The 72,089-nt window shown below is 39.3% G+C and overlaps 1 long non-coding RNA gene across 1 annotated transcript; it reads right to left on the reverse strand.

Moving 5' to 3' along the window:
• Positions 1-1,582: 1,582 nt before the first annotated feature.
• On the reverse strand, positions 1,583-52,005 carry LOC137240677 (uncharacterized). The gene is made up of 3 exons (XR_010949803.1): positions 51,734-52,005; positions 51,577-51,658; positions 1,583-1,763 (listed from the first exon to the last, which is right to left on the reverse strand). It is a non-coding gene; the product is annotated as an uncharacterized lncRNA (long non-coding RNA).
• Positions 52,006-72,089: the final 20,084 nt, after the last annotated feature.

Here is a 72,089-nt window from a genome sequence, read left to right on the forward strand (position 1 = left end):
TATTCTGCCATGACTTCGGTGTTAGGCGGAAATTGAGGCTGCCTGATCACTGCAGCATATTCCAGGCGGAGGTCGCCGCTATAAAGGATGCGGTAGACGGAATGCTATACACTGTTGTAACTGGGGATTTAACATCTACTCAAGTAATCAGGTCGCTTTCAAAGTTCTTGGCTCAGCCACTGCGAGGTCGAGGGTTTTGAGTTATTGCTTTACCTCACTTGTCACTACATCTAACTACTTTTTGATAAAAATTATATGGATACCAAAGCAAAAGGATATCCCCGGCACCTCTCAGGCTGATGTTGTTGTTGTTGTTGTAGCGATAAGGTCACTCCCCGAAGGCTTTGGGGAGTGTTATCGATGTGATGGTCCTTTGCTGAATACGGACCCGGTACGCTCCGGTAACACAGCACCATTAAGGTACTAGCACGACCATCTCGGGAACGATTTGTATGGCCACGTTAAACCTTCAGGCCATCCCTCCCTACCCCATCCCCAAGATCCATAAGGAGCTTGGGGTCGCCAGAGCCTCGTCTGTTAGTCAAGAGGAAATTTCAATGATCGCTACGTGCCTTATTCGTTGCTTTATCGCTGCCAAGCAGGGATCGCTAACAACCGGAAACCAGTTCCTCCGTTAGAATATGTGTTAAGAGAACGGTCTTTCATAAAAGTTTCCAACTGAGCTATTTCGTAACTTGACAGTTACCATACAACCTTACCAAAAATTAAAGCTTGAGATCTACGTAGACTATAGTTTGGGAAGTTCTGATATTAAGGAGTTTGTGCTAAGCTCTGCGTTATTCAGCCATTCATAAAATGTTTTAGTGATATTGTATTGATCCTGCTGACCACTATGGCCAGGGACTAGATATTAGTATTACTTAGGCATCCACTTTTAACTCCTCTTCTGTTGAGTTGACGAATGTCTCTGTCTGAACTGCAAATGCAGAACTGTGGCTAGATACCGCCCTGTAGAGTATCCAACTCATCTATACTCCAAAAACACATAGTAGCTCCAAGTTTATTTTAAGGTCACACTTATTCATAAATCAAAAGTGCAAGCAAAAGGTAATCTAATAAAACTTTTAAAGTGCTAGGGGTACTGAGAATGGTAAAACACCGTTTCTGGAAATTATCGTCAGGCCTTACCAATACCCACGTCTTACTTAAATCAAGTTTGGTATAATTTCTGTTAAGTCAACTCTGCCTTTTCCTCCAGGATAACTGATTTCTCAGTAAGACTTTTAAGATCAGATATATAATTAACTGATAAGAAAATTGTCGATTTTTTTTTTTTAATTTGTATTACAATTCCCATGCTGAAAAAAATTAATATAACCTCAAGTAAAACTAGCAACACAGCCTCCAAATCAAAAATCCACTAAATTACTCTACTCATCTTGATTTCTACCAGCAATAAAATTAAAATCTGCTTTAATTTCTCCCCACAGACAGGTTACGAAACAAATTCTTATCTCAGCGTAATTTCGAAAGACAAACGGTCCTTAAAACAAAAATATCGAAAATTTTATTAACTGCAAAATCTTATTTGCATATTTATTTTACATAATTTTCCAAAAGCACTTGCGTTAAGCCATTAGCGTCACAAAACATAGCCAGGAAGTCTTCAGCATTTTGATTTCGCAAACAATTTCTTAGCGCTTTTCCACTTGTTAACATCCGAACCCATGAACTGTATGGGGATGATAAAATTCGATTTGTGCAAAACGTTAATGCAACTGTCAAATGCCATCAAGAGTGAGCTGAAAGAATACAACAAAAAATAAAAATTAGAACAACACTCAAACGAAGAAAAAAGAAAAAACAAATTTCACGCTTCAGCTCATGCAGATGCAAAAAAAAAAATTAAAACAAAAATTGGTACAGCAAATTTGCATACAATAAAAAAATGTGTTTAAATGGTAAACGATTGTACGGTGACATTAAATGTGTAGTAACAATTGCCAGAGTGGCGCATGCCGCACAGTGAGTGCCTTACCACGCCTAATAGCAAAGTAAATATGTATCTCATGACTGGATGACTCGTCATAGAGGACAGGAGTCATAAAAAAAGTTAAAAAAAAAACAAGATGAGAAGTTTAAACCCTGGTTGAGACATAACGTATATACCCAGTTGTTGGTTTCACAGAGAGAGACTTTTAAAACTCTAGTTTTTCAAACGTACTCTTTCCTTAAGGTCGGCATAGGCTTTCCTGTCTTAACATTATCTTATCTGGCGTCTTATACCACAGCCATTCATTTCGTATATCAACTAAACTAAATTAAGTCAAAAACTGATTTTTAAGTTTTATGTAAATGGCCAAAATCCCTTCCCGGAAATGTGCTCGATATCATCACCAAACAAATCCATCGATATATTAAATAACATTATTCGTATACTCATACTGGACAATAACAAAATGAAAATTTTTCAAAGATTTTATTTTTTTTCTCTCGCTGGTCAGTGGACTTTCCAATAGAGCTTACGACTTCTTATCGAACAGAAATGAAAGTTTCAAGATTCGAAAAATCGTGAATTTGGCTTCTCGCAAGATTGTCTAACCTCGAAATAATCGCTAAACACAGGAGTTTCTAGTCATTTAATTTAGTCGCTTCTGATCGGGAAGAAACTGTAAGCTTTATATAATACTGGCGATGGAGGGACTAAATTGAATGTCGGGAAGCTCGCGAGATCTACGAGTGTTTCGTTACTAGAGAATTGGAAAATTTCATTTTGCCGATATTTGTTGAGATAGTTGTCGATCTTCTCGAATATATTCGAGAAATCTTAAGCTCTACTGTTTTTCCCACTCAACGAAGATTTATCTACCTTCCGGGCCAAAAATTGGGTCCAGGTTTTGTCTGCCTAGATTTTCGCTTTTAATATTTTGGGCCATATAAGGAAGGCGTAGCAAGGCCTTGGCAGTTTTTTAATGGGCTTTCTACACTGTGTTACCGCCGTCTATGCATGATCCATAAGTAGTGTCCACCCAGGCACCATCTGGTTACTTGAAGACTGGCCACTATCAGATTTCTGGCTTCCCAAGGCAGCCGGTTCGATATACCGGAGCGACTTGGGACTTTCCCCGACCAAGGGCTGGAATTTCAATGTAACCCCATTACTGTTACAACAACAACAAAATAAGATGTCTGGCATTGTCATAGAACTCAGAATAACCATTCAAATCATACGTCCCTAATTAAGCAGCGAGCAATTTAAACATCCGCGGAAAGATTCACAATTTCGTAGGAAATTTCTAAATGTCTCACCCCTCGTGCCACCTATCGGAACTTTCTTTTTCTTTATTGAATTTTCACCAGGTTCTTAAATACCTATAAGCCATTAAGACACTACCTTAACCGGAAAACCCCCTTAAAATGACCCAAAGGCTCCACTCGTTTGTTCTATTTTGTAAAATATTAACATCCGTGCGACCTTAATTACTGCACGGTCACTACTCATAATAGTAGGCGCTTTGCCGTGGGTTTGCGTGCATAAATAAAATAAATAAACGTAAGGCGCGATAACCTCCGAAGAGATTTTAGGCCGAGCTTCTCTTCCAATTTTGCGTCGTGCTCCTCTTGATTTTCCCCACAAATTGGCCGGACGAGACCTACATGTTTTATGCCGACCCCGAACGGGGCAGAAACACACTCCGAGCGCTTGCCAAACACTGCCGAGGGGCGACCCCGCTTAGAAAAATGTTCTTCTAATTGAAAAACCTTATTTCTAAAATTTTGACGTTGCTATGCCCGGGGTGTGAACCCAGGGCATACGGTGTGGTAGGCGTGCTTAGCCGAACTCCAAATCGCCCGATCATGGAGTTGAGCTATTCAAGGCCTTGAATCTAAGCCGTTTCGCTTTATCAGAATACAATGGGAAGTCAGTGATCAAGAACTGCTAACCTACTAATTCATGATACTATGCGGATCATGCCTATTTGATAGAAGCCTTCCCGATAACGGTACGCGTCGGAAAGTAACGATGGCATTACCATAACGTGGCGCTTCTGTGCCGTACGGTTCCCATACTATCAAAAACTTTAGCACAAAGCAAGGATGAGTGGAAAAGGATATAGCTTTACAAGCTTGAGAGAAGGAATTATCGATCACACCAACGCGATAAAAGAGCGATCTACTAGCCCTTGAAAAGAATTTTAGTTAGGACGGAAGTTTAAGAGAATCATTTCACAATTTCCCGGCAGCGTTAAGAATTGTGTAGCGGTTGAATGCGGTGGCCGACACAACCTTGAGGTAGTGAATGTCGAAGACTGTTTACTCACAGAGACTTTGCTTGGACCAACCCTCGATTCTGAAGCCGTATCGAGGAGGAATTAAGCGCTCATAGGAAGAAGAGATAGCTATCGGCTGAACCTAACGTGCCTGCTTTGAGAGGCAGATGGGGTAGGTGAAACACCCCAGTCACAGAAGTACAGGAGAGCTAGTCGAAGAACGGTTAATACACCTCTGGACCTGCAAAGCGAAAAGGGAAGTCTTAGTATCGAAAAACCATGTACCTCAAAAGCTGCAATGCAGATAGAGGAGGGCAATAATGGCATAAGTTAGAAGAAAATACGAAAAAGTTAATAAGCTAAAAGGTGGTAACAATCATAATCCAGCTTACTCGGTCATAACAAAGAGAGCTAACGCTGAGACTTCTGTTTTCACAGTGAAGAAGGCGAACGAAGTTGCGAAGCAGTCCTTGATGTAGCACTAATAGATTTCAGCAACCCCAATAAGTAGATGTCTACCGAAAAGCGGATATCTGTAGCAGGTAAGCTGGTAAGTATTATGATCAAAATGAACCAAATAACCCACTTCCAGCCTTCGAAACAGCAATAGAAAGGGTTGTCACAATGGGGTTAAGCTGCTGGCCTGCGCAAATAATGCGACTTATTAGTGCTGCAGGAAGTTGCTTCAGACCTTTAAAAGCAAGATGGCGCAAGGTTGAAGGTGGTGTATAAAGCTCTGATCCCCAAGATGTCTAAGAACAAGGCTTTGTATACCACATGTAGTGAAGCCGAGGACACGCTAAAGATGTTCCAGCGTCGAAGCCCGAATATACGAACACGGACTTGGAAAAAGTCCGAGCGGGAAATTATGAGGACAAAGGCATGCAGCTAAGGTATTGGAAATCGACAAACAGCTCAATGATACTACAAGTCTTGCAAATAATCTTAGTACTATAGGAACAGGGGATATAAAAGGACCTCCAGATCTTGCGATGATGGGCGCACCAACTGGATACTGCCTTCTGATGTCACATGTTTATAAGCAAGGCCTCACAAGCAACAGTAGATAAAGAAAGTGCGAGCTGCAGGAAGAAACGGTTGAGCACGTTCTGGCTTATGTTACGCACTCGCTAGGCTAACGCTCTAGCTACTAGAGGCGGAAAGTGCGACATAAGTCCTGATAATTAATTGGGGAAATCCATTTGGTCGTAAATCAAAATCCTGTACACATTCAGTTTATATGAGGTCTTTATTGAACAACCAGTTCAACTTAACCATAAGCTGAAAACTATTTGTTTCTCTCTGTTTGTTGAGAATTATTGAAAACTATTTGCTGGTCAATAGAGTGATATCAATCCATTTTGTATGTTGCTGATCAGTGGCTCTTTTACCTAATACCTTAAGCACCAGAACATCTTGGTATACAAAAATGAAAAGCTCGTTCAATCGTGACTTTCGTCAGAAGCAAAAGCCTCTTCTTAACCACTCACCGTTTTGACGATATCATCACGCAGCTCATCCAGCATTCATCCAGAAGCGATTATGTTGCCAAATCCTCCCTGACTTCGCAATAACTTTGCGGTTTTAAAAAGATTTCAGTGTTGTACAGTCACCCTGCTTATAACTCAACCCATAACTGTGACACCCCCAGACTTTGTGACACATCAAATTGTGCTCGCCTATTCAATACGCAATTGCTGACACCTTGACATCACCAACCAACTCCACTCTGTGTGTGTGTTTGTATTTTGTTTAAATTGTAAATTCATATTTTGCCCATTTCATATTCAAATTTTCGTTAAATGCAAACAAAACTCGCGCTAGTGCCTTGTTGTTGTAGCGCAACAAATTTTTATTTGTTTTTCTTCGATTATATTTCGACTTCCGCATTTTTTGATTTTATGATCTGCCCACTTTCCCTATTCGATTCCACAATTTTCTCCATCGCATCTGTTTCATTTGAGTGCGTCCTTCATGCTTTTTGCATATTGCTAGTGTGTCCTGTTGGCGGATCGTATATATGTAGTTGTTGTTATTTTTCTGGTTTAATTTTACGCCGATTGGTTTTACAACATTCGCCTGTGCAAATATGCTCAGAGTGCGATAAGCCATTGAGTAACTTCAAATTTAAATAAATACCAGTTAAGTGGAAAGAATCACAATAAGTAAGTAGCTATTTAATGCCAGCCATGCTACAATGAACGGTTTTCCTGGAGGTTGTGAAAGCAGGAACTGTGTGAAAAAGATAGTTTTTGGGATAAACACTAAGCTACCAGATTCGATATCGAAGTACATTACAACTTATCCCATATCATCCAGTAAGATAATCAAAATACACTCAACATCTATGATTAAGGTATGTTTGGTGGATGCTGGGCGCTTGGCAGGAAAAGCTCGGTGGGCTTACATAATATCAACGGCAAAAATTTCAATTGACGATATGACCACTTCAAAAAACCAATTGATCACCATTTCAATTGGTCATAAGGTAGATTGACTTTTTGGACTCTCTTAGTTTGACTTTACCGCTACTTAAGAAAGGGTATAGCGGAAGTGTGCCCCCAGCAGTGGCGCACACAGAAAAATATTGGAGGAGGGGGGGGGGGGGGGGGGGGGGGGGTGTGTGGGTTGGTTTCAATATCCAACGGAAAATTTAAAAAAAATACTCAAAATTCGCCCAGACAATTTTTACTTAAATTTTTGTTTGGGGAGTGGACCTCCGTATGCACACATTAAACAAAGGCACCTTTTAAAGCTCAATTCATTGCATTTTCTCTGTATTTAAACTAAAACTAAAAGGGAATTCAAACATTTTAATAAAAGAATTTTATGAACATATTAAACGTTAAGAACGTAATTAATGCTCATGAAAATAAATTAATATACACAGTAATGAACATAAATTAAACACAATAATGTACATAAATTAATATAATTATAGAAGTTATTACAGTTGTATGTAAATTTTTCTTGACTTCTCTGCAAGTTTGTCTATAACTATTTCCACTGAAAGAGTAAGTTCTCTATACATATAGAGAAGTGCTAGCCCGTTTAATCTCTCTTGGGAAATTGTACTTCTTAAATACGTTTTCAGTCTTCGAAGTGATGAAAATGATCTTTCATTTTCACATGTTGTAATAGAAAGAGTTACTAGAATATTCAGTAAATTAAATACATTTGGTAACATTTCCTTCCACAAAGTTCAATAGCTTGTAAAACTGTATTTGGCCTATCTTCGATCTTCGAGATTGAAATAGTTTTATAACAAACGTATATTTCTGCTTTAACATCTTCGAAATCTCCCACCAAGTCATCGGAAAAAAAATTATACAACTTCCTTAAAGTAACTACAGCATCATCGTCAAGTGTAAACACCTTTTCTGGAAAAAGAACTTTGAACCCAATGAGTAAGCTTCAGAAACCTATCTTTAGACTAGAAATAAATGCATCTAAAAATGGGATGTAGATATAAATACGGTAAAAAGTTTCGACGCCTAATATCTCCGTATTAGAAACCCTTGGTTTTTTTAAAGTGAAGCCATTCGTTTCTGCTTGCTTCTGAGCAATATTAAACAAAGTTCTAAACTATTGTTCGGCATTTTCTCTTATTCAATTCAATTTATTTAATAATTTGTACAAGTAAGACTATTGTCTCTTAAAGTACATCAACATTTGGAAATAAAACTAGTACGTATATATGTTAAAATACGATTACAAAATAATAATAATAATAATAATAAATTACTTAACTATACAAGTTTTTTTTTTTTTTTTTTTTTTAAGTGAGCTATGACAGCAAAAAAAGGAGAAGAAAAATTATATAAATCATACTAGACATGTATTTATGTATTGTATGGATAGATTGACTATATAGATAATTTAATTGTACAATATTAATAAAATGAAGTTGTGGAAACAGTTACATACTTTTTCCTGCTATTGCAAATATTCAAATAATGCCAATTTAAAGCGTCTATTATTGCGTTCATTTTTAATTTTATTTGGTAATGAGTTCCAAAGTTCTTATCAAGCATAAATCTTTCAAAGTTATATCGGCTAAGCTAACTGCTTGTTTTAAGTCAATACTTCGAGTTTGAAGAAATTTACATAAGATATTGGTTTTGCTAAACACTTGATTAACGCATTGCAGAGCAATTACAAACTCACTTTTTTGTATGGCACAGTTAAGTAGATTAGCATCTTCAGCAACATTTTTATTATCCCAATGGGATATTTGATGCAAAGCCAACAATATCCCATCAAAAAATTCTGTAAAAACAAATACTGAATTTTATCTTTCAATCCACCTAGTAGGACACATTTTCTTCAATTTTTGTGGTCAAAAATCTTTAATTTTTGCAGACACTTCTGTAAAACACTCTGCCTTTTAGGTGTATTGAAAAAATTATACAATTTACCTACAACACCAAGACAATTTCTTATATACACATTTTCACACGAACTTGAAACGGCCAAGTTTAGCGAGTGCGCTGCACAATGTACATATAGAGCTTTGGGGTACTTCCTAGAAATGTGAGATTGTACATCCTTAAATTGGCCACTCATTGATGCAGCACCATCGTACCCTTGGCCGCGCATTTTATTTAGGTCCAGTCCAATTCTGTCCAACTCTTCTAAAATTATTTTTGACATACTCTCTCCTGTCAAATACTTCAGTGGAATGAACTTAAGAAAAACTTCATTAATTTCGAGAATACCATTATCAAAATATCTAACACAGAGTGACATTTGTTTCACACCAGATATATCAGCTGTCTCATCAGAAAGAACGGAGAAATAGTTTGAGGAGTTAACTTGTTCAGACAGGGTTTTTAAAATCTATTTCTCACATATGTCGATAATTTCGTTTTGAATCCTCCAACTTGTGTACATGGCATTACTGCTGCTCTCCAACAACACACTCTTTAAATGTGTATCATACTGCTGTCTGTACTTCAAAAGCTCCCTAAAGTTGCCCTCATTTATTGCACTTGCGTCCACTATACGCCCCCAGTCCCGATGTCCTCTTAGTGCAAGTCCTTGTTTTCCACAAAAGAAAACTGTTTCAATGATGGGCCTTAATTTGTTCCGATTTTCTAAAACTTTCGGTTTGGCCATCTTGTCAATCTGATGGCAAACGGGTTCTTGTTTCTTGCTTACTATTTTCATAATGAAATTGTTGAGGCGGACCGGATAGCAAAAGGTATGGTGAATTCCTGGTACAGCCGTCCCACAATTTCCACAAAGCTTTAGAACTCTACAATGTACCATCTTATATTTTGAGAGTCTTTGCATGCACCATCTTTTATAAAATTATTTTTTTTTATGGTGTGTTGTCAAATTTGGGGGGTTTTAGCCCCCCCCCTTGAGTGCGCCAATGGCCCCCAGATAGTAACCTATATCGCAGCTTATGTTTCAACAACTACTCGATGAACAAACTCTATTCATGCACTCTTATATCTCGGAAACTAAAATTTCTAGAGGGGTATAATCAACGCGAGGCTTTAGGTCATTTAACGAGGCATGCTACGCAAATTTTTTTTATTTTTGAAATACATTTTTTATTAAAAATGTTAAAGAACAGAAATATAAAACTATTTTTTACGATCCCAGAGAGTTACAATGACGAAAAATATATATATTAGTCGTCTTAATGTCTGTTCTTTCTCATAGAAAGTACGCGGGGAAAAAATTGGTGTAACAGTTGGAAAAAAATAAAATATAATTTACCCGCAATTACTTTCCATTTTTATACTCAGTTGAGCAGAGCTCACAGAGTATATTAAGTTTGATTGGATAACGGTTGGTTGTACAGGTATAAAGGAATCGAGAGAGATATAGACTTCCATATATCAAAATCATCAGTATCGAAAAAAAATTTGATTGAGCCATGTCCGTCCGTCAGTCCGTCCGTCCGCCCGTTCGTCCGTCTGTCCGTTAACACGATAACTTGAGTAAATTTTGAGGTATCTTAATGACATTTGGTATGTAGATTCCTGGGTACTCATCTCAGATCGCTATTTAAAATGAACGATATCGGACTATAACCACGCCCACTTTTTCGATATCGAAAATTTCGAAAAACCGAAAAAATGCGATAATTCATTGCCAAAGGCGGATAAAGCAATGAAACTTGGTAGATGGGTTGACGTTATGACGCAGAATAGAAAATTAGTAAGATTTTGGACAATGGGCGTGGCACCGCCCACTTTTACAAGAAGGTAATTTAAAAGTTTTGCAAGCTGTAATTCGGCAGTCATTGAATATATCATGATGAAATTTGGCAGGAACGTTACCACTATTACTATATATGTGCTATATAAAAATTAGCAAAATCGGATGAAGAACACGCTCACTTTTTAAAAAGTTTTTTTAAAAGTCAAATTTTAACAAAAAATTTAATATCTTTACTGTATATAAGTAAATTAAGTCAAAATTCAACTCCAGTAATGATATGATGCAACAAAATACAAAAATAAAAGAAAATTTCAAAATGGGCGTGGCTCGGCCCATTTTCATTTAGTTTGTCTAGAATACTTTTAATGCCATAAGTCGAAAAAAAATTTACCAATCCTTCTTAAATTTGGTAGGGGCATATATTCTATGACGGTAACTGTTTTCTGTGAAAATGGATGAAATCGGTGGAAGCCACGCCCAGTTTTTATACACAGTCCACCGTCTGTCCTTCCGCTCGGCCGTTAACACGATAACTTGAGCAAAAACCGATATATCTTTACTAAACTTTGTTCACGTACTTATCTGAACTCACTTTGTCTTGGTATGAAAAATGGCCGAAATCCAACTATGACCACGCCCACTTTTTCGACATCGAAAATTACGAAAAATGAAAAAAATGCCATAATTCTATAGCAAATATGAAAAAAGAGATGAAACATGGTAATTGGATTGGTTTATTGACGCAAAATATAACTTTAGAAAAAACTTTGTAAAATGGGTGTGACACCTACCATATTAAGTAGAAGAAAATGAAAAAGTTCTACAAGGCGAAATCAACAGCCCTTGGAATCTTGGCAGGAATACTGTTCGTGGTATTACATATATTAATAAACTAGCCTTTACCCGCGGCCCCGTCCGCAAGGAGAAAATAAAATAGATGTGCTATTCACGTTAGCCTGCTTATCAAGTTATCTGTTTATAAATTATTTTTGTCTAATTTATTTTATTTTTGTAATTTAGTAAAAAAAAAAAGAACTAAATCAGAAGATAAGCTGAAAGGCACGCTTTCATGAATAGTACAATACAGTTTTTTCGAATTAAAAAAAAAAAATACATTTTGCTTTTAAATTAAATTAACGGATATGAGAGGGGTGGAAGAATTACTACTCATAGAACAAAGGAGTGAAAATACAATTAGCTAAAGCCAAACAGAATTTTTTAAATGAAAATAGTGTTGCTTTTTCGGGTATTTAATTGGTTAAAATATTACAAAAAGTACAATTATAGTTATAACAGTTCGTTACAGGATTCATTTAAAACACTCAAAAATAGATAAAACATACCGAATTTTAATTTGGAATAATTTGCAGCAAATCCATGGCCATAAAAGCTCATAATTTAAAAAGGGATGTGTGCTGAACTACCTGTTGCGAAGAGACCTAAAATGATCCCGGAAGGGTCCAAAATGATACCAAAATAGTAACGAAATGATGCCGACGGGAACCTGGACAAATCCCGAAAATCATCCAGAAATTAACCAGGAGGGGTCCCAAAATGAATCCGAAATAGTCTCGAAAAAGTCCCGAAATGAACCTTTTGGGATCCCGAACGGATCCCGAAACGCATCCAGAATTGATGCCGAGAGGGTCCCCATATGCTCCCGTAATATTGCAGAAAGTCACGAAATGACCCCTAAAGGGTGTCCAAATGATCCCGAAATAGTCCCGAAAAATCCCGAAATTACCCTGATGGGTTCCCGTACAGATCCCGAAACCTATCCAGAAATGATGCCGGAAGGGTCCCCAAATAATCCCATATTAGTCGAGAAAAAGTCTTCAAATGACCCCGACGGGATCCCGACGCATCCCGAAGACCATCCAGAAATGATGCCGGAAAGGTCCCTAAATGATCGCGAAATAGTCCCGAAATTATCCCGGAATAGTCCCGAAAATATCCAAAATAACCCCGACGGGATTCCGGACGGATCCCGAAAACTATACTTAAATGATCATGGAAGGGTTCCAAAATGATCCCGAAATAGTACCAAATAAGTGCCGAAATGACCCTGACGATGCCGTAATACTGCAGAAAAAGTTACGAAATGACACCTAGAGGGTCCCCAAACGATCCCGTATTATTCCCGAAATAACCCCGACGGGTTCCCAAACGGATCCCGAAAACCATCCAGAAATGATACCGAAAGGCTCCCCAAATCATCCCGTATTAGTCCCGAAAAAGCTCAGGAATGGCCCCGACGGGATTCCTGACGGATCCCGAAAACTATCCAGAAAGGATGCCGGAACGGTTCTCAAATGATCCCCTAATAGTCCCGAAATGATCCCGGGCGGATCCCAGACGGATTCCGAAAACCATCCAGAAACTATGCCGAAAGGGTCCACAAATAATCCCATATTATTCGAGAAAGAGTCTTGAAATGACCCCGACGGGATCCCCGACGCATCCCGAAAACCATCCAGAAATGATACCGGAAGGGACACCAAATGATCCCGAAAAAGTCCCATAATGACCCCGACGGGGTCCCGGACGGATCCCGAAAACTATCCAGAAATGATGCCGGAAAGTTCCTCAAATGATCCCCTAATAGTCCCAATATTACCCTGATGGGTTCCCGTACAGATCCCGAAATCCATCCAGAAATGATGCCGGAAGGGTCGTTAAACGATCTCGTATTAGCCCCGAAAAAGTCTCGAAATGACCCCGACGGGTTCCCAAACGGATCCCGAAAACCATCCAGAAATGATACCGAAAGGCTCCCTAAATGATCCCGAAATTATGCCGGAAGGGACACCAAATGATCCCGAAAAAGTCACGAAATGACCCTGTTGGATCCCGGATGGATCCCGAAAACCATTCAGAAATGATGTCGGAAAATACCCCAAATAATCCCGAAATATTCCCGAAAAAGTCCCAAACTGATCCCGACGAGAGCCCGGACGGATCCAGAAAACTATCCAGAAATGATGCCGGAAAAGTCCTCAAATGATCCCCTAATAGTCCCGAAATTACCCTGCTGGGATTCCGAACGGATCCCGAAAACCAAACAGAAATGATGCTGAAAGGGTCTCCAAATGATCACGAATTAGTCGAGAAAAAGTCCCGAAATCACCCCGAAGGGATCCCGGACGCATCCCGAAAACCATCTAGAAATGATGCCGAAAATTACCCCAAATGATCCCGAAAAAGTCCCGAAATGACCCCGGCGGGATCCCGATAACTATCTAGAAATGATGCCAGAAGGTACCCTCAATGATCCCGAAAAAGTCCTAAAATGACCACGACGGGTCCCGGACGAATACCGAAAACCATCCAGAAATGATGCCGGAAGGGACCACAAATGATCCCGAAAAAGTCCCGAAATGACCCGACGGTATCCCGGACGAACTCCGGAAACTATGCAGAAATTATCCCGAAATAGTCCCGAAATGAGCCCGTCGATATCCCCGACGGATCCCGGAAAATATGCAGAAATGATGCCGGAAAGGTCTTCAAATGATCCCCTAATAGTCCCGAAATGATCCTGGACGGATCCCGAAAACCATCCAGAAATGATGTCGAAAGGGTGTCCCAAATGATCCCGTATTAGTCGAGAAAAAGTCCCGAAATGACCCCGTCGAGATCCCCGACGGATCCAAGAAGCTATCCAGAAATGCTGCCGCAAAGGTCTTCAAATGATCCGCTGGTAGTCCCGAAATGATCCCCGACTGATCCCGGAAACTATGAAGAAATGAGGCCGGAAAGATCTTCAATTGATCCCCTAATAGTCCCAAGATGATCCCGGACGGATCCCGAAAACCATCCAGAAATGATGCCGGAAGGTACCCCTAATGATCCCGAAAAAGTCCCGAAATTACCCCGACGGGATCCCGGACGGATCCCGAAAACCATCTAGAAATTATGGCGGAAGGGACCCAAAATGACCCCGAAAAAGTCCCGTAATGATCCCGGAAACCATAAAGAATTTATCTCTCAAAGGTACGCAAATCATCCTGAAAATACCCCGACGGGATGCCGAACGGATCCCGAAACCCATCCAGAAATGATGCCGGAAAGGTCCCTAAATGGTCGCGAAATAGTCCCAAAATGATCCCGAAATAGTACCGAAAAAGTCCCGGAATGACCCCGACGGGATCCCCGACGGATCCCGAAAACCATCCAGAAATGATGCCGGAAGAGCCCCCAAATGATCCCGAAAAAGTCCCCAAATGACCCCGACGAGATCCCTGACTGATCCCGAAAATCATCCAGAAATGATGCCGGAAGAGCCCCCAAATGATCTCGAAAAAGTCCCCAAATGACCCCGACGAGATCCCGGACGGATCCCGAAAACCATGCAGAAATGATGCCGAAAGGGTTCCCAAATGATCCCGTATTAGTCGCGAAAAATTCCCGAAATGACCCCGATTGGATCCCGGACGGATCCCGAAAATCATCCAGAAATGATGCCGGAAGAGCCCCCAAATTATCCCGAAAAAGTCCCCAAATGACTCCGACGAGATCCCGAAAACCCTCCAGAAATGATGCCGGAAGAGCCCCCAAATGATCCCGAAAAAGTCCCCAAATTACCCCGACGAGATCCCGGACGGATCCCGAAAACCATCCAGAAATCATGCCGAAAGGGTCCCCAAATGATCCCGTATTATTCGCGAAAAAGTCCCGAAATGACCCCGACGGGATGCCGGACGAATCCCGAAGACCATCCAGAAATGATGCCTAAAGGGTCCCAAAATAATCCCGAAAAAGTGCCGCAATGATTCCGGAAACCATCAAGAATTTATCTCTCGAAGGTACGCAAATGATCCCGAAAGTACCCCGACGGGATCCCGGACGGATCCCGAAAACCATCCAGAAATAATGCCGGTAGGGTCCCCAAATGATCGCGAAATAGTCCCGAAATGATTCCGGAATAGTCCCGAAAATGTCCCAAAATAACCCCGACGGGATCCCGGACGGATCCCGAAAACTATACAGAAATGATCCCGAAAGGGTCCCAAAATGTCACGAAATAGTCCCGAAAAAGTCCCGAAATTACCCCGGCGGGATCCCGGTCCGATCCCGAAAACCATCCAGAAATGACCCCGGAAGGGTCTCGATATGACACTTACGGGTTTACAAATAAGGTGAAACTAATTATAAACTGTATGTGCCAGATACCAAAAACTATTGATTTAGGAGAAAATTTATATTGAGTTATAACAATGTATAGATTTTACACCAGAGGGGGAGGTAAAGGGGGGGGGGGGGATCGGAGGGTGTCACTGCTTACTTTATAAGCCCTCGACTTATTTGACCCCTTGAGTCTGTGATATTGGTGAAGGCCAGTATACGTAAAGTTATAATGTGTAAAAATTATTAAAAAGTATTTATTCGAAGGGGTAGTGGGACCCCCTTTCCATGTTCGAAAAAAATTTCGCCAGTAGCCTATTATCTCTTTCCCAAATTTCATCAAAATCCATGAAGCCGTTCTGGCGTGATTCAGTCGCAAAGACAGAAAAATATAATAATTAAATTATAACTGTTCCTAGGGGGCGGAGACCACGCCCTTTTGAAAAATATATAGCTGGTAGATCCTTCTAGACTATTGGCTATATGCATGCCAAATTTCATACAAATCCGTCCAGCCGTTCTTGCGTGATTGAGTCACAAAGACAAACGTCTGGACAAACATACAAACATCCAAACATCTTCACATCCAAACTTTCCCATTTATAATATAACTAGCCTTTACCCGCGGCCCCGTCCGCAAGGAGAAAATGAAATATGTGGGCTATTCACGTTAGCCTGCTTATAAAGTTATCTGTTTAACATTTTTTTTCTGCCTAATGCATTTTATTTTTGTAATTGAGTAACAAAAAGAACTTTATGAGCTGATAACCTGATAGGATCCCAAAATGATAACGAAATTATCCAGAAAAAGCCACGAAATGACCCCGACGCTATCGCGGACGGATCCCGAAAACCACCCAGAAACGCCCCGGAAATGTTTCCAAAAGTTCCCGAGGTAGTCCCAAAAAACCCGAAATGACAACGACACGATTCTAGACTTATCCAGAGAACCACACAGAAATGATGCCTGAAGGGTACCAAATTGATCCCGAAATAGTCCCGAAAAAGTTCCGAAATTACCCTGACGGGCTCCCGGACGGATCTCAAAAACCATCCAGGAAGGGTTCCTAAATTATCCCGACATAGTCCAGAAAAAGCTCCGAAAAAGTTCCGAAATGACCCCGAGGGATCCACAACGGATAGTGAAAACCATAAAGAAATGATTCCGAAAGGGTCCCAAAATGATTCCGAAATAGGCCGAAAATGACCCCGATGGAATCCCGCACGGATCCAAATGTGATCCCGGAAGGGTTTCAAAACTATCCCGAAAAAGTAACAAAAAAAAATCACAAAATGAATCTTACGGCATCCTGGACGGATCCAGAAATGATCCCAACATGGTCCCGAAATGACCCTGATGGATCCGTCAAACGATCAAGAATTGATGCCGGAAGGGTCTTCAAATGATCACGAAATAATACAGATAAAGTCATGGAATGACCCCTAAGTGGTCCCCAAATGATACCGAAATAGTCCCGAAAAAGTCCCGAAATTACCCTGATGGGTTCCCGTACAGATCCCGAAATCCATCCAGAAGTGATGCCGGAAGGGTCCAAAAATGATCCCGTATTGTCCCCGAAAAAGTCCCTAAATGACCCCGACGGGATCCCGGACGGATCCCCAAAACTATCTAGAAATAATGAAGGAAGGTACCCAAAATGATTCCGAAAAAGTCGCGAAATAACCCCGACGGATTCCGGACGGATCCCGAAAACCATCCAGAAATGATGCCGAAAGGTACACCAAATGATCCCGAAATGATCCCGACGGGATCCCTTACGGATCCCAAAAACCATGCAGAAATGATGCCGGAAGGGACCCAAATGATCCCGAAAGAGTCCTGAAATGACCCTGGCGAGATCCCGTACGGATCCGAAAATCATCCAGAAATGATGTCGGTAGGTACCCCAAATGATCCCGAAATAGTTCCGAAATGACCCAGTCGGGATCCCGGAAACTATTCAGAACTGATGCCGGAAAGGTCCTCAAATGATCCCGTATTAGTCGAGAAAAAGTCTCGAAATGACCCCGACGGGGTCCCTCACGGATCCCGAAAACCATCCAGAAATGATGCCGAAAGGAACACCAAACGATCCCGAAATAGTCCCGAAATGACCCCGACGGGATCCCGGACTGATCCCGAAAATTATCCAGAAATGATGTCGGAAAGGTCCTCAAATGATCGCGAAAAAGTCTTGAAATGAATCCGACGGGATCCCGGACGAATCCCGAAAACCATCCAGAAATGCTGCCGGAAGGGAACCCAAATGATACCGAAAAAGTTTCGAAATGACCCCGACGGGATTCCTAACGGATACCGAAAACCATCCAGAAATGATGCCGGAAAAGTCCTAAATGATCACCTAATAGTCCCGAAATGACTCTGACGGGATCCCGGACGGATCCCGAAAACCATCCAGAAATGATGCCGAAAAGTCCCCAAATCATCCCGTATTAGTCGAGAAAAAGCCCCGAAATGACCCCGACGGGATCCCGGACGGGTCCCAAAAACCATCTAGAAATGATGCGGGAAAGGTCCTCAAATAATCCCGTATTGGTCGAGAAAAAGTCCCGGAATGACCCCTACGGGATCCCGGACTGATCCCGAAAGCTATCCAGAAATGATGCCGGAAAGTTCCTCAAATGATCTCTTAATAGTCCCGAAATGACCCTGAAGGGATCCCCGACGGATCCCGGAAACTATCCAGAAATTATGCCGGAAAGGTTCCTAAATAGTGCCGAAATGACCATGACGAGATCCCGGACGGATCCCGAAAACCAGCCAGAAATGATGGCGAAAGGGTCCCCAAATGATCCCGTATTAATGGCGAAAAAGTCCTGAAATGACCCCGACGGGATCCCGGACGAATTTCGAAAACCATCCAGAAATGATGCCGAAAGGGAACCCAAATGATCCCGAAAAACTCCCGAAATGACCCCGACGGGATCCCGAACGTATACCGAAAACAATCCAGAAATGATGCCGGAAAGGTCCTCAAATGATCCCTTAATAGTCCCGAAATGACCCTGAAGGGATCCCCGACGGATCCCGGAAACTATCCAGAAATGATGCCGGAAAAGTTCCCAAATGATCCCCAAATAGTGCCGAAATGACCATGACGGGATCCCGGACCGATCCCGAAAACCATCCAGAAATGATGGCGAAAGGGTCCCCAAATGATCCCGTATTAGTGGCGAAAAAGTCCTGAAATGACCCCGACGGGATCCCGGACGAATCTCGAAAGCCATCCAGAAATGATGCCGGAAGGGAACCCAAATTATCCCGAAAAAGTCCCGAAATGACGCCGACGGGATCCCGGACGGATCCCGAAAACCATCCAGAAATGATGCCGGAAGGGTTCCCAAATGATCCCGTATTAGTCCAGAAAAAGTTCCGAAATGACCACGACCGGATCCCGGACGGATCCCGAAAACCATCCAGAAATGATGTCGAAAGGGTCCCCAAATGATCCCGTATTAGTCGAGAAAGAGTCCCGAAATGACCCCAACCGGATCCCGGACTGATCCAGAAAACCATCTAGAAATGATGCCGGAAGGTACCCTAAATGATACCGAAAAAGTCCTGAAATGACCCCGACGGGATCCCGGACGAATCCCAAAAACCATCCAGAAATTATGCCGGTAGGTATCCCAAATGATCCCGAAATAGTCCCGAAATGTCCTCGTCGGCATCCCGGACGGATCCCGAAAATTATCCAGAAATGATGCCTGAAAGGTCCCCAAATGATACCCTAATAGTCCCGCAATTACCCTGATGGGATCCCGGACGGATCCCGAAAACCATCCGGAAATGATGCCGAAAGGGTTCCCAAATGATCCCGTATTAGTCGCGAAAAAGTCCCGAAATGACCCCAACGGGATCCCGGACGGATCCCGAAAACCATCCAGAAATGATGCCGGAAGAGCCCCCAAATGATCCCGAAAAGGTCCCCAAACGAACCCGACGAGATACCGGACGGATACCGAAAACCATCCAGAAATGATGCCGGTAGGTACCCCAAATGATCCCGAAATAGTCCCGAAATGCCCCCGTCCGGATCCCGAAAACTATCCAGAAATGATGCCGAAACGGTCCCCAAATGATCCCGTATTAGTCGGAAAAAGTCCCGGAATGACCTGCGACAGGATCCCGGACGGATCCCGAAAACCATCCAGAAATTATGCCGGAAGAGCCCCCAAATGATCCCGAAAAAGTCCTCAGATGACCCCGACATACTCCAGAGAGAGTTCCGAAATTGCTCCGAGGGGATCCACGACGGATCGCGAAAACCATACAGAAATGATTCCGGAAGGATCCCAAAATGATCCCGAAATAGCCCGGTAATGACCCAGAGGGGATCCAGCACAGATCCAGAAATTATCCCGGAAGGGTCCAAAAACTATCCCGGAAAAGTAACAAAAAATCCAGAAATGGCTCCTACGGCATCCCGGACGGATCCAGAAATGATCTCGGAAGGGTCCCCAAATGATCCCAAAATGGTTCCGAAATGACCCTGATGGATCCGGCAAACCATCAAGAAATTATGCCGGAAGGGTCCCCAAATGATCCCGAAATAATACAGAAAAAGTCACGAAACGACCCCTAGAGGATCCCCAAATGATCCCGTATTAGCCCCGAAAATGTCCCGAAATAACCCCGACGGGATCCCGGACAAATCCCGAAAACTATCCAGAAATGATGCCGGAAGAATCCCAAATGATTCCGAAAAAGTCCCGCAATGATTCCGACGGGTTCCCGAACGGATACCGAAAATCATCCAGAAGTGATGCCGGAAAGGTCCTCAAATGATCACCTAATAGTCCCGAAATGACCCTTAACGGATCCTAGACGGATCCCGTAAACCATCCAGAAATGATCCCGATATAGTCCCGAAGAAGTCCGGAAATGACCCTAACGGGATCTCGAACGCATTCCTAAATGACCCTGACGGGATCCCGGACAGATGCCGAAATCCATCCAGAAATGATCTTGGGAGGGACCCCAAATGATTCCGAAAAAGTCCCGCAATGATTCCGACGGGATCCTGAACGGATACCGAAAACCATCCAGAAGTGATGCCGGAAAGGTCCTCAAATGATCACCTAATAGTCCCAAATGACCATGACGGCATCCCGGACTGATCCCGAAATCCATCCAGAAATGATCTTGAGAAGGTCCCAAAATGATCCCGAAATAGTCTCGGAAAAGTCCGGAAATTACCCTGACGGGTTCCCGGACGAATCCTTAAATGATCACGAAAAAGTCCCGAAATGAACCTGACGGGACCCCGAAAGGATCCCGAAAACTATCCAGAAATGATGCCAGAAAGGTGCTCGAATGATTTCCTAATAGTTCCGAAAAGACCCTGACGGGATCCCGAACGGATCCCGACAACTATCTAGAAATGATGCCGAAAGGGCCCGCAAATGATCCCGTATTAGTCGAGAAAAAGTCCCGAAATGACCCCGACGGGATGCCGGACGAATCCCAAAAACCATCCAGAAATGATGCCGGAAGGGACCCCAAATGATCCCGAAAAAATCCCGCAATTATTCCGACGGGATCCTGAACGGATACCGAAAACCATGCAGAAGTGATGCCGGAAAGGTCCTCAAGGACGGATCCCGAAAATTATCCAGAAATGATGCCGGAAAGGTCCCTAAATGATCCCCTAATAGTCCCGAAATTACCCTGATGGGATCCTGGACGGATCCCGAAAACCATCCAGAAATGATGCCGAAAGGGTTCCCAAATGATCCCGTATTAGTTGCGAAAAAGTCCCGAAATGACCCCGACGGGATCCCGGACGGATCCCGAAAACCATCCAGAAATGATGCCGGAAGAGACCCCAAATGATCCCGAAAAAGTCCCCAAATGACCCCGACGGGATCCCGGACGGATTCCGAAAACCAGCCAGAAATTATGCCGAAAGGGTTCCCAAATGATCCCGTATTAGTCGCGAAAAAGTCCCGAAATGACCCCGACGTGATCCCGGACGGATCCCGAAAACCATCCAGAAATGATGCCGGAAGAGCCCCCAAATGATCCCGAAAAAGTCCCCAAATTACCCCGACGAAATCCGGGACGGATCCCGAAAACCATCCAGAAATGATGCCGGAAGAGCCCCAAATGATCCCGAAAAGTCCCCAAATGACCCCGACGAGATCCCGGACGGATCCCGAAAACCATCGAGAATTAATACGAAAGGGTTCCTAAATGATCCCGTATTAGTCGCGAAAAAGTCCCGAAATGACCCCGACGGGATCCCGGACGGATCCCGAAAACCATCCAGAAATGATGCCGGAAGAGCCCCCAAATGATCCCGAAAAATTCTCCAAATGACCCGACGGGATCCCGCATGGATCCCGAAAACCATCCAGAAATGATGCCGGAAGAACCCCCAAATGAACCCGAAAAAGTCCCCAAATTACCCTGACGAGATCCCGGACGGATCCCGAAAACCATCCAGAAATGATGCCAAAAGGGTCCCCAAATGATCCCGTATTAGTCGCGAAAAAGTTCCGAAATAACCCCGACGGGATGCCGGACGAATCCCGAAGACCATCCAGAAATGATGCCTAAAGGGACTCCAAATAACCCCGAAAAAGTCCCGTAATGATCCCGGAAACAATCAAGAATTTATCTCTCGAAGGTACGCAAATAATCCCGAAAGTACCCCGACGGGATCCCGGACGGATCCCGAAAACCATCCAGAAATGATGCCGGAAGGGTCCCCAAATGATCGCGAAATAGTCCCGAAATGATTCCGGAATAGTCCCGAAAATGTCTCAAAATAACCCCGACGGGATCCCGAACGGATCCCAAAACTATACAGAAATTATCCCGGAAGGGTCCCAAAATGATCCCGAAAAAGTCCCGAAATTACCCCGGCGGGATCCCGGACCGATCCCGAAAACCATCCAGAAATGATCCCGGAAGGGCCTCGATATGACCCTTACGGGATTACAAATAAGGTGAAGCTAATTATAAAACCATGTTAATAAGGCAGCAGGCGCATTGGAGCGAATGACAAGTTACATAGAAACATACAGGTAAAGCTAATAAAAGCGTGCTAATAAAAACAATTGAAGGAGGGCGGATGGCGGGTGTAGAAGGATAGGACTACTGATCGTTCCTCCAAAATTGTCTAGATCTCGAACTGTATGTGCCAGATACCAAAAACTATTGAAGTAGGAGAAAATGTATATTGAGTTATAACAATTTATAGATTTTACACCAGAGGGGTGATAAAGGGGGGAGGGGGCGACGGAGTGTTTCACTGCTTACTTTGTAAGCCCTCGACTTATTTGACCCCTTGAGTCTGTGATATTGGTGAAGGCCAGTATACGTAAAGTTTTAATGTGTAAAAATTATTAAAAAGTAATTGCTCGAAAGGGTCGTGGGACCCCCACCCCTCTTTCCATGTTCGAAAAAAATTTCGCTAGTAGACTACTGTCTGTGTCCCAAATTTCATCAAAATCCGTGTAGCGATTCTGGCGTGATTCACTAGAAAAGACGAAAAAATATAATGATTAAATTATAACTGTTCCTAGGGGGCGGGGACCACGCCCCTTTTGAAAAATATATAGCTAGTAGATCCTTCTAGACTATTGGCTATATGTGTGCAAAATTTCATCCAAATCGGTCCAGCCGTTCTTGCGTTATTGAGTCACAAAGACAAACGTCTGGACAAACATCCAAACATCCAAACATCCAAACATCCAAACATCCAAACATCTTCACATCCAAACTTTCCCATTTATAATATATATTAGATATTAGATTAGATATTAGATTAGCAGTACCCGAAAGATAATTTTCTGGATCACCCTGGTCCAGATTTTGATCGATAACGCGAAAACGCCTTCACATATACATCTAAGGGCCACTCGCTTTTAAAACCCTCATTAATACCTTTAATTTGATATCCATATCGTACAAACACATTCTAGAGTTACCCCTGGCCCACCCCAATGGCGATATCACGAAAAGGCGTCCACCTATAGACCTAATGCCCACTCCCTCTTAAAATGCTCAGTAACACCTTTCGTTTGATACCCATATCGTACAAACATTCTAGAGTCACCCTTGGTCCATCTTTATGGCGGTATCTACAAAAGGCGTGCATCTATAGAACTAAGGATTACTCCCTTTTAAAATACTCATTACCACCTTTCATTTGATACCCATATCGTACAAACAAATTCACGAGTCACCCCTGGCCCACTCTAATGGCGATATCTCGAAAAGGCGTCCACCTATAGACCTAATGCCCACTCCCTCTTAAAATGCTCAGTAACACCTTTCGTTTGATACCCATATCGTACAAACATTCTAGGGTCACCCCTGGCCCACCCTAATGGCGATATCTCGAAAATGCGTCCACCTATAGACCTAATGCCCACTCCCTCTTAAAATGCTCAGTAATACCTTTCGTTTGATACCCATATCGTACAAACATTCTAGAGTCACCCTTGGTCCACCTTTATGGCGATATCTCGAAAAGGCGTCCACCTATAGAACTAAGGATTACTCCCTTTTAAAATACTCATTACCACCTTTCATTTGATACCCATATCGTACAAACACATTCTAGAGTCAACCCTGGCCCACCCTAATGGCGATATCTCGAAAAGCCGTCCACCTATAGACCTAATGCCCACTCCCTCTTAAAATGCTCAGTAACACCTTTCGTTTGATACCCATATCGTACAAACATTCTAGAGTCACTCTTGGTCCACCTTTATGGCGATATCTCGAAAAGGCGTCCACCTATAGAACAAAGGATTACTCCCTTTTAAAATACTCATTACCACCTTTCATTTGATACCCATATCGTACAAACACATTCTAGAGTCACCCTGGCCCACTCTAATGGCGATATCTCGAAAAGGCGTCCACCTATAGACCTAATGTCCACTCCCTCTTAAAATCCTCAGTAACACCTTTCGTTTAATACCCATATCGTACAAACATTCTAGAGTCACCCTTGGTCCACCTTTATGGCGATATCTCGAAAAGGCGTCCACCTATAGAACTAAGGATTACTCCCTTTTAAAATACTCATTACCACCTTTCATTTGATACCCATATCGTACAAACACATTCACGAGTCACCCCTGGCCCACTCTAATGGCGATATCTCGAAAAGGCGTCCACCTATAGACCTAATGCCCACTCCCTCTTAAAATGCTCAGTAACACCTTTCGTTTGATACCCATATCGTACAAACATTCTAGGGTCACCCCTGGCCCACCCTAATGGCGATATCTCGAAAATGCGTCCACCTATAGACCTAATGCCCACTCCCTCTTAAAATGCTCAGTAATACCTTTCGTTTGATACCCATATCGTACAAACATTCTAGAGTCACCCTTGGTCCACCTTTATGGCGATATCTCGAAAAGGCGTCCACCTATAGAACTAAGGATTACTCCCTTTTAAAATACTCATTACCACCTTTCATTTGATACCCATATCGTACAAACACATTCTAGAATCAACCCTGGCCCACCCTAATGGCGATATCTCGAAAAGCCGTCCACCTATAGACCTAATGCCCACTCCCTCTTAAAATGCTCAGTAACACCTTTCGTTTGATACCCATATCGTACAAACATTCTAGAGTCACCCTTGGTCCACCTTTATGGCGATATCTCGAAAAGGCGTCCACCTATAGAACAAAGGATTACTCCCTTTTAAAATACTCATTACCACCTTTCATTTGATACCCATATCGTACAAACACATTCTAGAGTCACCCTGGCCCACTCTAATGGCGATATCTCGAAAAGGCGTCCACCTATAGACCTAATGTCCACTCCCTCTTAAAATCCTCAGTAACACCTTTCGTTTAATACCCATATCGTACAAACATTCTAGAGTCACCCTTGGTCCACCTTTATGGCGATATCTCGAAACGGCGTCCACCTTTGGAACTAAGGATCACTCCCTTTTAAAATACTCATTAACACCTTTCATTTGATTCCCATATCGTACAAACACATTCTAGAGTCACACCTGGCCCACCTTAATGGCGATATCTCGAAAAGGCGTCCACCGATACCCTTAAGGCCCACTCCCTCTTAAAATGCTCAGTAACACCTTTCATTTGATATCCATATCGTACAAACAAATTCTAGAGTCAGCCCTTGTCACCTTTATGGCGATATCCCTAAATGGCGTCCATCCATAGAACTATGGCCTACTCTCTCTTAAAATACTCTTTAATACCTTCCATTTGATACACATGTCATACAACCACATTCCAGGGTTACCCTACGTTCATTTTCCTAAATGGTGATTTTCCTTATTTTTTCTCCATAGCTCTCAACTGAGTATGTAATGTTCGGTTACACCCGAACTTAGCCTTCCTTACTTGTTTTAAAGTAATTCTTTTCAAAACATAGGAAAACACCGTGAAAATATATATATATTCATGGCGCGACTAGTCTTTTGTAAGTAAAAATTGATACTTCGTATTTTCACTTTCGTGAGTAATATAAAAACGCCAGTTAGTTTCTAATTTAACATATGTGACCCGGTCTATGAAAAGGTGGCTTATGACTCAAAAAAGAAATTGAGAGAATCAGCTGTTAACAGCTGTTTTTTTTTTTTGCGAGAAACAGCTGTAAACAGCTGTTTTTTTTTTAGTCATAGACCGGGTCACATATATTAGCTAATAATGTCGGACAAATGAAAAAATTTGTATCTTCGTAATATTTTTGTTATAATGCAAATGATCGTAAAAAAATAGTTTTATATTTTTCTTCTTTAACATTTTTAATGAAAAACATATTTCTAAAATAAAAAAAAAAAAATGCGTAGCATGCCTCGTTAAATGGCCTAAAGCTTCGCGTTGATTTGACCCCTCTATCAATTTTAGTTTCAGAGATATAATTTTTTCAAAAAACGTTACTCATACGCATATTTTTCTTAATATCTCTAGGTCAAAGGGCAAGCCGGTCCTGAAAAGTGCATGAATAGAGTTTGTTCATCGAGTAATTTTTTAAACATAATCTCCGATATATGTTACTATCTGGGGCACACTCACCATATATTTTCCGCTATACCCTTTCCTTTCCGTCTGCACAAAAGCAAGTCACTTCTGTACGATTAGTTTTAACTTTAGTTAGCTACGTTTTTCTTATTTCAAGCGAATCTTCACCGGTCCAGCTTTTGATCCAATTTTACACTTAAATGTAAACAAATTCTCTCTAAACTTTTTGTGAAATTAGTTCCTCTTATCCTAGAGAGCGCCCCCTTGCGCCAGTTTTAATCCGATTTTTCAATAGCATGGGGCCAAAATATAGGGAAAGGAGCTCCGTAAACGAAAATTTGAAATAAAATAATTTGTGTTTCGAATCTCGGTGAAGCCTTTGATAACATTACGAAATTTCCTGATGATGATTACGTGGCGGTTTTCGAAATGATACCATCGCAATATGCCAATAAATGTTCCTTTCTTTTCAGTTTCTCTTACAAAAACATAATAAATGAATATTCAATTATTATAGGCCGGTGTTAAGCTCATGAATTCATAAAAAATAAGTATAAATTGAACACACCGTTAAACAAAAAACACAAATAATTTGTCTTTTCATTCCACCGAACAAAAATATAGCGAAGACAAAAAAACGTAACTGTAATTTAACAGTTGTTGACATTCGAAACGTGAAGGTGCGAAACAAAATGATTAACCCCAGGGCCACAAAAGCAAGATGGTCATAATATCAATAGCGCTGATACTGTACCCATTTTAAATTTGACGTTGGGACCATTTCAAATAGTCTTAATTCCAGATGTAATAATAAATGCAACAATGGTGACCTGAGTTTTATTTCCATAGAGATTCGCTGTGAAACAGCATGCCGGAGATGTGATAACCTAGAGGGTGAGAGCTGTTTTCACGTAGTGCTAGTTTAGCATGAAATGATCTTATGATTTCATTACGCTATACTTCATTCCTATACACTAAAATAAGTAATCCCGTAAGCAAGTTGTACTACAACCATTCATATTGGACAGTGCCCAGTTCAATCACTAATATTGTTTTTCAAGCGATAATCACTAATCAACCGAGGTGATGTAAGTTTTTAATCCATGTTGGTTCGGAGGGCGAGCCGGGATTTTTTTATAATTTATTATGTCTTATTTCAGTGAACAGTCTGCTACTTTATTTTACTTGTTATTTTAGAAGACCGGGGGTGCTTAGGGCCTGTTACTCTTGGGAATGTACTTCTGGCTCTGAGGAACAACTTCACCAATTTTCCATAAAAAACCCCGATTTGGGACAATAAACTTAAACTATGCCTTTTGAATATTCAACTAACCAGTTGATAATTGCAAGCGCACTCAATCGCTAATGAAACAAACGAAAGGAAAATGTTCACAGATTAAATAATTTATACAAAGATCAAAGTGATCGCGCTGAGTGCGGCAGAGCGTGCCCTATCCACATCTTAAGATACATCTCTGACTTTATGAGCAGCCTATCTGAGCTACTGAGAAGACAGTGCCCTCTCAGCTAACTCGATGCTCAATTGTCTAATAGTAAAGGGCATTTTCGATGCTTAGAGCTCCCTGCAGTCCATTACATGTGATGCACAACTACCCGCTACAGTGGGGTATCCTAAAACATTTTCCGTCGATCGATAATGTGGTCAGTCATTCAACGTTCACCCTCGATATCATTATTGTTCAGCTCATAGCTTTAACTTACATTAGAGATTATTACCGAAAATTCCTTAGTCAAGCAATGAAAAAGTTACATTAAACATACTTGGCTTCATTACCGATATTCCAAGTATATCTCTACCTTGAAAATACTCCCAGCGAAAAATCAATTACTTACCAAATGTCATTCGAAGTCGACATAAACTGCGTGTATCCTGCTAATTTATAGGAAAAACTAAATATAACACTCAACAAATTAGAAAAGACGATTAGCTTTAACCTTTGTGGAGGTATATCGCGCAGTTTGTAACCGTGATTTAATTAATCCGTAAACAAGCTTACTCATTGTTGTTGTCAAGTTGAATTGCTGTCCCCAGTATTGGTTTCAAAGTAAGCAAAGGCGACAGCTTACTGCCCGATATAAACACAAAACTAATGAGAATGCTGAAGGAGGATCAATTCTGCCTGCCGGCTGCCCTAATAAGAAAAGCTCACTTGGACAACACGAAGGTCCGTTGTGATACCACATACAACAAAAATAACGGTGACTTAGATCTAGCTACTTAGAGAATCGTTGGGTAGCAACAATAAAACTCCGAATGATACCGATCTTTCACCTTTGGATAAATCCTCGGGAGATCCAAGTGAGTCGCGACCGAAGTACTTTCGCCTAGTTTTGGCAAAAGCTGGGCAATCAAGCATAAAGTGATTTAGTGATTCCTCCTCATCATCCTCCATACAGCTGCAGCAGGATGGGCTTTTCCAGTATATTGATACGTACCGCATAAATACCCATGGGACAGTGTTCTGTCAAAACACCAGTGAACATGGATAGGAACCCAATTATTTCAGCAGACCTCGTGCCATCCCCTTTCGGCCAGAAAGATCTTGCTACCCTGCAAGACGTGGTGTCCGCCCAACGTTTGCTGAACTGACTCGATGCCCAGCTATGGAGGAGCAATCCACAGGTGGCCAGCGGAATCCCGAAATCCCTACAGCCATCTTCAACCGGTTCAGTTGTACCGATGCGGGCTAAGAGATCCACTTGACATAAATATTTGCTACAACATAGAAATAATATTCGTACTCTTTTCTCATGATCCCTTCAAATTTATATTCAGATCGCTTGTAACCTCTTTCATTCTGCTAAATTTCACTGTTTAATTGCGTTTGTACTATTTAAGCTACAGCATTAAGCAAGCTTGAAAAAGGACTTTACCTCCTGACTTTAGATGGAAATCCAAAAATCCACTTATGCCTACGACAGTTACTTATGTTTGTAAGTCATCAAAAAACTTATATCAGTAAGACTCACAATAAATACACAAGCATACATATATTTACGTTAACCCAATAAACACAACAGATTCGGCCCGAACTCGAAGCAACCCCACTAACTGATGGTATTATCGCGGCTATACTTGTGAAGAGAGATGAGCGATAACGAATTCCCTGGAATTTCAATTCTCGTTGATATTTTTGAATTCTCGAATCATTCTAATTAGAGATTTGTGCGCATTTTCGAGCCCAAATTTAAGCGAATTGAAAATGTTTTTCATATTTACTAATCTACGTTCACACTGCACCGAATGGTTCATTTTGGTCTGCAAATGTAAACCACTAATACAATCTACACATGCTTTTGACATTTCCTAACTAAAATAATGATATCAAAAATATTACCCAGTTGTTCCGACAGTGGACCCAATTCGACAAGCACTTTCTCATGGTTCTATTATCAAACCCAATAACAAGCCTCTTCGGCGGATAATTTTCAAGCCATTTGGGGATGCTGACAAAAACTATACCACAGACTCTGCAGTGTGTGACTTGTCGGAAAAAGTTTACGTTAAAGTCTGCAGTATGTGGCAGGACTCCCTTGCTGTTATGGCCAGGTTGTAACATTTCTCCGTGTATATAGACGGGATCGTCCCTGCTACAACGGTAATGATCAATCTCTCTTATTTCTCTGTTAAAATCAACTAAATATAAAATTAATATTAGCTGTGCTTTTTTACATGTATACACATATGCACTTAAACTTTTAATGGAATGCTATATGTATAAAATTGGTACTAAATTTCAGCATACATTATACTCAGTTGCAACTGAAATGTGTCTCTCTATTTTATCTTTACACTATTCTCCACTACTATGAACGAAAAGTGTTTGTGTCCACTATTCAGCAAACGATAGGTTATAAACTATGACCAACATAGAGGCGGGTCTCCGCTATTCTGGGTAGCAAGTGTTTTCCCACTGCCACGTGCCTTCAATTATTGCCGCAGATGGTTCTCCTAAAGATTATCTAAGTGATGGTAAGAGTTTTTTTTCCCGCAAATGTAGATGTATATGCATGTAAAAAAGAACTCTGCTGATATGTATATTATTATTAGGGTCAGCAAATAATTTTTATTCATCAAAATCTAAACCTGAAGAACGTAATATAACGATAGTATATCTTGGACTGTTTCCGGGGCCATTTGAAATTATTCCTGGACTGTTTGAGGAATGTTTTGGAGTAATTTCGAGATTTTTTTGTAGTGATTTTGGAATCAATCCAGAACTATTTTAAGATCATTGCGTGATTATTTTGGACTTTTTCCGAGTCTTTCAGGTACTATTTCGAGATTCTTTTGAAAATGTGTTAGGGAACAGTTCGGGGCTAGTTGCATGACTATTTCGGTATCATTTCAGGACTATTTCCATTTCAGGACTATGTCAGGACTATGTCGGTACCTTTTTAGTATCATTATAGCATCATCTTGGGCTCATTCCGAAGCTATTTCTAAATAATTTAGCTAGTGACTATTTCGGAGTAATTTCAGGACTATTATGGAATCATTTGTCAGGGTTCGGAAAAATTCATTAAAGAACAGGAAATGTTTTGGGGCTTATATTATTACCGGATTCTTATCGGAATGTCATTAATTTGCTATCGGCTTTTTATCGATGAAAAGTTATCGGTTTGTTATCGAAAAAATAACGATGTGTTATCGAAATGCTATCGAAAAATATCCATTTGTTATCGAAAAATATCATTTAATATCGGTGCGTTGCCAATTTATTATGGGCGTTTTATAGATTTTCCATGGACGACCCATTGGTTTGTTATGATAAAAGCCGAAGAAAGTGAATTAGAAATCGATTACTTATCGATAACAAGCCAATATCAAACCGATAAATTTCGGAAACTCCTTGTTAATTTCTCGATAACAAATCGATATTCTTGTGATTATAAAATTATTTTTTTTCTATAACTAATCGAAATATTTTCAATAACAAACTATCGGTTTATAACAAGATGAAGAAAATTGGAAGAGTTAGAAGCCGATGACTCAACATATCAAACCGATATTTTTCTATAGCTAATTGTATTTTTTCCATAATGATACTATATATTTTCGATAACAAATCGATTTTTTTCGATAACTTTTCGATAATAAATCCATAAGTCGTAAATAACATTTGCTACCGAGAAAAATTGTATAACTCCTCGATAAAAAATCCCTAACTCGCCTCTACCACGCAAATAACACGCCGATTTCCAACCGATAGCTCGTCCAAAATAAATGTATAACACGACCATAAACCGTCGTCAATAATCCTATAGCTCGTCGATAACGGTTGTTAATTTCTTTTTCTTTCTTTCCCATCCTTTTCTCCATTTGTGTTTACTGGGTGCTGATTAAAATAGCAATATATGGAATCATCATTGCCATTAACAAGCAACACTCTACTCAAGTATATAGCCACCAGCAACATCTAATAGAGTTAAGAGTTCAAAATCGACAAGCAAATAGACAACAAATTTTAAGCCTTAAATTGAAATCTCGGAAATTAATCATTTAGCGTACGCAATTAATCCAACTCAAATGACTGCCAACATATCGACGGTGACGTGTATAGCCTGGCGTACTTACATAGCTGGGTTTATGAGTGTTTGATTATCAGCAGGCAAAACGTACACATCCTTGCAATAAATTTAGCAAATCGTGTTAATTTGCAATTCCGATTTCAATTTCACTTATAAACTGAGCATTTCACACACATAAGTAAGCCTGCACAGCGGGAGACCAATGTGAAAGTGAGTAGAGAGGCGTGAGCGGTTTGAGTTCAAAATAGACTTATGAGCTAGCGACCACAAAAATCCCGGTAACCGCAAATGCAGCTAAATATCCTTTTTCCCTTTACCCAGCGGTGGTTAAGCTCCCACTCAATCATATTATGAACGCTCATTCCCCATTTACTACCACACTCAAACTACTGGCAGTCACTCAAATAGCAATTGGTGCCACTGAACGATTATCAGTGAAAAATTTACTGCTTGGAATAAGTTTTTTGCGTATTGGTTTAGGCTAGGCTAGAAAGTGAGGTTTATATTCAGGTCGAATGCATGCATTACCGCTTTCATGCTGCCTCCAACCTGCCATCACCTACAGAGCCCATCCATCTCCGACGCTATCTTATGTGTCCATCTGTCTGTCGTACTCGTTAAATGTCTGCTTTGCTCATTCAATTGTGTGTCCATCAATTTGTCCAATCATTCAACCGGAAGGTATTTCGGATGACACACATACGACTGGGCATCAATTGGTATAAACATATATATCAACTTTTATATAAGGCCTAGTTTGGGGGAGAGAGTAGGGAGTAGATGCTGTGTGAAATTGTGAAGTTGACTTCCGTTGGGAAGCCGTGTGTTGAATTGGAGCGAAAATAAATTATATAGGGTGTGTAAGGTTGTTGCAAGTGTGTTTTTCAGTACAATTAACATGTAGGCAGATCCCTTATAGCAAACCTTTCATTACTGGGAACACTAACAGGTAGATTGCCAATGAGCACAGCTCTCTGCAGCTAAATATCTTCCCCTCTTCGGATTTGGTCGAACAGACTGTACATATATCTCTAAAAGTATAAAGTCCACATTTTATTTGGAGATGCAATTTTTTAAAAAGGAGTAAAAGTCGCAGGAGAAAAAGAATCAAAGTAAGTCTTCTGCAGATTGATATTAATAATTCCTCTGAATGCGAATATTCTGAAAGTAGTCGAAAGATCCTAGGCTCCAAATATACTGTAGAAACAGCTTACTCGCTTGGACTTAACATCTTTTAGTTGACAAAAGCGCAAAGCTTAATAAATATAAGAGGAAGAAAGAAAAGTAAATAGTCCCCAACAGGTTTATAGTCTAGAGTCTCCTATCTTACGGCTTTCTATGCAAACTGCGATGAATGAAGACTTTTTTTTGAACTTGGTATCTAAAAATTTTGACTGAAGAAAAATTTAACATGCGACATTAGCCGTAATTTGAAAAAAAAAAAAACAAAACCACTATGAGAATCCTCCTCTGCAATTCACCAACCCTTGGCGAATCCAGTTTATTTGGCAAGTAAGGCTCTGGCGGCCCCAAGCTCCTCACGGCAGGAAGAGGTCGGATGTCATACATGGTTCAATTTGGTCATATCAAATTGTTCCCCTGATGGCCGCACTAGTAGTTAATGGTGCCATTTTCGGGAACATACTGAATAATTATCCGGCGAAGAATGATCAATCAAACCAAAACCTTCGCGAAGTCTTCGCACCATTACATGAAGTCTTGAGGAGTCTTCGCACCACACGGAAGAAGAATAAAAAAAAAAACGTTCCTTCTCTAGGAGTGTGCACTTTTCGTTCCAAATTTAATTAATAAGTGTATTTAAGGGCTTCAGCAACCCTTGGCTAGTCCTATTTAGCTACCAGGCGAGTTGGCCCCAAGCATCGCACATAGAGAAGGGGATGGATGTTCTAAAAGATTAAATGTGGTCATACCAAATCGTTTCCCAGCTGGTCGGGCTAGTGCCTATATGGTGCTATGAGCACAGGGGACATCGACATCGATAAAACAACTCAAATTTTTTAAGCAAAATTTCGGGGGAATTTTAACTCGCTGACAGGTTTTCGAGAAAAAATAAGTTGTGGGCAAAGATAAATTTGTTGGTGACCCTGCAAACTTTTCCTAACAGATCAAGAGTGGTTCATCAGCTTGTCATTTTTGATCATGAAAATTCGGGAAATATGTTTACGGCAGCTAACCTCATGCAACAATAAAAAGTTCCAGCCGTTAAAGCCACGTTGCTGTGGTACTCAGCAAAGCGTCTTAGATATTATCTATGGCTTACATCCATCAGCCTGTAAATTAGGAAGTGAACTATTCATTAAAGAAAACAAATATCCTATTAATACAAAATTTATTTTTAAACGACATCACACACCCTGTACGTTACTTTGCTCATTTGTCTGACGTGAAGGTGTTTGTATATTTTCCGGTATTACTGACGGGTCAGCCACATGTGGCAGCAATAAAACACCCGCATGGGCACTTCCGTGACACATGCAAATTTGCAAACTTATATACATACACATACACTCATATCTACACTTACAAATATTCCTTTACAAACATACACACACAAACACATTTCATCATCTTCTTACTCAAACTCAACATCCAATACCTATTCGTTCCAGATTTTGTTACAGCCAGCCCACCTAATGCTCATGTTATCCGATACTCCCTTACAACAAAAACGCTTACATTGCCCCGGGGACTTAATTCATCTGCCTTAATTTGGCAATTTCTCGCAATTTGGAACCGACATTCGGATTTGATCAATTAATTTGGATAACACCGGTCATTTATCACATGAGAAGCAAAGCACGTCACTCAGTTGGTGCAGAAGTTGCTTGTGTTGGCGGCAGGCGTAAAGGGTTCGCGCTTGTCCGCGTATCAGCGTGCGCTGGCAGGTAATGCCGCTTGCTGGAACTTTTGGCACGAAAGGGTTTTTTTGTTGATATGATTTGTTTGCATTTCATGGATATGCTTAATCATACTCATTTGTGCGAGTTAAATTTGTAATTTTTTTCTCCTTTCGCATGAGTTGTGTGTGGAATTATTTATTGAGATCTTACAATTTAGTAAGCTTCATTAAAGAGAAAATAAATTTAAATTTTAAGTGTAAGATATTTCTGTTAATACGATGTACATATTATAATCAGGGAAACTTTGATGTGACAGTCGTGGTTTTAGTAAGAAAAATCATATCGGTTCAGGGCAAACTTGGAAAACCTTTCTTACGTAACTCTCCCATCTCGATTTTGTGTTGTTGTTGTAGAGATAAAGACACTCCCCGAAAAGTTTTGGGGATTGTAGTCGATGTTGATGGTCTCTTGTCGGATATAGATCCGGTTCGTTCCGGGAACAAGCACCATTAAGATATTAGCCCGACAATCTCGGGAACAATTTAATATCACCCCGATGAACTTTCTAGGCCATCACGCCCCCATCTCCTAGTTCCATGTTAAACTTGTGGTCGCCAGAGCCTCGGCTCTTTAGGAACAGGACCCGCCACGGGTAGGTGAGGTTGACAATTGGGTTGAAGAAGCTTTAAATTGCGCTGGCACCCCTTGAAGGGGTTGAACTATACAACTCCTTGAATCAATTGTGTATTTTTGTCACCTATTACGAAAGCCATTCCTGCCACGGGTATTTTGTAAGACCCTACATCCCACAGTTATGGAGCATCGTTAAAGATACCTTCATTTCAAAGGCTGACAAGATATCTCGGGCACATACTAAAAGCAACTTTGTTGAGATATTCAGTCTATATTGACCAACCGATCCATCTAATACTGGAAACTTCAGTTACGCGGTCCGTAGTCAGGGCTTTTAGACAGAATCCCGTCAGGACCTTTCACCAAGGCTATTGAAAATTTAGATCAAGGCATACAACTCTTTATTCAATTTTCAAGAATTCTTCTAGACATCGAAGATGCGTTTAACCACATCCTACCGGAGTTTAACAAGGAGACCTGTCAGAAGTTGGTAGGTTCTAGTTGAAGTTATTCGCAAACCACTTTAAGATGGGACAAGAAACATTCGAAATGTGTATACGGATACGCCTTAGGGATGAAATTATATTCCCTTCACACTGATCGGTGTTTCTAAACTAATTTCTTCTGAACACCGAAGCGTGCGAGTGTTGAGCGTATACTTGACTGGTTTGAACCTTTCGGAAGCTCTTGTAGAAATTATATGTAGGGAAAAGAGCTATAGAGGGCCCCGATGTCTTGTACTATTCCAAGGGCTCACTCGCAATAGAACATGCCCCTCCTCAAGAACTCACACTGGCCGTCACTTGTCAGGTGGAACCCATTGCGTTCTCAGCATCTCAAATCTGTTCAATTGACAGCTGTAATTGGAATCAGTATAAATTTTTGAATAGCTCCCGCTTTGGAATTGAATATAGAGCTGATTATACACTGGGTGGCCACTAACCAAGCGTTTTAGTTAGATTTCGAGATATTTTCTATTGTCTTCTGAACTACCCGAACTCCAGCATCCTTACCAGCCTCCACATTGCCATGAGCAAGGCAGGTCATTTCTACTTCACTTCACTTAGGAGCTCGAGGTGTCTGAGTTACAAATGAAAGTTTCCTCAATCACTGTATTGTATTTTAAGCAGAGATTGGTGAGATTAGGTATACGAAAAATGAGAATGCTTCTTATGATTAGAGAATACAATATTTGAATAGCTAGGAAAGCGGTTCATGATTACCTGAGGCCCTAGTGTGACGTAACGTAATAAATTCGGAGCCTCGTTTGCTAGCTGTAGCCTGCTCTTGAATATATGGGCTGTCATTTAGCTAAGTTGGGACTGTACAGCCACTATCCCTTGCATGGTAGCTTAACTTATGGTCCTGACCGTGATGCCTTCGGCGAGTGTCGAAGGATGTATAATGAAGAACTCTATAAGCATTAGGCACATACATAAGAAGACAACGCAACGAATAAAGTTTTATCGATTTCTGATGAGTCGTCGATAACAACCGACCGAATACGCCGATAACAAATTGCTAACTTTGCGATAAGCAGTAGATAACTTTTCGATGTCAAATCGATACAGTTTTTATAACAAATATATACCTTTCGATACCAAATCAATAGCTTTTCGATATAAGGTAAATATACTTTCGATAAAAAATCGATAACTTTTTGATATCATATCGATCACCTTTCCAAAAATAATCGAAAATTTTTCGATAAGACTCGATAACATAAAAAATCTATAACTTTTTGATATAATATTTTTCGATAAGAAACCGACAGTCTTTTGATAACATATCGATAGCTTTTCGATAACTTTAAGATAAGATTCGAAACTTTATTGATAACCTTTGTTATCGAAAAAATGTACATATAACAATTCTATAACAATAACAGATCGATAGCTGGCCTATATCTCGTCGATAGCACACCTATAACGAACCCATAACTCGTGGATAAGAAATGGGTAATACGCCCATAACTCGTGAAAACATATCGATAACTCAAGGACAATACACCGCCAATACTTCGATAACAAATTTATAACATTTGGCCTTGCCTTGCCTTGCTTTGTTGTCTGATTTCGCTCATATCAACTCTACCACATTACGCTACAGTGAAGTGACACCATCTTACGCTTATACTTGGCATTCCCCCTCCAAAGACTACGATTACGCTTACTTAAGTTACGCTTACATTCTGAATTCCCCCGTACCGTGAGCAACGGTGTTTCCATATCAAAAACTTCACAAAGGATACAATTTTTAGTAGCCCATACCAAGAACAAATTTTCATGTTGTCTAGTTGCTTGTTGCCTAAGTAGTCCACACCCCTTTTTACCTTCCAAACCACAACAAAGCGATCAAATACAAATGGTTTTTTTTTTTTTTGTAAGGAACAAAAAAACACATAACCAAATAAGTAATACCAATTGAACGGAATACAAAAACTCTCAAAAGTTTATGCTCAAAAGCCCAAATAAACACCACACAAATGTTATCCGCCTGGGAAAGTGTCAAAGCCACTTAACACCTTTACAAACGACAAGCGACAACCAACAACCGAGACACCCGGCTAAACCAACCAATCTCACACACATAAATCCTCTTAACTCGACAATAATTCAAACAAAATGTGCGGAAAAAAGCAGGCAATTGAAAAGCACAAACGAACATTTCTTCTGCAAAATTTAACAAGAACAACAGAGAAAACCAGCTAGACAATAAAAAAGGGGGAGAAGTGGCAGGACTTTTGTTGCGAAAAAAGAACTGCATAGCAACTTAAGGCGGTGGGTGGATGGAGGATGAAAAATTTGCGGGCACAAGTAAACTAAATACAATAAAAACAACCACAATTTAAAGACCTTTTTGGCAATAACACTATCAAACACACACACATGCAATACTTGAGTTGACAACGCCCAGCTTTTTATCAACTCTACCTCCCCCAAAAACAAAGCGACGAACTCAAGGCAACCGACCCATCTAAGCAAGCTTCACAGCTCTGGGCAAGAGGTTTACGTCTCGAAAATGCCACCTCACACAAGTGCTTAAAGGATATTCAACAAGTATTCACAACTAAAATGGGATTTCAAATCTAGCGAAAGAATAACAGTAAAACCGAGTGGGAAAAAATAAAGGAATAATCCCAACCCAATCTAAAAAAAAGAACCTGCACTAGAAAAACAATAAGAAATTGTATGAGAAAATTGCAAGAAAAACAAATGCAAAAATTACCAACATCAAAAAGCTAAAAGCCCTGACACAGCATCAACAACAAGAGCAACAACATAAAGTAAAAGTTTGTATGTAAAACCAGCAAATCGGAAGTCATAACGGAAGTTGGCATTTGTACTGAAGTTATATTGGGCTTGTTAGCTAAAGGCGGGAGTTGTGCTTTTTCTCTACTTTGTTATTGTTTTCATTTTTTTTTATTTCGCATTTGCTAAATTTTGTGGTCTTTTGTCTTTTATAGTTTGACGTGTAAACATGCAACCCTGGGCAGTTGGCATTTAAATTGTCACCCTTACGATTTAGTAGTTGTTGTTGACAGCACTTTTGAAAGGAATTTGCCGTAAGCACAATTGGAATTGGCAGAATGTTGGCTATTATTTTGTGAATGCTGTAGAATGGGCAACTTTTTTGTCCCGATTACCTGAGAAATCGTCAAATCTTTATACGGATGAGAAAAATGTGCTTCAAGGAATGAAGTTAACGGCAAACTACTGCCTAAGTTGGGATAATGTTGGATGTAAAAAAAACATGTGAAAAGAATTACCCATACCCATCTCTATAAAATGAAATACTATTACCCATCCCATTACTAGGTTTTATCAGATTGCTTTCTATTACGGGCACTGTATTTTAAGAGGATGGCCTGGAAGAGGAGGTCGGTCCAAATGTTCTCGGAGGTAAATCAAGCTAAGTATTTATTTTTTTGTTAATATCTCTTAGCTGTTTGCAAGGCTGCTAAGAGCTCTTAAGTATCTTATCGTTTCTCCCGAAAACATTGGAGCGTCTGCTTTGTCCGAAAATTCGACTCAGAACTCCTTGTGGGTTACTATCGGGATCGGAAAATGCCTATGGCAAGGGTAGGTCAACTATAAACTGCTCAACATTCTAATGTAAAACAAATAAAAAGATTGAAGAAGCATTTTATGGTATTTTTCCTGGTGCTGTCAAAAGGGAACTAGTTGATTTTGAAAAATAGGATGTTCTGGTTTCATTAATTGCCAAGCTTCTGTGCGACGGGCAATGTGACAGGGCAATGTGAAAAGTTTGCGCAGAGGCATGCAGTTTCCATGTACTCAGCTGCGGTATTCGAAATAGGATCACTCTTCTCTGACAAGGTTAAATATCTAGGATAAGAAGCTGTTTTGGAACCTTCCCTGCAGAAAAAATAGGAGCCAACGATGCAACCGATTTTTTCGCACTGAAGGTTTAATGACTACCCCCGAACTGGTGCTAGTCGGATGCAGAAAGGGACAGTTGGTAGGCACACTTGTCCCAACAGCGCGGACGTCTATGCTATATACATTTAAATCAATTAATCAAAGGCTGCGATTATTTCAGAACCACTCACGACTGAACTATACGCGTTCAAAAGGCGTTCAAAAGGCTTACAAAAAAGGAAAAATGGTATTTCGTAGGACATAAGGGTGGGTGTCAGTTGAAAGCACTGTGAGGGCTACTAGTTTGAGGGATACTAGTTTGATTCCAATCTGGGGGCAGTGCAATAAAGGTCTCGAATGCCTTGTATTACTACTTGCTGTTAGCAAGAGCTGGAGTAGTATATTACGAGGTGGTAGTCAAATCTATGTGAAGCACCTATAATCTTACCGGCAGACCGTTATGTGCTCGTAACCTGCGCCTGCCAGACTTAGACTCCAGCTGTAAGGAGTGTCACAGCTGTCAGATCTAGAAGCAGCATATGGCGCAGGTCCTTAAAAGCTTCTAGTATTTGCCAAGTGGACGGAGTTATTTTATAACATAAGTCCTGGTTTTCAATAAGGTTATTCAGTTTACTGGTTACACAACGGAATTTCTCAATCTATTCGAGATCGTCCTAGACCGGTCAGTTCACCCTAGCCTAACCTAAACGATAATTTGTGCACAAAAACATGTTATTTTGGGTAGCGGTCACTCGGCTATAAGTTTTTTTTTTTGGCTCTGGATACTTTACTCTACTATGCCTAATTCCAATAGCCAGCCTCACCAAGTTTTATTGAAAAAATTTTGTTGTACGTACATATGTAAATTTCCAGAGGAAAATGTTTGTTTCTCAGAACCTTACTCTCCTAGTAGCGATAAAGAGACTTCAAGAACCCGAGGCAGGCTAATAAGACCTTAATAATAGCTCACGATTTTGTATTACATTTATATTGAACTAAATATGTCTGTTCCACTTAAAAGTTAGGTAATAAAAACAAGTGGAATTATATCCGACTAAGTCATAGAAATCAGAAAAAAAAAAACAAATTGCAAATGACAGTATCACACCAGATTGAATATTTAATAGTGGCATTTCCTAAAATCAAGTCGGATTAGTCAAATCAAACCAATATATATCAGTTTATAGAAAATCGTAGTAAATATTACCTCTTCCTTCTCAATCATATGATAGCATGTCACAACATATCAAACTATCCGAAATGCGAGCCCTGTTCAATCGCATTATTTCATAGGAACCATAACATATGATATCATATCAGAATAAATATGGCTGATGTAGCCTGTATTTTGGCCAAGGTGACTTGAAATCAATTAAGATTAAAATTACTCATACTAAACCCTTATTAGTTGAAGTTATACGACAGATTTAACGATGTGATGTAGTAGATCATACGATATTATATCACAGCACATCTGGTCTTGTAAAAAGTATGCCTGTGATATGGCATCATATCATCAGGTGGAATCACATCTATATGAAAGAGATATCCATATCCATTCCTTGAATCCTTTGAATACTCACTACCCCATTTATCTTTACGCTATTGCACTTTTATTCATGGTCCGGCCACCAAACGATGGACTTACTATTATTGATCGAATAACGGACATGTAAAGATTTATTGCTGATTATTCTATTAAATGTATTTCCAATGTTCAATTGCTGGGCCGGGATCAGGTAACTGCTGAAAAGACTACAAACCGTTGTAAGGAACTTAAAAAGTAAAGATTTTAGACAGTATGTATTATGTGAAGGAGCAGGCTAGATTTCGTTTTTTTTAATGTGTCGTCGTCAAAGAGTCTTCAGTCAGCATTAGTCTCGATTCTCCTTGTTAGGTTAGGTTAGGTTGAACTGGCCGGTCCATGAGTACCTCACATAGACTGAATGTGTCCGTAATGTAACCAGAAGTTTGTTTTAACGACCAAACTGAAAACCCCTATCAAAAACCAGGACCTATGTTATAACATAACTCCGTCCTCTTGGCAAATACTAGAAGCTCCCTAGGATAGCTGTATCACTCCTAATAGCTGGAGTCTTAGCCTGGCAAGCACAGGGCATGAGCACAGAATGCGCTCGATCGTTTCCTCCTCCAGCCCCCAGTTCCTACAACTGCTATCACTGACCAACCCTTATTTAGGCATGTGGCATGTGACGCCTGAAGGTAGTGTCCAGTCAGATTACCCGTCATGAGTCTATAGTCCTCTCTTTTTAATAATAGAAGCAACTTTGTTGGTCTAAGGTTGTAAGACCTACACATAATCTTCGACACTTTACAGCCCCGCGCTTGAACCCACGCCTTTCCTGTTTGGTCGATCATGTGCACCTCTTGCCTTCGCTTAATCTCGCCCAGTTCAATTGGAACGTCTACGGAGCAAGCATCAAGGGATGCGCCCTTTTTAGCTAGTTCATCCACTTTTTCGTTCCCATATATTCCCATATGCCCTGGGACGCAATATAGATGTATGCTTCTCCCTGTCCCGATTCTTTCCAGGGACTGCTTACACTCTAACACACCTTTAGATGCCGTGCTATGCGAGATTGTTGCCTTATTTATTGCTTGACTGTCAATATAAAGGTTAGCACGGTTGCAGCTTAAGCTATTCTCTTCCAGGGTTTCTACTTCTTTGGTCACGGCTACTATTTCCGCTTGGAAAACGCTACAGTAATCCGGCAGCCTGTAGGATTTGTTTATTTCCGGATCAGCACAGTATACCGCAGACCCTACTCCTTCCACTAATTTGGAACCATCTGTGTACACAGGTATCGCCTCGTCCGCCATTTGAGCACCCTTGCGCCAACTGTCCACCTCTATTGTGGCCTTAAGATCGCCCTCGAAGCGCAGATAGGGAATCAGGTAGTCTGCTCGTCATGTTGTTGATGACGCTAGACTACTATGGCCGTATAGTTGGCGCTCAAGCTGCCCCGAGGCACCGAGCCTGGTTGCAGTTGTTAACGCTATGTTCTTTGATACCAGGTCTACGGGTGGAATGTTCACAATGGCATACAGTACAGCCGTCGGGGTTGTACAGCCGTTGGGGTTGTTTTCATTGATAGTCTGCATACCCCTTCTAATTTTTTGAGGTAGGTTGTTTATTGTGTGGCTTTCGGCCAAACAAGAACTCCATAGTATAGAATAAGGCTTACAATCGCTGTAAAAACCCAATGAGAAGGAGAGGGCATAAGCATCACGTACACCCCAGCATCTTTTACATGCACAAAGTGCCGTTGAAGCCTTCTTCACTCTCTCCTCCACGTTAAGCTTCCATAACAGCTTACTGTCTAGGATGATTCCTAGATATTTTGTACAAGGCTTCTCCTGTAGGGTCACCCCTCCTAACTGAGGGCTGATCCAATTTGGGACCTTGTACCTCTTTGTAAACAAGACCGTATCCGTCTTCTCCGCGTTGACTTTCAATCCGACATTTGATGCCCAGGAATGAATATCCCGAAGCGCCCGCTCGACCAAAGAGCTAATCGTAGGAGGAAGGCACTTTCCTCTTTGACAATTGCAACGTCATCTGCGTAAGCCGTAAGTTTTACTCCTTGTTATACACCTTATGTATTGTTTGAAGGTTTTTTTTTCCTGCCAGTACCAACAGCTGCTCCATCCTACGCGGAATATAATCTCTTTAAAAATCTCTTTAAACAAAATTTACAAAATCATAAAAAACAGCTTTTCGCATATGAATATGATTACAGAACAAGACGATTTCCATTAAACCTTTTTTATGTTTACATACTTAACCCCAATATATTGAGTGTGAATTTCGGGTGGGCAATACGCACCTGGCGGTAAGTGGATGAGTGCGTCTGGTGGTGCGCTACTCTGCCGAGAACTTCTGCCTTTTATGTTATGACTCCAGTAGAAACATTATATAAAGTTGTTAAAATAGTACAAAAGAGTTGTAAAATCATGAAAGAAATAAAAAGCAAATGTCCTTATGTGAATGAAAAACGCCTATAGGATGTACGCCATTTGACGAATTTTTGGGTTTACAAGCGATTTTCTTCAGATTCCTTCACTCACGTCAAAATGTATTGAATTTATGCTTAGATAGGTCGTATGTATAGAACGTACAATGAAATACCGGAAGAACCGAGTAACCCTCACCCCGGTCCAACGCAGAGGGGCGCTGCGAATAGCTTCAGCTTACCGCGCGGTCTCGGCTGAAGCTCTCCTGGTCGTTGCGGAAACCATGCCGATATATCTTCTCGCTGAGGAAAGAAAAGCAATATACGACAACTGATCGCAAGCGAGTAGCGATGATGTTGCCAGCATCGTAGGAAAGTTTACTAGAAAACTAATCCCTGAAATCAATCCATGATTGAAGCGACCACACGGACCGGTAGACTTTTACCAGACCCAGTTTCTAACTTGCACAGAATGGGCAAGGTTGACAACCGGAGCTGTCTGTACTTTGGAAAAATAGACGATGTACACCACACCTTCTTCGAATTCGGGCACTTCTCCAATCAGCGAATGAGAGTAGAAAAGATACTTGGCGACCTATACCCAGGCAGTATCATCAATAATATGACCTGCCGAAGAGACAGATGGGATACGGTCAGCACATATGTGAGGCATATACATATCTGTAAACGAGGAGACGGATCCCTAGCCCATTAGCGTAAGAATAGTAGTAGTAGTAGAGCTCACGTAGCGCGCACCCGTACCCGCTGTAATGCTAAACGGGGTCCCAGGTACGGAGATTTGCGTGGGCCGTGGGAGGTTAGGTTTTAGTGGGTATCCTCGAAGAAGGGAGCCCTACACTCGGAGAGTCTCACAGTGACACTTAAATATCTCGGTCAGTGCATAAAGAATTTCCTTCTTCCATGAAAAACACAACCAACAAAAAAAACACGAACGTTTTGAACAATATACTTTCTTAAAGCATGAGTAGACAGCAAAAGAAACCACACTAAAAATTGTGTACCCTAATGTGCACAGCCATACATACAAATTAAATATATTTCATGTGTTTACATTTTTGCAAAAGGACCAAATAACATTTGAGACCACGAAGTACATACCTATGTCCGTTTCTGCGAGCTTCACGCCCTTACAAGAGTTAATGTAAGCAGCACTTACTACATAAAAGCTCAAACGAATATGCGTGAAATGTTGATTGTGCATTTCAAATATAAAAAATAAAAAATGTTGGAAAAATAAATAAAAATTTACATTTCGCTGCCATAAACAGTTTTAAATTTGAAATACTCCGAGTCACACACACACACACTCATGTACACAACTTTGAAATGGCTATTTTTTGTTTGCCCATATAAAAATTATAATATAAAATGTGTAGCAAAAAAAGAAAAAAGATTGATAGAAAAATATGCTCAAATGTAAATTGAAATTGATGCTTAAGTAAACAATGATGGTCACAAGGGCTCGCACCAACTTACAAACATAAATGCGTCAATTGCAGCATATTTTGAGGGTTGAGTTGTTGCTGGCAGAAATGTTTAATAGTCTTGGGTGTGTTCTTGATTGTGGTGAGGTGCATTTTATGGATATAAAAATATTCCACCTTCCTCCCGCCCAGTTAAAGTAAGGTATTGGGTCTTCGAGTTTCATGTATCGACTTGGACTATCATCTATTGGTACTGAAGAACTAAAAAAATGAACCATGTTTGCATATATATCGCACATTTTATTGAAAACAGTTGTAACTTAGCTCTCTGTGAAAATGCAAAATATTTTATTTAAATGCAGCTTCGTTATTAATATTGAATTCAAAGAGATTTGGAGCATTTTATATCTCTGATCAGATTAGACAATGTGAAATTGTGGAATTAGCCAATGTCAACTGATTTCAAATTTACTTTCAATGGAAAGCTTTGACTTTTCAACTGTCCCGGAAGCTGTTGTTGTTGTTGCCCAGGAAGCTCTTGGTTTACGCTTCGGGTTTCGATTCTTATCGTATGGGATTCAAGGGGTTGATAAGCGCAATACGAAGCTTTATAGCTTCAAAGCTTCCGCAACGCAATTGTCAACCTCAACTACGCTAGAGAAATCTTGTTACATATATGAATGTATCACACACATATTTAGCAGGCGCGGCTCTGGCGACCCCAAGTTGCTCATGGAACTAGGAGGTGGGAGCGGGATGGCCTAGAGGGTTTAATGTGGTCATATAAATCGTTCGCGAGATGGTCGGTATAGTACCTTAATTGTGCTTTGTTACCGGAACGTACCGGATCTATATACAGAAAAGTACCATCAACACCGATAATCCTCCCCAAAACCTTCGGGCAGCGTCTTTGTCGTTAATACAACAACAACATTGTTATGGTATGGAAAATTGATTGAGAAATCCATCAGAATATTGGCCCATGCAAAAAGAAATGCTTTATCCAGTACCACGACGACAACTACTTTGCACTGGTCCTTAGCCATACTGATGGAGGCATCGGCAACTTTTTCATTTAGGTGTTCAATTTCGAATGCGAACGCAACCAAGATTGCCGTGCCCATTGGACTGGTTTGTAGTTGCGGACCATGCACGACGATGACCAAACATCCATTAGTGCGGGAATTGGTGCTTAGCTACACAAGACCTTACACTACGGTGGGTTAATCATCACCGCTGGACCAAGCCAAACCTAGGTTGGGGAGGGCAACCGGGACTCAAAAAAGGGAGAAATAAAAAACCAAGAAACCCAAAAGGACACAGTCAGCCGTAACTATTGAGACGGCCTACAATGGAAGTCAACTAGTTTCAGAGAGGAAAAATATGAATGGAGGGGCGATCGAAAACGCTTGCTTTCAACAAAAAAACACATGGAACTTAGCCACAGTCGCTTATTGCAAAATGAAAAGCGACACAATAACAGACACGGAACGCCATTTCCATGCAAATTTTCCCAGATGCAATTGCTGCTGTTTTTAGTAGAGCTATTCAGTGCCCCGCTCGAACCATCCGGTTCGGTCAACAAACTTGCTGATATCTTCTAGGGAGCAGCAATCAACTGTGTATCCCGGGATTGTTGCAGTTAACCTAAAGATTTTTTTCCTGCACTTTTTATGGGCAAGTTTGCTTGGTTTTTGTGGCAGGTATCCGAGAAGTTCCAGCTGGAGACCAGCAGTTTCCCTGCCTTTGCTAGCCGAGCAAGAAGAATGCATCCGCACTAGAATTGGGTATGCGTTGCACCACCGCTATTCACATAACCTCGGGTAGCAACGATTGAGCCAGAACATACAGCAAAGCGGTTTTACTGACAAACATAGAACACTTCACAGTCCAAGCAGCGACAGAGTGCTCACAGAACGCCTTCTACTTTGACAAGAGCTAAAGCGCCGTTGTCAACCCCTGGTGCATCGACTGCGCGGTATATGCCAAATTTGCAAAGCTACTCGGAGGCCCTAAAGGCAATTCGAATGGCGATGCCTTCACGGCAACATCCAGCGGAGGTCCTAAACCAGAAGTAATTGACAATCGTCTCGTGGTCATTTAGGTATGAAGGGATTCAGCCTCTCGTGGAGTGCAAATGCCTAAAATCCGACTGTCATTTCGGTTCAGGTTAAATCAGTTTCGTACCAATCTTAGCTTACATTTGAACTAATTCTAACAATACATAAAATTGCACACTTTTATGAGTGGACGACATTACTTTATAAAGACGCGGTGGTAATTTTTAGCTATATCAGCTTAAAATAGCCAAGGGCAGAGTTTATAACTTTAACACTCAATAGACCCCGCTAAACTTAGTTTTTTATACAGTTTATTTAAAATCACATAAAAGTGTATAGCAATATATGTAAGTCACAAAATATTCATAACAGAAATTGCTATTCTATTAATACATGTTAATCGAAAAATCATCGTTGTAATGCACAGTTAACTGCTAACAAATACATTTGTATTAACTAAATGCAGCCTGGCAGCCGTTACCCCAAAACGCAACTCACACAACAATTCGATGAATTCAAAAAACATTGCAATTGCAATTTAATTGAGTGCATTTCATATGCAACATATGCAACGAATGCAAAGGATGCACGTAAAATGCAACGTGAAAAACCAACGAAGGACGAAGGAATGCAATACAAGTGGAGTGGCTAAAGTAGAGCAATATTGGAGCATGTAAATGAAGCAGTTGTTGAAAGGGCATACAAAAAACACAAAACAAAATAAATGACAGAGCATAACGATAAAACATCTACACTTTCGGCAAAACACATGTAACATATAATAACAATTAACAACTGGATTTATCTACAAGCTTTATGGTTATGCGCCTAAATGTATGCAATAGGCTTTTAGTAAAAATATGAACAATGTCGTTATGAGTGGTGACGCCGTGTAACCCTATCTCGCATTGTAGCAATTGCAATGGCAACGTGTTGTCCTTTTTGTGGTATTTTTATTTCAGCTTGAGTACAGTTGCAGGCACACACACACACATTAATATATTCATATGTGTGTCTTTGCAATTGACCAACAACAAATATTTGAAGCACACTCCTTGGTGCTGATTTGCATTGTGGTGTGATTATAGTGCAAGTAGCGGAACGTTGCATACTTTGGGGCTGTTTGACTGGCTGGCATGCTGTTTATGAAGATGCAATTTATATCGTCATCGTTTTGGTATTTTAACCCTTTCACCCGTGAGTTGTTTTTCGAAATCGGGCGGTGTTTTCATCACTACGACAGCTAATCCTTTAATATGACTAAAATATAAGATGTTTGGTATACCTGAATCCTTACCGTTATCCTGGGATATATAATCCCAATAACATTTATTAACATTTATAGGTGGGACGAATAAGTCCCAATAATACCAAAAGGGCCAAAAATTTGTACAAATCTAAAGGTATAAACAAATATTGGGATATTATTATCCCACACAAATGCATTATTGGGATTATATGTCCCAATGTAGTTATAAATGTAAAAAACTTACTTTTTTCCTAATAATTTCTTTCCAATTTCGAAGGAATAATATTTATTCATACCTAAACTTTATAGCAAGCGGTATATTACGAATAAAAACGGTACCAGATAGACGTTTCACCTTGAAATACAACGCGTTATTGATGAAATTTCGCGACATGTCTGTGCAAAATATTGCGTAACGGGAAATTTGATGTCAATAATGACGGAATGCGGTTACTGATCATCAAAGAAGGCTACAAAGATTTTTTGGGCTTATTTCAATGCGTAATTGGATAAAAATTAAAAGTTATACACATATTTGAAGTTTGCTGGGACGTATTGTCCCAGTAGGGGCGAAAGGGTTAAAAGCAGCTACCGTTATGCAAGTACCTAAGCCCCTACTTTCGCACAAAAATGATCCAAACGATGAAGTTGTCTGTTTTTATGACACACTCATTGCTTTTTTGTTGTTGTTGCAAGCAAGTGCAGTTGCAGTTGCATTTTACTGTCGCAACACATTTGCCGCATTTAATTAATTGTTCAATAAAATTAATAAACATTTACAAGCTACCGAAAAATATAAAATTCTAAAAAGTATGAGTTGAAATAACAGAATTGCTTCAACCCAAAAGATGGAGCAAGAGGTGGTGAGAGATAAGTACTATCACTGCACTTGTTATAAAATCTAACGACATTTTGTGTTCATAAAATGTGAATGGGTTTTTTGACAAAAAAATTTTAATATTTTAGTAAAATGTAACAATGCATTTTAATGGTATATAAAATTTTGCTTGCACCCGTTGCTTGCAGCATTTTAGGCTTTGAGACATTTTTTCTCATTTAAAATGCAGTTTTGCTGCTTGTGGGGAAAATGTTTTAACTGTAAGGGAAAATTTGCATTAATAATAATAAAAAAAATTCAAATTGTTACTTTCTCCATTTTCAGTATCAAGCCACATTTCATGGTCTGCTTTAGGTTAACATATATGTATATAGAGGGGTAATTTCACTTATTCTTTTTGGTCACCATTGCTCTTATGCGCCTAAACTTTGTTTTTGTGATTCCCTTTTTCAACAATTCAAAGGTCCCATAACGATATTTTTGTTTGCAATTCCACCTTCCACTTTCTAAGATTAATACGAAGCGGAAATCACCTTAAATATAGGTAGATTGTGCAACGGTGGAAGAGTTACTACGTAAGATTTAGGGTCTCAAGCTTTGCACATAGAGTATATTAACTTTGGTACCATAACGGTTGGTTGTACAGGTACAAAGGAATCGAAATAGATATATACTTCCATATATCAATCTCATCAGTATCGAAAACAATTTGATTTAAACTTTGAAAATTTGGATTTAGCTAGGCCCGTCCGTCCGTTTGTTTGTCCGTTCATTAACACGGCAACTTGAGCAAATATTGAGATATCTTCAGAATAGATTGGTATTGAAAATGTGCGAAATTTGCTGATAACCACGCCCACTCCTTTTATATATAACATTTTCAAAAACACAAAAATTCAGATTATTTAGTCAATAATATAATGTTAAATTTGTGTGAACTGATACTGAAACTCTAGATAAAAATTCTAAATACTTTTTGAAATGGGCGTTGGACCTCCCACTTGTGATAACACCAATTTTACAAATATTATAATCATAAATCAAAACCATAAAACCTATTATAACAAAATTCGAAAAGCCTTTATTATCAAAAATGATTCGAAGAAAAACTTACGAAATTGGATAAGGAACACGCCTACTTTTATATAAAAGGTTTCTAAAAAGGTCGTGGATAAATAAAATAAGCTATGTCTTTGCAAAACAGGGGTTTTAGCAATGGTGTTTAATTTCCCAAGTGCAATTATACCAAGGTAAGGTTAGGTTGAATTGGCCGGTCCGTTAGGACCTCCCATAGACTGAATGAGTCCGTAATGTTACCAGATGTTTGTTTTAACGACCAAACTGAAAACCCCTATCAAAAACCAGGACCTATGTTATAAAATAACTCCGTCCTCTTGGCAAATACTAGAAGCTTCCTAGGATTTAAGGCACTTGCTGCTTCTAGAAATGACATTTGTATCACTCCTAATAGCTGGAATCTTAGGCTGGCAAGCGCAAGGAATGATCACAGATCGTGCTCGATCGTTTCCTCCTCCAACCCGCACTTCATACATCGGCTATCACTGACCAAGCCTAATTGAAAAGCATGTGACGCCAGAAGGCAGTATCCAGTCAGAATACCCGTCATGAGTTTAAAGTCATCTCTTTTTAATGATAGAAGCAATTTTGTTAGTCTAAGGTTGTAAGACCTCCACATAATCTTCGACACACACAGCCCCGCTCTTTAACCCACGCCTTTCCCGCTTGGTCGATGATGTGCGCCTCTCGCCTTCGTGCGCGTGGCGTCTCCCCTTTTATGACCAAGCAACTTTCTACGCTTCGGGAGCCATTACTCGAAGAAAAAGTAACATATCCTAATAAAATTGGGAATACATACTTTCCTTCTAGCAGGAAATATTTTTAGTAAAAATATACGGGATCGGTTAAAGACCACGCCCACTTCTATATATAAAAGGTATTTAAAAGGGTCGTAGACTAGAATAATAAGCTATATCTTAGCGATAAAATATTAATATTAAATAGTTCTTTATCAATGATATTTCACTTACCAAGTTTTATTGTGAGAGGAAATTGGCAGACATATTTTGTTTAAATGGGCGGTGCCACGTGTTATGTAGAAAAGTAATTTATCTGAAATGAAATGTACAATTGAAGCTCACGCTGAGTATATAATGTTCGGTTACACACGAACTTAGACACACTTACTTATTTGGTAAAATTTTGACATTCAAATTATTAAACCCAACATCGGTCCAGGAGCATACAAGAAATGCAGCTGCGGAGGAATATGTATCTTGATTGTTCGTATGCAGGTCAATATATCGGTTGTTCCGAACTTGACCCCATCACAAACATACATCATAGTTTCTTTTCCACTATTGGGCCTTACGCCATTGCTGGGGCAGGCTATTTGTTACAGGTGTGATGGCTTGCCAGTCTCCACAGATATTTGAACAGAGTATTTCCCTCACTGAGTCACCATGCTAAAATAAAACAAGTAAGAACGGGACTGTCTTCGGCTGTGCCGAAGACTTCATACCTTTCATGAATGGGGCTGAACAATAATCTTATCCCGTTCGTAATCTCCGAATAATCGGATGTATAAGATAAGAAATATATAGTGAACAGATCTACATACCTTAACGATTTTTAAGATAAATATAAAATAAACAAGTAAGAACGGGACTGTCTTCGGCTGTGCCGAAGACTTCATACCTTTCATGAATGGGGCTGAACAATAATTTTATCCCGTTCGTAATCTCCGAATAATCGGATGTATAAGATAAGAAATATATAGTGAACAGATCTACATACCTTAACGATTTTTAAGATAAATATAAAATAAAAAACGGGTAGGTACTTTGTGTGAGGATGCAAAGTTTCAGGTTTTTTGTGGTCTGCGTGTAAAAACTATGACTACGAATCACGTATTTCAAAAATATATGACGAAAACGTAACTACTTGATGAAATTTGATGAATTTTGAAGATTCTAGCCGTAAAAAAGGGGTCAAAATGACAGTTTATATGAAGTATATAATATATATACGACCGATCTCTATGATTTTTTCAGACAACAATATATGCTATATACCTAAGCATTTTGTGAAATTTGAAGCTTCTAACTGTTAAAATGGGGCAGAAATTGCGCAAAGTTTCTTATCTGAACAATCTGTTGTATGAGATATATACTATGTGTACTACCGATCTCAATGATTTTTTCAGACATCAATATATGCTATACACGTAAGCAGTTGGTGAAATTTGAAGCTTCTAGCTGTTAAAATGGGGCCGAAATCGTAAAAAAAATATATATATACTATATATATATACTATATATACCATCATATATATATTATATATATCACCGATCTCTATGATTTTTTGACACAACAATACATACTATATACGTAAGCAATCGGTGAAATTTGAAGCTTATAACTGTTAAAATGGGGAAGAAATTGCGCAAAGTTTCTTATCTGAACAATCGGTTGTATGGGATATATACTATATATACCACCGGTATCTATGATTTTCTCAGACAACAATATATGCTATACACGTAAGCATTTGGTGAAATTTGAACATATCTAAACGATTTTTAAGATAAATATAAAATAAAAAATAGGTAGGTAATCTGTGTGAGGATGCAAAGCTTCACGTTTTTTGTGGTCTGCGTGTAAAAACTATGACTACGAATCACGTATTTCAAAAATATATGACGAAAACGTAACTATTTGATGAAATTTGATGAATTTTGAAGATTCTAGCCGTAAAAAAGGGGTCAATATGACAGTTTATATGAAGTATATAATATATATACCACCGATCTCTATGATTTTTTCAGACATCAATATATGCTATACACGTAAGCAGTTGGTGAAATTTGAAGCTTCTAGCTGTTAAAATGGGGTAGAAATTGCGAAAAGTTTCTTATCTGAACAATCGGTTGTATGAGATATATACTATATATAGAACCGATCTCTATGATTTTTTCAGACAGCAATATATGCTATATACGTAAGCAATCAGTGAAATTTGAAGCTTATAGCTGTTAAAATGGGGTAGAAATTGCGAAAAGTTTCTTATCTGAACAATCGGTTGTATGAGATATATACTATGTATATCACCGATCTCAATGATTTTTTCAGACATCAATATATGCTATACACGTAAGCAGTTGGTGAAATTTGAAGCTTCTAGCTGTTAAAATGGGGTAGAAATTGCGAAAAGTTTCTTATCTGAACAATCGGTTGTATGAGATATATACTATGTGTACTACCGATCTCAATGATTTTTTCAGACATCAATATATGCTATACACGTAAGCAGTTGGTGAAATTTGAAGCTTCTAGCTGTTAAAATGGGGTAGAAATTGCGAAAAGTTTCTTATCTGAACAATCGGTTGTATGAGATATATACTATATATACAACCGATCTCTATGATTTTTTCAGACAACAATATATGCTATATACGAAAGCATTTTGTGAAATTTGAAGCTTCTAACTGTTAAAACGGGGCAGAAATTGCGCAAAGTTTCTTATCTGAACAATCGGTTGTATGAGATATATACTATGTATATCACCGATCTCAATGATTTTTTCAGACATCAATATATGCTATACACGTAAGCAGTTGGTGAAATTTGAAGCTTCTAGCTGTTAAAATGGGGTAGAAATTGCGAAAAGTTTCTTATCTGAACAATCGGTTGTATGAGATATATACTATATATAGAACCGATCTCTATGATTTTTTCAGACAGCAATATATGCTATATACGTAAGCAATCAGTGAAATTTGAAGCTTATAGCTGTTAAAATGGGGTAGAAATTGCGAAAAGTTTCTTATCTGAACAATCGGTTGTATGAGATATATACTATATATAGAACCGATCTCTATGATTTTTTCAGACAACAATATATGCTATATACGTAAGCAATCAGAGAAATTTGAAGCTTATAGCTGTTAAAATGGGGTAGAAATTGCGAAAAGTTTCTTATCTGAACAATCGGTTGTATGAGATATATACGATATATAGAACCGATCTCTATGATTTTTTCAGACAACAATATATGCTACATGCGTAAGCAATCGGTGAAATTTGAAGCTTATAGCTGTTAAAATGGGGTAGAAATTGCGAAAAGTTTCTTATCTGAACAATCGGTTGTATGAGATATATACTATATATACAACCGATCTCTATGATTTTTTCAGACAACAATATATGCTATATACGAAAGCATTTTGTGAAATTTGAAGCTTCTAACTGTTCAAACGGGGCAGAAATTGCGCAAAGTTTCTTATCTGAACAATCGGTTGTATGAGATATATACTATGTATATCACCGATCTCAATGATTTTTTCAGACATCAATATATGCTATACACGTAAGCAGTTGGTGAAATTTGAAGCTTCTAGCTGTTAAAATGGGGTAGAAATTGCGAAAAGTTTCTTATCTGAACAATCGGTTGTATGAGATATATACTATATATAGAACCGATCTCTATGATTTTTTCAGACAGCAATATATGCTATATACGTAAGCAATCAGTGAAATTTGAAGCTTATAGCTGTTAAAATGGGGTAGAAATTGCGAAAAGTTTCTTATCTGAACAATCGGTTGTATGAGATATATACTATATATAGAACCGATCTCTATGATTTTTTCAGACAACAATATATGCTATATACGTAAGCAATCAGTGAAATTTGAAGCTTATAGCTGTTAAAATGGGGTAGAAATTGCGAAAAGTTTCTTATCTGAACAATCGGTTGTATGAGATATATACTATATATAGAACCGATCTCTATGATTTTTTCAGACAACAATATATGCTATATGCGTAAGCAATCGGTGAAATTTGAAGCTTATAGCTGTTAAAATGGGGTAGAAATTGCGAAAAGTTTCTTATCTGAACAATCGGTTGTATGAGATATATACTATATATACAACCGATCTCTATGATTTTTTCAGACAACAATATATGCTATATAAGTAAATATTCGGTGAAATTTGAAGCTTCTAGCTGTTAAAATGGCGCTAAAATTTGCGAAAATATATATATATATATATGTAGGAAGGGATTTAGGTTAAGAGTTAGGTTTAAGTATAGCTAGCAATTAAATGTACAGCTGGCAACCTATAGAATAGTTCACCCAAGGGTTAAGCGGCAACCTGTCGAAAATATAACAAAGCGTCTGATAGACAAAATCGAAGAGCGGCCATCGTTTGAACAGTTGAGTTCAGTTGAATACGAGGAATGTAAATTCGCAGACGTTAATCTGTGAGCGCTAACAAATAAAACCCTATAATTTAACCTAAGTGCGAATGTAACTAAAATACTATTAACATTAATTAAAATTATAAATAACCAGCAAAATCAACCGGGAGTGTTTTATTTACCACAAATGTGGGCTCGTCCGGGATAGATGCGTCAGCGTTAATTGAAAACGCATACAAAATTTTTTAGGTAAGCCGAATTGAACGCTTAAAAGTGGGAAGTCGAATGCTAGTGCGAAAACCAAATAAGCACACGAAAAAACAAGCATTAAAAAGTGCAAACAAATAAAAAAAATTGCGAGAAGTGAACAAGAAAATCCCCTAGAATCGAGTGTGTAAGGTGTACTTGCAAAAGGTACGCGCATTCAGCGTCAAATATTAAATTTTGGTGCTCCGACGGACTGCGCTGCTGACGCAGCTAAAAAGTGGGTGCTCCAACGAACCGCGCAGCAGCGGCGAGAAAAGCAACAGCTTCGCGAGTTAAAATTAGCATTCGTGAAAACGAAGCAGAAAATGCAGTGAACGAAGTGAACCGTGAACTGTTCCCAACAGAAGATAGTCGAGTGCAAGTGCGCAAGCATCAGTAAGAGCAGCAACAGCTACGCGACACGAAGAAGTGATGTGTTCCCAAAAGAAGAGAGCAGAGTGCAAGTGTTTCCAAAATCAAATACACGAACCAGAAAAATTGTGCAACTGAAACAGTCGAAGTGCGCGAACTATGGTTAGAGTGCTAAGTCATAACGCATTATGCGAAAAGAGACAAAGATAAGTCCAACATCAAAGTGGCGCAAGCAAGCGTGTGCGAAAATACATATGCATACATATTTCGCTACAAACTAAGCGAAAGAAAGCAAAAACTATATCGTGTACATAGATACACATATTTCGCTTGGTGAAATTAAGCGAAACGAAATTACCATATTGTGGGTTGTAAGCGAACAACATAAAACAAAACAAACAAGCAACAAAAGAGTAACAAGTAAGGCAAACTATCGTGATAGCAGAGGCAAAAGCAAGACAAGCAGCGGGTAGCAGGCAGCAGTGAAGCAGCGGTATAGTAGCTTTGTGTAGTTAGTCATAATATTTAATTCTTTCTTTCTTTTGCTATTGGAAATATTAATATTGTAATCAGAATAGATAATACACCTCATATATTAGTATGTATCGGAAAGCGAATTTGCATTCCTTTTTTTCGCGTGTCGGAGAATAATTGATAGTAGGTGTCATAAAATTGCCTAGTGTTTGTGTGTGTGTAAGTTCGATTTTATTTACATTGTAGTGAAATCAGTGCATGTTCACATGCGCATAGGTATAGACGGGAGGATTGAGTAGGAAGCTTAGGCAAGGAGAGTATATCGATATTGGTGTTTTTTTTCTATTGAGTCGCGTAAATAAAATCGAAATAGCACGATGGATACTGATACCGTAAAGGCAATGACCGTCGAAATGTTAAAAGAGAAGCTAAGGGAGCTTAATTTGAGTGTATCAGGTAGAAAAAAGGACTTGCAGTTGCGTTTGCTTCAGCATATAGTGTTTGAGGGCGAAGAAAGAGAAGAAGAGGTAGATGAAAATGAGTCGACAAACTCAGTATATGGGGATACGATTGTTAACCTAAATGCGCAAAGGGCGATGTTTACGCTGCGTGATATAGAGGATAGCGTCTCCTCATTTGCAGGTGACGGTACCCGTGGGGTGAACCATTGGGTGATGGAATTTGAGGAGGTTGCCGACACGGTAGGTTGGAATGACCTTCAAAAGTATGTGTATGCGAAGCAGCTACTTAAAGGTGCTGCAAGGTCATTTTCTCGAGGGTTGACAGGAAGAAGAGACTGGGGTGGGTTAAAAGAAGCCCTTGTAGAGGAATTTGGTGAAAGATTATGCGCCTCAGAGGTGCACCGCGCGCTTAGAAATAGAAGAAAGCAGATGAAGGAAAGCCTTCACGAGTATTTATATGCACTCATAGAGATAGGGAAGCCAATCCACCTCGATGAAAAGAGTGTTGTGGAATATTTCGTAGAGGGTGTGCCAGATACGCGGTTAAACAAATCTGTGTTATATCAAGCAAAGAGCCTCAGTGAGCTCAAAGAACAAATACGGGTATATGAGAAAATAAGGGGTTCCCAAACGTCGTCAAACAGATTGGGTACGCCTCAGACAGGGTCGGAGAAAAGTGGTGGCGGAAAAGGGTACCAAAATAAGAAATGTTTTAAATGTGAAAAGGAAGGTCACTTGGCGAGAGAATGCCAGAGTTCAGATTCCAGCAAGGTGACGTGTTTCAAATGCAAACAAAAGGGCCACTATGCCAAAGATTGCAAGTCGGGTACAGGAAATACGGCAGTTAAAGATGAGCGCGCAAATACGTTAGGGCAACAGGCCGAGGGCAAATCGAGAAGTAACCTTATATTTATTGACGTAACAATGAACGGGTTCACCTTTAACACGTTGGTAGATACGGGCTGCGATTCTTGTGTAATGCGATACGATACGTTCATGATGCTAGGAGATATTGAGCTAAGTAAGGAGAGGCGTCAATTGTTCGGAATAGGAAAGGGGCAACTCACGACATTGGGTAGCTTCGAAGCCGAAATCGAAATTGGTGGAATGAAATTGGAAGTAACATTCCACGTGGTGAGAGAACGCGACATGCCGTATGCCGCTATAATAGGTAGTGATGTGCTCAAAGACGTAGAGTTAGTATTTAGAAAAGGGGAAGTAGAGTTCCGACAACCGAGTACACAAGGCATGGCTGACAATAGTGGTCAAAAAGGGAACCACGGAGTGATTCGGCCTGGTTCTCCAAGTGGCGTATCTGGAGTGGTTGAGCCAGATCGCGGAGATGTGAAGACACCAGCGATGCCAGTGGGCGAAATCGCACAGACGGTTCGAGTAGACGATAAAAGTGGTGACACCATAAGAGATGGTGCCATGGCAAGTGCATCAAATAGCAATGAGCTAAGGCTGCCGAAGTTAACTCGGAGTAAGGTTTCAAAGGAAGGGAGTAGCAAAGATGGCGAAATGGATCTCTTTAGCGAGTTCAAAGTTTTGTGTTTGGCTGAAAGAGATGATTCAAAGAAAGAAGCATGTGATATAGACGTATCGCACCTAGAGGGAAAAACTGCTGAAGAGGTAAGGAAACTGGTTACTGCCTACGTACCCGGAAAACAAACCAGTATCCCAGTGCAAATGAAGCTTATCCTTACAGATGATAGGCCCGTGTATCAGCGGCCACGTCGAGTGTCCTATGAGGATCAGCGTTATATAGACAAGCAGGTAGAAGATATGCTTAAAGAGGGAATTATACAGTGTAGTACTTCGGAATATGCGTCGCCGGTGGTGTTGACAAAGAAAAAAGATGGGACGAAAAGATTTTGTTGTGATTTTCGTAAGGTAAATGAGAAAATTGTTAGGGATAATTTTCCGATGACATTAATCGACGAGGTGTTAGACAAGTTGCAGGGTGCAAAAGTCTTCACTACACTCGACTTAAGAAATGGATTTTATCACGTACCAATAGAGCCAAATTCGCGAAAGTATACCGCATTTGTTACACATAGCGGACAGTTTGAATTTTGTTTCGTTCCATTCGGGATTACCAACTCGCCGGCTGTATTCTGCAGATATATCCGCGCAGTATTCCAGGACTTGTTGCAAGATGGCACGATTATCGCATACATGGACGACATTGTAATTCCCGCCATGGATGAGCAAGAGTCGTTAGGAAAATTACAAAAAGTGCTGGACAGGGCTGGAGAATACGGATTGAAAATCAAATGGGAGAAATGTCAGTTCCTTAGGAGGCAAATTAACTGGTTAGGGTATATAGTGGAAAATGGAGAAATTTTACCGTCAGTGGAAAAGACTAAAGCCGTAAAAAACTTCCCTATACCGTCAAGTAGAAAGGAAATACAGCGCTTTTTAGGATTGACATCGTTCTTTAGGCGTTTTATTCAAAACTACGTAATTATCGCGAAGCCATTGTCAGATCTGCTTAGGAAGGAAGAGAATTTTAAAATGGGTATGGAACAGTTGTTAGCTGTAGAGGAGTTGAAGAAAGCTTTAATAAACGCACCCTCCCTAAAGCTTTTTGACCCATCGGCAGAAACGGAGATACACGCCGATGCATCAAAGTACGGCTTTGGAGCGGTGTTGTTGCAAAGAGATTCCGAGGACCGGTTGTTTCACCCAGTAGAATTCATGAGCAGAAAAACCACAGTGGCGGAAGAAAAGTACAGCGCTTTTGAACTGGAGGTTTTGGCAGTGATTAAGGCTTTAAAGAAATGGCATATTTATGTGAAAGACAGAAAGTTCAAAATAGTGAGCGATTGCAACGCGTTCACCATGACGGTTAAGAAAACCGACGTGCCGGATAGGGTAATGCGGTGGGCCATGTACTTGCAAGAGTACGACTACGTGGTAGAGCACAGGTCGGGCTCTCGCATGAGGCATGTAGATGCCCTGAGCCGTATATATTGTATGATTGTCGAAGATGCGCTAACATTTAGACTGAGAGAGGCACAGGAACAGGATGCTTGGATAAAAGCTGTGAAGAAGGTTTTGGAATCGGGAAGTTATGAAGATTTTTTTCTAAGGAACGGTATACTATACAAGGATGTCGTTAAGGAGTTACTGGTGGTACCATCCAGCATGGAGGTCGAAATAATCAAATTGGCACACGACCAGAATCATTTCGCGACTAAGAAAACACAAGAGCTAGTGGAGAAAAATTATTACGTGCCCAACTTGATTGAGAAGGTAACGAAAGTGGTGAAAGGCTGCGTTGGATGTATAATTATTGACGCGAAAAGAGGCAAAAAAGAGGGGCTTTTAAATCCAATTGATAAAGCGTGTGAACCATTAGGGACTTATCACGTCGACCACGTTGGGCCGTTAACGGAAACGAAGAAAAAATATAATCATATTCTAGTGATAGTGGATGGGTTTTCGAAATTCACGTGGTTATACCCGACAAAGTCTACAGGTGTCGAAGAGGTTATAGATAGGCTAGAAAAACAGGCGTCGATATTTGGAAATCCTAAGCGCATCATAAGTGATAGGGGCGCAGCGTTTACATCAAACAGTTTTAAAGATTATTGCAACAGGGAAAATATACAACACGCAACGGGGATACCTCGAGGAAATGGGCAAGTGGAGCGTATCCACAAAACGGTCATTCCAATGATCTCAAAAAAGTGTCAAAGCAACCCCGCCCAGTGGTACAACCATGTGGCCAAAGTACAACAGGTGCAGAATAACACTATTCCGAGCAGTACCAAAACAACGCCATTTAAAGTTCTTACCGGATTAGACATGCGGGTGAATGATTACCCGGATTTGCGTCAATTATTAGACGATTTAGCAGTAGAGGACCTAGATAGAGAAAGGGACTTAGTAAGGGAAGAAGCCCAAGAAAATATAAGGAAAATACAAAAGGAAAATTGTAAAACCTTCAACAAAAACAGAAAAGTAGAAGTAACTTATAATATTAATGATTTAGTGGCTATTAAAAAAACTCAATTCGGTACTGCCATGAAGTTGAGACCAAAGTATCTAGGGCCGTATAGGGTAACCGTCAAGTTAAACCACGGCAGATATGAAGTGGAGAAGATCGGCAACCAAGAAGGACCGATGAAAACTACAACCGTAGCCGAAAACATGAAGCCGTGGTCCTAGTTATTCAGGGTCGAATAACCTGTCAGGGCGGCCGATTGTAGGAAGGGATTTAGGTTAAGAGTTAGGTTTAAGTATAGCTAGCAATTAAATGTACAGCTGGCAACCTACAGAATAGTTCACCCAAGGGTTAAGCGGCAACCTGTCGAAAATATAACGAAGCGTCTGATAGACAAAATCGAAGAGCGGCCATCGTTTGAACAGTTGAGTTCAGTTGAATACGAGGAATGTAAATTCGCAGACGTTAATCTGTGAGCGCTAACAAATAAAACCCTATAATTTAACCTAAGTGCGAATGTAACTAAAATACTATTAACATTAATTAAAATTATAAATAACCAGCAAACTCAACCGGGAGTGTTTTATTTACCACATATATACTATATATATATACTATATATACCACCATATATATACTATATATACAACCGATCTTTATGATTTTTTCAGATAACAATATATGCTATATACGTAAGCATTCGCTGAAATTTGAAGCCTCTAGCTCTTAAAATAGGGCAGTAATTACGAAAAGATCCTTATCTGAACAATCGGTTGTGGGGGATATATACTATATATACGACCGATCTCATAAATTTTTTCAGGCAACAATATGTTCAATATACGAAAGTATATGGTGAAGTTTGAAGCTTCAATCTGTTAAATTGGGTAAGATATTACAAAAATCCTCTTTTTCTGAAAAATCGGCTGTATGGAGGATATATGCTATAGTGGTCCGATCCGGTCGGTTCCGACAAATGTCTAATCGGACACCCAAATACGCCTGCTCACCAAATTTTATCACGATATCTCAAAAATTGAGGGACTAGTTTGCATACAAACAGACAGACGGACAGACGGACAGACGGACATGGCTAAAACAACTCAGCTCTTCAACCTGATTATTTCGGTATACTTAATGGTGGGTCTATCTATTTTCCTTTAAGGACTTACAATTTTCGGTTTCGTGACGAAATTAATATACCATTTCATTTTCATGAAAGGTATAAAAATAGGTAGGTAATCTGTGTGAGGATGCAAAGCTTCACGTTTTTTGTGGTCTGCATGTAAAAACTATGGCTACGAATCACGTATTTCAAAAATATACGACGTAAACGTAACTATTTGATGAAATTTGATGAATCTTGAAGCTTCTAGCCGTAAAAAAGGGGTCAATATGACAGTTTATATGAAGTATATAATATATATACCACCGATCTCTATGATTTTTTCAGACAACAATATATGCTATATACGAAAGCATTTTGTGAAATTTGAAGCTTCTAACTGTTAAAACGGGGCAGAAATTGCGCAAAGTTTCTTATCTGAACAATCGGTTGTATGAGATATATACTATGTATTTCACCGATCTCAATGATTTTTTCAGACATCAATATATGCTATACACGTAAGCAGTTGGTGAAATTTGAAGCTTCTAGCTGTTAAAATGGGGTAGAAATTGCGAAAAGTTTCTTATCTGAACAATCGGTTGTATGAGATATATACTATATATAGAACCGATCTCTATGATTTTTTCAGACAACAATATATGCTATATACGTAAGCAATCAGTGAAATTTGAAGCTTATAGCTGTTAAAATGGGGTAGAAATTGCGAAAAGTTTCTTATCTGAACAATCGGTTGTATGAGATATATACTATATATACAACCGATCTCTATGATTTTTTCAGACAACAATATATGCTATATGCGTAAGCAATCGGTGAAATTTGAAGCTTATAGCTGTTAAAATGGGGTAGAAATTGCGAAAAGTTTCTTATCTGAACAATCGGTTGTATGAGATATATACTATATATACAACCGATCTCTATGATTTTTTCAGACAACAATATATGCTATATAAGTAAATATTCGGTGAAATTTGAAGCTTCTAGCTGTTAAAATGGGGCTAAAATTTGCGAAAATGTATATATATATACTATATATATATACTATATATACCACCATATATATACTATATCTTTATGATTTTTTCAGATAACAATATATGCTATATACGTAAGCATTCGCTGAAATTTGAAGCCTCTAGCTCTTAAAATAGGGCAGTAATTACGAAAAGTTCCTTATCTGAACAATCGGTTGTGGGGGATATATACTATATATACGACCGATCTCATAAATTTTTTCAGGCAACAATATGTTCAATATACGAAAGTATATGGTGAAGTTTGAAGCTTCAATCTGTTAAATTGGGTAAGATATTACAAAAATCCTCTTTTTCTGAAAAATCGGTTGTATGGAGGATATATGCTATAGTGGTCCGATCCGGTCGGTTCCGACAAATGTCTAATCGGACACCCAAATACACCTGCTCACCAAATTTTATCACGATATCTCAAAAATTGAGGGACTAGTTTGCATACAAACAGACAGACGGACAGACGGACATGGCTAAAACAACTCAGCTCTTCAACCTGATTATTTCGGTATACTTAATGGTGGGTCTATCTATTTTCCTTTAAGGACTTACAATTTTCGGTTTCGTGACGAAATTAATATACCATTTCATTTTCATGAAAGGTATAAAAAACTTCAATATAAAATCGATAACACATCTGTAATCCGTAATTGGAAACCGATGATTCCTCGGCGATAACAAACCGATCACTCGAAGATAATAATTCGTTATCGATGATAATCCGACGAAGCTCTTCTCCTAAAGCTCGAAATTATTTGTTTCTGTTAAAATTACCACTGTTGTGATTTAACTTCAACCCCTGGCCGCAGTAAAGAAATTTAACAACATTACTTTTCTAGACTCCTGGATGTTAAGGCATCGAACTTCACGAGTACTTGGAGCACACGACTTTGTTTTTTTTAATCATATTTCTTTCTTTATACTCAGCTGAGCAGAGCTCACAGAATATATTAACTTTGTTCCCATAACGGTAATCCGTAACGGCATAAACTAATCGAGATAGATATAGACTTCTATAGATCAAAATGATCTTGGCGAAAAAAGATATTCATTTAGCCATGTCCGTCCGTCCGTCCGTAAACGCGATATCTTGAGTAAATTTTGAGGTACCCTGATGAAATTTGGTATGTAAGTTCCTGGGCGCTCATCTCAGATCGCTATTTAAAATCAACGAAATCGGATTACAACCACGCTCACTTTTTCGATATCGAAAATTTCGAAAAACGGAAAAAGTACGATAATTCATTACAAAAGAGGATAAAGCGATGAAACTTGGTAGGTGCGTTGACCTTATGACGCAAAATAAAAAATTAGTAAAATTTTGGATAATGGGCGTGGAACCGCCCACTTTTAAAAGAAGGTAATTTAAAAGTTCTGCAAGCTATAATTCCGCAGTCGTTGAAGATGTCATGATGAAATTTGGCAGGCACGTTACCCTTTTACGTTACCGAAATAAAAATTAGCAAAATCGGGGGACGAACACGCCCACTTTTAAAAAAAAACTTTTTTTTTAAGTCAAATTTTAACAACAAATTTAATATGTTTGCAGTATATAAGTAACTTATGTCAATATTCAACTCCAGTAATAATATGGTGCAACAAAATACAAAAATAAAAGAAATTTTCAAAATGGGCGTGGCTCCGCCCTCTTTCATTTAATTCGTCTAGAATACTTTTAATGCCATAAGTCGAAAAAAATTTACCAATCCTTGTGAAATTTGGTAGAGGCTTAGATTCTAGGACGATAACTGTTTTGCTGTGAAAATGGGCGAATTAGCCTGAAGCCACGCCCCGTTTTTATACACAGTCGACCGCCTGTCCTTCCGCTCGGCCGTTAACACGATAACTTGAGCAAAAATCGATATATCGTTACTAAAATTAGTTCACGTACTTATCCGAACTCACTTTACCTTGGTATAAGAAATAGCCGAAATCCGACTGTGACCACGCCCACTTTTTCGATATCAAAAATGACGAAAAATGAAAAAAAGCCATAATTCTGTACCAAATATGAAAAAAGTGATGAAACATGGTAATTGGATTGGTTTATTGACGCAAAATATAACTTTAGAAAAAGCTTTGTAAAATGGGTGTGATACCTACCATATTATGTAGAAGAAAATGAAAAAGTTCTGCAGGGCGAAATCAAAAACCCTTGGAATCTTGGCAGGAATACTGTTCGTGGTATTACATATATAAATAAATTAGCAGTACCCGACAGATGATGTTCTGGGTCACCCGGATCCACATTTTGGTGGATATCTCGAAAACGCCTTCACATATACAATTAATGGCCACTCCATTTTAAAACTCTCATTAATCTTATATATAAATAGACAAGATGAAAAAATGTGGAACCGTTTTCTGCTAAACTATAACTCTGAGGTGAGCTGCACTGTTATCCATAAAAAAAAAAATTTGAAAAATCATTTTAATATAAAAAATTTAACATCAAAGTTACACCACTACACATGCACTTATTCATACTTTAGACACGCTGTGTGTATGTACTTGCTTTTTGTGTACTATGCTGAATCGTGAGCATGGCCGAGGAGTTACTTTGTACACTATAAACAAAAATACATATCTGATCATGCATTAAGTCTATTTCTTTTCTTTCCTTTGCTTTCCTTTCTTTTCCATTCTATTCTTTTATTTTCTTTTCCTTTGTTTTCTTTTCTTTGCTTTCCTTTCCTTTCTTTTCCTTTCCTATCCTTTCCTTTCATTTCCCTTCAGTTTCTTTTACTTTTCTTTCCCCACCTTTTCTTTATTTTCCTTTCCTTTTCTGTCTTTTACTTTCATTTCTCTTCCATTCATATTCCTTCGTTTCCTTTCATTCCTTTCTTTTCCTTTCCTTTCCTATCCTTTCCTTTCCTTTCCTTTCCATTCCTTTCCTTTCTTTCCTTTCCTTTCCTCTACTTTCCTTTTCTTTCATTTCTTTTATTTTCTTTTTTATTATTATATTTCTTTTATTTTCATTTCGCTTCCATTGATTTTCCTTCCTTTCCTCTCCTTTCATTTCCTATCCTTTCCTTTCCTTTCCTGTCCTTTCCTTTCCTGTGGTTGAATTTCAACCACTGGGCGAACTCTAGTACCTTTAATTTGATACCCATATTGTACAAACACATTCTAAAGTCACCCCTGGTCCACCCTTATTGCGATATCTCGAACAGGCGTCCACCTATAGAACTATGGCCCACTACGTTTTAAATAATTATTAACGCCTTTCATTTGATACCCATATCGTACAAACACATTCTAGAGTCACCCCTGGTCCACCCTTATTGCGATATCTCGAAAAGGCGTCCACCTATAGAACTAAGGCCCACTCCCTTTTAAAATACCCATTAGCACCTTTCGTTTGATACCCATATCGTACAAATGCATTCTAGAGTCACCTCTGATCCACCTTTATGGCGATATCCCGAAATGGCGTCCACCTACAAGACTATGGCGCACTCCCTTTTAAAATACTCTTCAATACCTTCCATTTGAAACCCATGTCATACAAACACATTCCAGGGTTACACTAGGTTCATTTTGCTAAATGGTAATTATCCCTTATTTTGTCTCCAAAGCTCTCAGCTGACTATGTAATGTCCGAACTAAGCCTTCCTTACTTGTGTTGTCCTACTTTTATCGCTAATTTCCCTTTTTCTTCATGTAGAGTGCTCTCATTTCAACTTTACCTCTCTCCAACCTCTCTCTCTTTTTCCCTTCTCTCTCATCTCGATCTCTTCATTTCATTTCAAATTTTTCAATATTCTTTCCAATCTCATTTTCTTTCCTCTCCAAAGCTGTTCTCCTTGCATTCTTCAATTTCTTTTCCTCAAACATTTGATCTAGCTCTCCCTCTAAGTCCACTCTCTTTTATTCATTCTCCTCCCCTCTCTATAAACCTCACTTTCACCCTAATGCTTTATCTACTTTCCCGCTTAAAGCATATTAAACATACTCTAGAATAAGCATGCATAAATATTAATTTCGAAACACATCGCAATTACAACTCAAAACTCATATACACACATAATGGCTGCAAGCATTCTAATGCAATTATGTAACGTTTTATGGGAAAATAAAATTTAACACTTAAAATTCAAATTTTAAATACATTTGGCAACAATTCAATTTCACACTTCAAAACAACAAACGACCGGAGCACCGGAAATATGCCTTTTAGGCTAATTTTAATCTGATTGTACAAGGCGACAGTTGAGCTAAATCATTTGACATTTGTTATTACAAAAGCAACAAGGCATCGACAACAACACCAACAAATAATAATAATGAGTAGGTGGAGATGTGATAAAACTGGCACTTCAATTGTCATTTAAGTGACACAAGCAAAAGGAGACAAAAATAATATCAAAAGCAAGGCCAACAACAAGAATAATAATAAGTTATAAAGTAACGTGCGCACTTCAATTTTAGCCTACCCTGAGGCGCTGAAACTTGTCAAGCATGAAGCATGTCAATATTCATATTTTTGACAGACATAAGTACAATTTTGAACAAGTGCTCATTGCCAAGCGTTGACACAAACACACAGCCACACATACGCAATTTGTTTATACAGTGCGCTTTTAGGCGTGTGGCATTTAAATTTTGTTTTGTATTCTATTTATATTTTCGATTGCATTTATTTTGTTTTTTTCGTAAGCAATTTTTATTTTGTTTTTTTTTTTAATAGCATAAAGTTTAACTTTAAATTTAACTTAAAAATAACCTTCGGCAAGAGTTGATGTCTGCAACTTCTACTTGAATTTCTTTCCATTTCTTCTTTTCGCATTCAAATGCATTTCATATTTTTCAAACGAATTGAGTATTACTATACGATTTTTTTTTTTTCACTTCAGTAAACGCCTTTTAGCATTCGCTTGTTGGTTCAACAAATTGAAAAGTTCAAATTGAATTTGAATTCAATTTCGTTTCATATGACCCGATTTTCCATTCCTCTTATATCTCTGCCCCCACCACCTCCGCTTCTACTGCTGCTTGCTAATCGTACTTCTTTTAATCAACAAGCAAGCTACAAGAGTATCTGATGCCCTTACAAAATGCATGGAAATGAAGCTAAGCAGTATATGAATGAATGAATGAAATGAAATGAGTTAACGAATTGTTCAGTGAGTGAGAGAGTTTGTGTATGTATGATTGTATGAATTTGAGCTTGAGTACATGATAATCCCCTGTGCTGCTACACGAATATATGCTTCAAGTACAACTAATTTTGCCTTTTTTTTTTGCTTTCTATTACCATCTTTACTGAAAATCATTTAAATGCTGTATGGAAAAGTTCTGAAACATTTTTCGGCCACTTGAACACAAATTAAATTTGTAATAAATTTTTCATTCACATTTTTTATTACTTTATTCCCTTTTTGCTGCTGTGATCCCTAAAGAGATATGAGTATTAAAAATATGACTTAGTGTATGAAATGGTGCTGGGAAATATCTAAAGTGAAAAGGAGATTCAGAAAAGGAGGAAGAGGGAAGGGAGAAGAGAAGGAAAGACAGAAGAAGATGGAGAGGGAAAGGGATAAGGATAGGTAGAGGGTGAAAAGAAGGGAGAGTGATAGTGAGAGTGAAAGTGACGGTAAAACAGATAGTTATAGGAAGGGATAAATCCTCGGGAGATCCAAGTGAGTCGCGACCGAAGTACTTTCGCCTAGTTCTGGCAAAAGCTGTGCAATCAAGCATTAAGTGATTTGGTGATTCCACCTCATCATCCTCCATACAGCTACAGCAGGATGGAGTTTCCAGTATATTGAGACGTACCAGGAGCTTGAGCTAAATAAATAAATAAATAAATGTAAGGCGCGATAACCTCCGAAGCGATTTTAAGCGGAGCTTCTCTTCCAATTTGCGTAGTGCTCCTTTTAATTTTTCTTTCAAATTGGCGGTGCGGGACCTACTTGTTGTCTGTCTACCCCGAACGGCATATGCAAAGCAGGTTAGTAAGAACTTTTCATGGCAGAAATACATTCGGAGTGATTGCCAAACAAATTTTCTTCTAATTGAAAAAAACTTGTTTCTAAAATTTTGATGTTACATTGCCCGGGGCGTGAACCCAGGATCTTTGGTGATGATGGCGCCAAATTTATTTTATTTAATTGCCAGTCTTTAACTATGGCACAGTCCGCGAAATTATCTTGAAAACAGTTCCGAACGTCCTGAAAATAATCTTGAAAATATCCCAAAATTATAGCAAAAACAATCGTGGAATAGTCCAGATATAAACCTGAAACAATCTCTAGAGAGACATGAGGCGATCTTAAAATAGTACGAAATTTTCCAGGAAACAATCCCAAAGCAAACCAGCGATAGTCTTGAAATAATAACAAAATATTGCCAAAATGACCTACTTAATAGTCAAAAACCGGAATTGAAATGGTTCCAAAAAAACAAAGGGAAATAGTCTCGAAATAAAAAGGCTTTATATAACAAAAAGAATGACCTGAAATACGGAATAAGTCTCGAAATAATACTAGACCTAATCCAATAACTGTCTTTCTTCCCAAATAGCGAAAATTTGGATGTAGGGATGTCTGATTTGAAACTTGACAGACAGATTGTTAATAGTCTGCGTATCTAGGATTATTGTTATCGAAGAGATTCGATATTTTGAAGACTAGTTAGGAATAATACCTCTTTTATCTACAAAATTTCGGTTTTAAGTATCTTAAGATAGTACTAAAGCGGAAAATGATCTAGAAATTTATTATCGAAGACAAATCTAAGAAAGCATCGGTTACTGTAGTTGAACTTCCTCATCAAGACTATAAAGTTGTGGTCGAGCTCGTATTCATTCGTGGAAATAACCCTGATTAGCTGGCCTTAACCGAGATATAAAACAGAGGTTTTACCAGCTGCATCTAGGGTTTAGTAGAGGTTATTGCTAACGTTCTTTACACATCGGTCTAAGTAAGATGAGTTGATAGGCTTCGGAAGACGTATTTTACCCTAAATCGCGGTAAACTCTTTCGTGCTTAGTCATCCAAATTGATATTACTGTTGTTGTTACGAAATATTGGAGGAACTAGACTTTAAAGGCTTCCATTTTCAACAAGAAGCTTGCACTCTGTTCTGGGCTAGGTATTTTTAGAGACACTTAAGTAATCGCTGGGCTACAAACATACTTATTTTGATTCGATAGTCGGCTATCTTCACTACTTGTTGTTCCGAGGGGACGGTTAGAAAAAGGCATACTTTTTTAGGAACTTGTTGCCTGTGCAGCAAACGTCGTAGAACCGATTATACACAACTTGGTAATTATACCAGCCACAGCCAAAGTATATTATAGGAAATCGTTCCAATATATATCATATATATCGTATAGGAAAAACTTCTTTTCCTTACTTATCCCTGCTGATTCTCTTATAACAGGGCATTAAGCTAAGGGAATTAATACAGTGAGCTTCAACATAAGATACGTGTAACCAATTAGGATGGATCCATCCTAGGGAAAGTGGCCAATTAACTTTGGATATATCTTGGCCAAAAAATAATTAAATATAGGGATGGAGGGCATGCACACTATTTGTTATTCGCAAATACTTGAGTTGAATAGTTGGTTCCCGGTGCTTGGATCCATTCCCTGAATATTGTATTATTATAATTTTTTTTTATCTGAATAACGGTTTAGATTTTGGTTTTTCAACACGAATAGTGTTTTAAAAGAAGGAACGATTTCAAAATTTGTGGTCGGTACCAGAAAGTGAAACAATTTCAACCTGTTACGGCTCAGTTTTGAGAGGTTAAATTTTTGAGTAAATTTTAACCAAGTAGCTTCGTTTGCGGTTCAAATTTCTGTTCTGGAAACGTTTACAAATGATTAGGGTTACCGTAAAGTGTTAAGGTTTTAGAAAAATAAAGGTTTTCAAATGTTGAGAATTTGAAAAAGTGATCGCAGAATTTTTTTAAAAATTAAACGGTTTTGGTTTTAAAAATGAAATCAAGCTGTAATTTCGTTACAGGTTTTGAAAAATGAACAGGTTTGGGTTTTGAAAAACGAATTAATTTTAAACGGCTATGGTTCAGATGCGTTTCTCGATTTAAAAAATTAATCGGAAATATATATTTATATACGGCAACTTTGATCCTGCGAAGATTTTGTTGTAGGTTACAAAAACTAAAATGAATACAAATAGTTAAAGTTTGAGTTACTGTTTCGGTTTTGAAAAAGTAAAAGTTTGGAGTACTGCAGCGGTTTCGGTTTGGCAAAAGGAATATGCTTTAAGGCTCCTGATGAGTTTCTCGGTTTGAAAAAAGAAACTCAACTTGGGTTTAAAACGGAAACGGAACAAGATTTTGAAAAATGAAACGGTTTGTTTTTGAAAAAATTAACCTGAATTAGGTTTTGAAAAATCTCACGTATTTTCCTCCTAATATTTTGTTACAGGTTTTGAAAAATTAAGTGCCTTCAAAAGTTTAAAGCTATAAACGTTCCGATTTTGACAAAGGAATTGATTTAAAGTATGACAAGATTCCAGTTTTGAAAAACATAATGGTTGTCAAAAATCAAATTACTTATACTGCAAAAATTATACGGTTTAAAACGGTTAGAGTTAAGGTTACGATCTCGTTTTTTGGGTACCCATTGTGAAAAGAATACAAACCGTTAAAACTACGGGTTCAGTTATGTCTACTTTCTGGTTTCGAAAAATTAAACGGTTTTAA

The sequence above is a fragment of the Eurosta solidaginis genome, chromosome 2 (assembly GCF_040869045.1).
Source record: "Eurosta solidaginis isolate ZX-2024a chromosome 2, ASM4086904v1, whole genome shotgun sequence".
Lineage (NCBI taxonomy): Eukaryota > Metazoa > Arthropoda > Insecta > Diptera > Tephritidae > Eurosta > Eurosta solidaginis.